General features: G+C 33.6%; 7 protein-coding genes and 2 pseudogenes across 14 annotated transcripts in view; 6 read left to right on the top strand and 3 right to left on the bottom strand.

The window, feature by feature from the left end:
• Positions 1-9119: 9119 nt before the first annotated feature.
• On the top strand, positions 9120-11340 carry LOC100500588 (uncharacterized). 2 transcript variants are annotated; one of them, XM_006591780.3, is made up of 4 exons: positions 9120-9587; positions 9669-9753; positions 10867-10908; positions 11017-11235. In XM_006591780.3, exons 1-4 carry the CDS (start codon positions 9228-9230, stop codon positions 11088-11090), a joined length of 561 nt encoding a protein of 186 aa, XP_006591843.1. In that variant the 5' UTR covers positions 9120-9227; the 3' UTR covers positions 11091-11235. The 2 variants fall into 2 exon arrangements, with proteins under 2 accessions (XP_006591843.1, NP_001236469.2); NM_001249540.2 differs by having other exon boundaries at positions 9135-9753; positions 11017-11340.
• A 4411-nt stretch (positions 11341-15751) lies between these two features.
• On the top strand, positions 15752-21112 carry LOC100779741 (beta-galactosidase 8-like; annotated as a pseudogene).
• A 939-nt stretch (positions 21113-22051) lies between these two features.
• Positions 22052-23149, top strand: LOC100790242 (fasciclin-like arabinogalactan protein 11). Its single transcript, XM_003539670.5, has one exon. The coding sequence runs from the start codon at positions 22132-22134 to the stop codon at positions 23005-23007; it is 876 nt and encodes a 291-aa protein (XP_003539718.1). The 5' UTR covers positions 22052-22131; the 3' UTR covers positions 23008-23149.
• Positions 23150-25207: 2058 nt separating this feature from the next.
• Positions 25208-26679, bottom strand: LOC100779211 (uncharacterized; annotated as a pseudogene).
• Positions 26680-29268: 2589 nt separating this feature from the next.
• On the bottom strand, positions 29269-31253 carry LOC100789697 (uncharacterized). Its single transcript, XM_003539669.5, has 2 exons — positions 30661-31253; positions 29269-30185 (listed from the first exon to the last, which is right to left on the bottom strand). Exons 1-2 carry the CDS (start codon positions 31079-31081, stop codon positions 29446-29448), a joined length of 1161 nt encoding a protein of 386 aa, XP_003539717.1. The 5' UTR covers positions 31082-31253; the 3' UTR covers positions 29269-29445.
• A 2243-nt stretch (positions 31254-33496) lies between these two features.
• On the top strand, positions 33497-40598 carry LOC100789178 (serine/threonine-protein kinase GRIK1). 6 transcript variants are annotated; one of them, XM_006592154.3, is made up of 13 exons: positions 33504-33869; positions 34056-34232; positions 34344-34718; positions 35338-35412; positions 35492-35536; positions 35686-35760; positions 36141-36228; positions 36332-36456; positions 36809-36904; positions 39586-39655; positions 39732-39847; positions 40021-40099; positions 40183-40598. In XM_006592154.3, exons 3-13 carry the CDS (start codon positions 34401-34403, stop codon positions 40323-40325), a joined length of 1230 nt encoding a protein of 409 aa, XP_006592217.1. In that variant the 5' UTR covers positions 33504-33869; positions 34056-34232; positions 34344-34400; the 3' UTR covers positions 40326-40598. The 6 variants fall into 6 exon arrangements, with proteins under 6 accessions (XP_040863351.1, XP_040863352.1, XP_006592217.1 ...); XM_041007416.1 differs by having other exon boundaries at positions 33505-33869; positions 39586-39652; XM_006592153.3 differs by having other exon boundaries at positions 33505-33919.
• Positions 40599-46953: 6355 nt separating this feature from the next.
• Positions 46954-49264, top strand: LOC100778680 (F-box/kelch-repeat protein At5g60570). Of its 2 annotated transcripts, XM_014764544.3 has the most exons (3): positions 46954-47024; positions 47145-47221; positions 47439-49264. In XM_014764544.3, the coding sequence occupies exon 3, from the start codon at positions 47796-47798 to the stop codon at positions 48987-48989; it is 1194 nt and encodes a 397-aa protein (XP_014620030.1). In that variant the 5' UTR covers positions 46954-47024; positions 47145-47221; positions 47439-47795; the 3' UTR covers positions 48990-49264. The 2 variants fall into 2 exon arrangements, with proteins under 2 accessions (XP_014620030.1, XP_003540741.1); XM_003540693.4 differs by having other exon boundaries at positions 46955-47221.
• Positions 49265-51360: 2096 nt separating this feature from the next.
• LOC100778140 (F-box/FBD/LRR-repeat protein At1g13570) lies at positions 51361-53678 on the bottom strand. Its single transcript, XM_014764543.3, has 3 exons — positions 52752-53678; positions 52518-52655; positions 51361-51889 (listed from the first exon to the last, which is right to left on the bottom strand). Exons 1-3 carry the CDS (start codon positions 53676-53678, stop codon positions 51578-51580), a joined length of 1377 nt encoding a protein of 458 aa, XP_014620029.1. The 3' UTR covers positions 51361-51577.
• Positions 53679-64845: 11167 nt separating this feature from the next.
• LOC100777601 (zinc finger CCCH domain-containing protein 24) overlaps positions 64846-69850 on the top strand; it is a 5562-nt gene continuing 557 nt past the window's right edge. The window contains exons 1-13 of the mRNA XM_003540691.5: positions 64846-65420; positions 65533-65625; positions 65712-65999; positions 66105-66177; positions 66371-66503; positions 66578-66731; positions 66864-66944; positions 67276-67398; positions 67733-67906; positions 67993-68127; positions 68365-68460; positions 68642-69154; positions 69821-69850. The exon at positions 69821-69850 is cut by the window's right edge and continues 14 nt beyond it. Of these exons, the coding sequence (XP_003540739.1) occupies positions 64908-65420; positions 65533-65625; positions 65712-65999; positions 66105-66177; positions 66371-66503; positions 66578-66731; positions 66864-66944; positions 67276-67398; positions 67733-67906; positions 67993-68127; positions 68365-68460; positions 68642-69154; positions 69821-69850 (2406 nt within the window). The 5' untranslated portion in view covers positions 64846-64907. The remainder of the gene's footprint in view (positions 65421-65532; positions 65626-65711; positions 66000-66104; positions 66178-66370; positions 66504-66577; positions 66732-66863; positions 66945-67275; positions 67399-67732; positions 67907-67992; positions 68128-68364; positions 68461-68641; positions 69155-69820) is intronic.

Below are 69850 nucleotides of genomic sequence, written 5' to 3'. Positions count from 1 at the left end.
GAACCTTAATTTTTACCATTGGCCCCTCTTAATGTTTTAGTCTGGCTCGGTCTTTGTCATCAATCAAATTAATTCCTCAAGATATAAGATCTCTTATTATTTCGTTTTCATTTATTTAAATTAGCATTATACGTTTTACTTATTAAATTTATTATGATTGGCTTAATAGAGGGTTTGAACAGTTTGCATAAAGCCTTAAGTTCAACTTTATTTTTGCTTATTGTACCAAAAATACTATTTTTCTTATTAATGAGTAAAAGTATTTAAGATATCCTTGTGTGGATCACATAGTAGTTTATTCTAATCACGCAAAAGGTTAAAGATTTAATTTTTTTAATCATTATGATATTAATATGAAATATTTATTGATTTTTTTAATGATTAATTTTTATCAAAAATTTAATTAGTCACGTTTAATTAGTAGGTAAATTTTCCCTTTCAACTATTTTTTTCCATCATAATACTTAAACTCACATCTTTATTTTAAGAGGAATTAAACCTAGTATTTTACTTCCACCATAATCATAATAGGTGATAATCGATTATTTATTTAATTCAATTATTGATTATTCAATGTGAATAAAATAAGTGTACTTGATTAATTGCACTGTATGCACTTACTTTATTTCACGTTAAAAAGGTGCATGCTCAAACTATATACCAACCCCTTATATATTCATAATTAAGCTCACTCTATTAGCAAATGTTAATAAACTTTAAATTCTCAAATCATTTATAATCAAATTAATATAAAGGGAAAATTAATAAATTCTTGTAATAAATTTAATTACTTATCACCTTTAAAATAGCAATAATATATTGTGAAAGAAAAATACTATTAAAAAGAAAAAAATAAATTATATTTGAATACGTTATCTAAAAAGGGAAAAAAATGTTTTCACCAGACTACAAATGGTGAATTTCCAACCCGAATTCGGCCATAGAAATTTGTATTTTAAACAGGCTACTAGCAGTCCCACACGCTTTATCTTCAACAATCAACACCAACTTTAGAAAAAAAAAATGAAAAAAAATAAATGTTGGTGAACATTTTTACTAATGTTGGTCAAACTAAAAATTGACCCAACATTTATGAAGAAAAAAAGACTTTAGAAAATTAAATGTTGGCCAATTATTTTTACGTTTGATTTTTTAGGTTTTTTTTTTTTTAAATAACTTTAGCGATCGAATTTTCAATTGCAAACTATTGAACATTGTCATGTTTTCATCTAACATTTTTGCGACTGACTGCAAAATCTTTTACTTTGTTGTGACAAAAAAAATCAATTGCTTAACTCGTTTATTTCAATTTTTTGCCAAAATGTTCATGTGTTGCTAAAATAGGCAATTATTTTTAGAGACCGATAAATTTTGGTGGTTAATTGATATTTTTCTCGCAATTAACTAATGCAATATAACATGAATGCTAACAAATTTTAATTTATTGTTTTTTATTAGTTTTCTAGTAAATTTTTACACAACATTTTGACATTAGTAATTTAAAAATCAAAATATAATCATAATAAGAATTATTAGGAAAAACATCTTATAAATTATTGAGAAAATTATTTTATTACAATGATTTTTTTGTTGGGATATATAGCATATATATGACAACAATTTAAATTATTAACATAAATAAGTTGACAAAAAAATGTAAAAATGAAAATGATAATTATTGTTGTGAAAACATCATTAGTGACAACAAAATTCAATGCTGTTGAAAACCTCTTGCAAGCACTTATCACCATAATAGGAAACAGTATTTTTTTTTTTTTTTGTTCAGATGAGTGATTTTTTCAATGGTTTTAAAAATATTTTTTCAATGAATTCGTGCATCTGTTTGTTGTAAATTGTAATTAGGTTAAAATTGATGATTTCCGACATACAACACAAATCTTGACCATGAGTGGTTACGTAAATACATAAAGTTAGCTCTAGAATTTAATTTTTAAAGTCTACTTTTATCATAAAATGTTGGTAAATTTTATTTTGACCAACATTTAATTTTTTTTAATTTTTCATATTTCAAAAATTTAAATTCCAAAAAAACATTTTTGTATGTTTCTAGAGCTCACTTTGAGTGATTACGTTCATGGTCAGAATTTGGGTTTATGTAGGAGATTATCAATTTAAACCTCATTACAACAAAGAGATGCACAAATTCAAACGACAAATTAATATTTCAGTGCCCTTTTAGGGAAGCTAACCCATGCACTGATTGTCTCTCCAAAACGGGCTCTTCTTCTAAAGTTGAATTCACCTTGTTGGATTTGTGTCCTCCTTTGGTGTTGCCTTTTGCTATGGCTGATGCTTCAGGAGTTGTGCACTTTAGATAGTTGATGTTAGTTTTCTTCTGCTTTTCCCGTTCTGTAAAAAAATTCAAACTTCAACATTTAGATGTCATTTGCTGTGAAAAAACTAATAATTTTATTAAGTAGGTGTTATATATGAAAATCTTTATTTCTCCAAGTAATTAATGTGATTGAGGCAACTACTTTAGAAATCCACCCCCTTCGAGTTTTTTTGCTAAAACATTGAGATGAAGTCATCTCATGTATACTATTATAACCAAACATGATCGCAAATTGAATTACATAAAAAATATATCCAATTTAATCTAATGAAAATTTAATTTAATTTTCTAATTAGTTTGGTTCTAAATTTAAATTTATCCAATTTAATCTCCATATATATAAACGTATAAATTTATTCTTGTTTCAACCAAAACAAAAGCAAACAAAATATATATATATATATATATATATATATATATATATATATATATATATATATATATATATATATATATATATATATTCTTCTTGAAGAAAATTTTCTAAAAATACTCTCGTTAAAGAATATATAACAACTAAAAATACTATTGTTTGAGATAGTTTATAGAGAGAGGAATTCAATGTGAAATAAAATAAGTGCATTTTAAAGAGTACATATATTTTGGTGACACGGTAGGTTTTTTTGCATATCTTTCTTATCGATAGATCTTTATCTTCATCATTCTTGTTCACCAAAATTTTAGTTTAGCTTACTATTTTTGTAACTCGGAACCGAAATGATAAAACATGAATAAGGTCGGAAAATGAAGGCTGGAAGGTTATGTGGAAATCATTTTACCAACACTTGATAAAAGAGAGACGTGGATATTGCCTAACATCAATTGTGTGCATGATTTCATTAATAATAAAAGAGAAAACGATGATAAAAGGTCACAAAAATAACATGGTTTTGTTTTTAGTAATAAATAAATACATATTTGAGGAATTTTTTTAGTTTTGTAAAAAAATAAAGCAAAACCCGTACATTTGTGGAAACAACATTTGATATGTTGGAGAATGCCTGATGTTAGTAAGAAAATAAAGAAGTGATCCTTAGAAGTCTTAATCAAGGGAAGCAAGTTGACAGAAAACTACCTTTCCCATCAAATTCATTTTGAACTCTAACAGATTTATAACTACTTTTGTGTTAGTTTCTACATCTATTCTTAATCTGTATATAAGTTCCTTTTACTCACTAAATAAGACACAAGCTTGTTTTGATAAAAAAAAAAAAAAAAAAACTTAATCAAGGGAAGCAAGCTAACAGAAAATTACCTTTCCCGCCAAATTCATTTTGAACTCTAACAGATTTGTAACAAGCTTTGTAACTATTTTTGTGTTAGTTTCTGCATCTATTCTCAATTTGTATATAAATTCATTTTGCTCAATAAGTAAGACAGAAGCTTGTTTTGATCATCTTGCTCAATTTCTTTGCTTTCTTGTTCATAAGCTTTTCCTCTTATCTTCTCGAGCAATAGCCTCCGTTTTTCTTTATCTCGATAACTACTACACCTAATGTGCAAATCTGTACGTGGTGATTCTCTAGTACAAACTTGATTTCTGACAAGAAGTTCAATGTGAGGCGCTAAAGAAAGTCCAGGCACCGGCTATAATGCTGGAAAAGAAAATATATCTAATAGTTGAGCATTCACGCCAATTAATTGATCAAGGCGACATTATGCTAATTAAGTCACATGTTCCATGCTAGGTGGATAACATTTTAGATCTTCGTCTAATGTTTGTCTTCTAACAGCATCTCAAATATTTTTAGGCAACACTTGTCTAAATGTCCCACATGCCCGACCAATGTCAGACATTATTCCCTCAAGCTGCCTTGAATCTGAGTGTTGTAACTGAATTTGTTTTGCAGTTGGGTCTACTCCAAATGCTATAAATACTTGACCTCAAAATAAAATAAAATAAAAAGAACGAATTGGAAGGAAAATTCTCACATCAGTCACCCTAGAAATAAGATTTTCATGCACTCCCTTGGAGACCCAACCATTGAGAGAGGAGCTTGAAGATTCATGGATTCACCATTATCCGCACCATTTCTTACTTATCCACTTGTAATTTCTCCATGTTTTGCTAAATTTATTGTAATTATAATTGGATAAACTTTGTGAAATTTCTCTATAGATCTTATGATTTAATATAGTTCCTTGTTCTTAGAACAATTTGTACTCTAGTTTTAATATTTTCTCCCAACTAAGATTTGCTAACAATGATGCAAGTATAGGCATAATGAGGAATCATATGTGTTCTGCTCTGATTTGAGTATTAAAACATTGTGTCTTATATTGATACCTGAAATGATACTTCATGTGTTCTCAAAGATCTCAAACATATGTTAATATAAATAGGTAGTTTAAATTAATTTTTATAAAGGAATTTAGCTAATATTTTAAGTTGTGTAATGTATAAAGGGATGCCAATGATTTTATTTTAAATTAAGAAGGATTAGTGTGGAAGTTAATAAAAGTAGGAAGTATTTGGCTAATTTCATAAAACTTCAAGAATAGTAACTGCGATTTACTCTATAAATTATATTTTAGATTTATAATAAATAATTTAAATTATAGGATAAGATAACACTACAAGATTAAAGTTTTTTTTTCAACAACAATTGTCATCGGTAATTTTAAAATACTGAAAAAACACTTATCTCGACAAACAAACAAAATTTCATTGCATATCATGGCGATAAGTGTGTTGCGAAAAGATTTTCAAAATCTTGAATGTTGTTGTCACTAATTCTATTTTCACAATAATAATTATCTGAGTCATTTAAATATTTTTTTCCAAACTTATTTATGATAACAATTTAAATTGTTGATATATACATGTTATATATCCTAACAAAAAAAACTTGGTAATAAAATCATTTTCTCAATAGTTTATAAGATGTTTTTTTCTCAATAATTCATGTAGTGACTATATTTTTATTTTAAATTAATAATGTCAAAATATTGTGTTGAAATTTTTTAAGATCGTGTTGAGCAACACTATTGGGACACACATGTCAAGATCTTTGAGCCTCTTGTTCGCATTCTGAACCAAAATTAATATTTGGGAGAAAAAGTTGGTTCCCAAGAGAATAAAAAAAACGCGGCAATTCAAAATATAGATGAATAGGGCCAAACAAAAACAGTAGTTGGATTGGATTTGACAAACGTTTGAAGGCTTAGAACATCAAAATAAACATACCCTTTGTACGCAGTAAAATAGCCTATGATTTCAAGGCATCCCTTCTATGTCCGTACGTTAATGTCATCATTGGAAATACCATAATCCAAATTAAGTATGTAGAGATTTGTCTCTAGTTCTATGGAAAATGCTCGACCACCTTGACCTGGATATGCTGTCGTGTGCACGGCCTAATATGCATACATGTTATGCTGCCACGCTGCCTTCCAGTGTTGAAACAAAACGAACAAAAACGATGAGGCAAATTACAGCACTGTGAGAATCTATGAACGAAAATAAATTTGAAACTAAAAACCAAATCAGATGAAAATGAATACCTTAGGTCCTGCTCAAAGAGGTTTTTCGTTTTGAAATTTTAAAAAATCAAAATCAGTTTTAGTTTTGAGTTTCAATTTATTCTTTATTTTTAATTTTTAAGAAGATGTTACAAATTGAAGATAAATAAAATGAGTCAATCGTTTTATCTTATCTTGCTTTACTATGAAATAATAGTGATGACAAAGATAGCAGAATGAGAGTGGAGGCACTAGTGATAATGACGGTAGTGATGGTCATGACAATAATGATGATGTTTGTGAAGTGATAATGGTAGCCATGACACAAATGATGGGTGAAATAGTGACAATAATGATGATGGTGGAATGGTGATGGTATCATTAGTAGTGATGGAATGGCGGTGACTGATGAGAGTATTTTAAAATCTTGTCTGACCCAACTAATCAAATCAATTCGATTGCGGCCCAAAGGTTTGGTCGGGTCAAGTTGCTTATCAGATTGACTACACATCGAACCCAATGCAATCCGGTACGATCCGATCGGATTTGTGGTTAAATTAGTGACCCATTGGCCTAGGGCGGGTCATGCTCAAGGGAGGCAACACGTTAGGTCATGTAGGCCAATTAAGGTTGGATATAAAATTTTAATTTTTTTAATAAAGATTCATTCAATTAGTAACCCACTAGTTCAACCATTATTTCAATGTCTTGACCAAGTCAATCACTGATTCGATTTTTAAAATTATGGGTGGTGGTGGGGTGGAATAGTGAGAATAACGACAACAACAACGATGGAGGCGAAATGGTGGCGATGGTGGTAGCAACGATGTTGGTGGTGATAGTGGTGGAATGATAGTGGTGACGACAACAACAATGATATGGGTGAAAGTGGTAGCAGCAACAATAATGATAATGGAGGCGGTAGAATGGTGGCGGCGACAATGATGGTAGTGTTAGTGAGGGTGGCAGATGGTGGTACTGACGATAGTGTGGTAATGATGGTGGTGGAGGCGGCAATGATGGATGTTGTGGAATAGTGGTGGTGGAATGGAGGCGACAATAATGACGGTGTAGTGGTTAGGATGGTGGTGGTTAGAATGTGTTTTTTAAAATAAAAAGTCAAATTCACAAAACTTTTTTTCTTGGCTTTGATAATAATGAAAAACTATTTTGAAATTGAGTTAAAAATTAATTCAGCTCCATTGTTGCATAATGTGTTTTATTTTGGGAATTACATTTGAAAATTGAAAACTAAAAACTTACAACCACCTCGGACGGGGCCTTAGTTGTGGTATATGGTGTGACATGTTTGGTGACACAATTGGAGAAACAATGAGTAGGTCCAAGTCTTAATGGTTGGGTTTAGCCCCTAGGTTTGCGTGGCATGGAAGGAATTGAGGTCGACAATGGTAGAGCGAGCAAAGGATGATGTTGGTGACAACACTTGCAAAGATGGAAATAAGAGATGCACTTAATGGGAGAGAACCAAATTTGCATTTTTTTTTGTTAAATATTTAAGGAGTATTTTGTAATTAAGATATTTTAAAGTTAATAGGTAACAAATTATTAAAGGCAACCATTCATTAAAAAAAATATTATATCTATTGATCTATTTTAATGGTTCACTAATGCACCACCTATTGGGATTTAGGACCTATTAGATTGTTCGCCCAATAATTTACATACATTTATCTATTTTTAGAGAAAAGTAAAGAGAGAACCTAAAGAGTTGACATAATGGTGTAAGATCCCACTGCGTTCACATGAGTGAAAACAATTTATTTAGCAGAAAAATTCATGTTCAATTCTCACCTTGTGTTGAATTAGGAGCAATCACTCACTACAAGTGGAATAAGTCTCTAATTCAATGAGTCAGGGAACACCCCTAATCTTTGACTTAGGACCAAAAAAGAAAAGTAAAAAAAGAGAGAAATGAGAAGGAGGCGTGACGGAGAGACGATAAGGAGGAGAGGAGGATAAAGGTGGGATTGGAAGTAGAGAAGGTTAGTCTGAGCATTTTAAAAAATCTAAAGAAATTGAGGGACAGGAGGAATAATTAAAGCACGTGTGAATAGCAATTTCCTTTGTTTTAACGCCTAGCAGTCCAAAATCACCATTTTATTAAACAGAGGGAATTTCTAGGGACACCCAGTATTTTTGCTGAGGCACCCAGCAAAACAATAAAAGGGCAAAAATGTCCTTCATTTTTTCACGGATCGACGATCCGTATGATTCATATGGATTGATGATCCGTAAAAAAACTCATACGGATCTGAGTTTGTTTTTTTTTTTTACATACGGATCTGCAATCCATATTGGGCCTACGGATTCCCAATCCTTATGTGGCCCATAACTTTTGTCTCCTGACTGAGCTAATAGACACATTATGTTCTAAACAAATAGTGTCGCTATATATAATAGACACAAAAATTATATAATGAGTTTTTCAATATATAAAATATATTTTTCAAATCTGTTTAAAATTTAATAATCTTGTAATTTACAATGCAAAATCAACTATTAAAATTTAGTTTTTTTTTTAAAAAAAATCAACCCATTAAATCTAATAATCAACTACTAATGGTGTAAATTACACTTGAAAGACACCTAAAATTCTAAAATATATATTGTTTGAAAATAAAGTAATACATTTTTACAAAAGTATCATTAATTTAGTATAAGCTCTTAATTACTAGTTTTTTAAAAATTGTTTATAAAATTTCTGGAATCCCACAAAAATAGGACCTTAACGACCCAGTTTATATACTATCGTGATAGTAAAATTTTTTAAAAATTATTTTTTTAGAAATTTTTTATTCATTTACTTTATTTAAAAAAATTGATAATTAAAAAATTTTGATATTTAATTGGATGATGTATTTAAATATTTTTTATGGCAAATAATAATTAAATAAATTTGATATTTTTTACATATATAAATACTTATTAAACCTATGATTTTTATTTATAATTTATATATGTAAACAAATTAATTATTAGATAAAAAATAATCATCACAAAATTTATTATGTAAATTTATATGTACATTAAATATAAATTAAAAATTTTAATGTTATATATAGTTACACTATTTGTTTATAACATAATGTGTCTATTAATTTAGTTACTTAGTTTGAATGTTATGTTAATAATAAAATAACTCATACGAATCGGTACAAGAGTGAAGAATATGTTGGCTCTTTCCCTGTTTTGTTGGATACCCGTAGAAATTCCCTTGAACAGATTAGGAAAAGGTAAATGGGCCCAATTTCCAGCCCAAGCTCAGCTATAAGACTTTGAATTTCGAACCGAGTGTGAGCACGCTTCTTCTTGGAGACCTGCTTCCGACGGACGCTGAAAGTGAAACGCAAAATCCCGTGACGGAGTGCTTCCACTGCACTGTCATACAATGGCTTCCTCCAACACTCCCAAACCCGAAAATAAGAAGAGTACCAAAAAATCCGAAATCTCCAAAGCCGAAAAGAAGAAAACCAAAAACGCTGAAATCCCCAAAACCGATGGCAAAACGAAGAAGAACAAAGAAATCTCACAAGAGGAGAACAAGAAGAAGATTAAGAAGGCCAAGCTCAGCAACGGCACTTCAAAACAGCGAGACGAGGGATCCAAAAAGGGAGTAGCAGCAGAAGGAAACGGAGAAGAGGCGAAAATGAACGTGTTTCCGATGAATCGCATCAGGACGATGATTAAGGGCGAAGATCCCGAAATGCGTGTTTCTCAGGAAGCATTGTTTGCCATCAACAACACTGTGGTAGGTTTTCTATTCCTTGCGTCTTCTTCTCCTCTTTTTCGATGTCTCTATCCTTCTTCGTTTTCCTCCTTTTCATTGCAGGAAAAGTTCCTTGAGCAGTTCACGCAGGACGCTTATGCCTTTTGTGCTCAGGACCGCAAGAAATGCCTCAGCTATGATCACCTAGGTAATGTTTTATCGATATCTGAGTTCAGTGATATTCGAAATTGGGTGGCTTCTATAGTCTATTTTTTGCTGTAATGTAGTGTACAATTGTGAGCCCTAGAAAGAACACAATTGCTGCCTGGGGAGTCTTAAAGCTCCCTACGAAACCGAGTGATCATCCACAATCTATTTAAGAAGTGCATCCTCTCACCTCATGTGTGTTCAAAGAGGGGGTGATGCAAATTGTGCCTTAGTCACTTGTAAGAAGAATCTAGAATCTCGGTTCCAATTGTGCCTTAGTCACGTCTAAGAAGAATCTAGAATGTGAATGTTGATGCCAATTGTGCCTCAGTCACGTGTAGGAAGAATCCAGAATCTCAGTGCCAATTGTGCCTTAGTCACATGTAGGAAGAATATAGATCTCTCTGTGCTAGGCTCGTGGCCCACAGGATCTTTAGACCCTAAAGCCACAATGTGATGGACTGAGCCAGTTATAATAGGTGGTCGGTCTATAGACTCAATTGGTCTGCAAGTGTGGCTCAGCCCATATTAGGTGCTAGGCTTGATGGAACCTTTCTTACTCAGTCAGCTAGAGGTGGTGGTCTGATTCTCGGCCGTATAGTTCATAGTCTATCAAGCATGTAGTCTGAAAGGAGCAGGAGGTTGCACTTTCGGCTGGACGGTTCAATAACATTTTCCAACTACTTGTTTTTCCAACATTGATGTTTATATCAATGTTTTGAGAATTCGGGGATATTTTTCTTTATATTAGTTGAAAATATTGAAGACTTCTGAGTTTTGGGCTTATAATTATAATTTGACCTTTTTTTCAATGTACTTGAAGATGAACTGCTTGAGTAGAATTCCTGATCATTTTGTTAGTTACACTTTTGAGGTGAGGGAGGTGAGACTTTGAAAGGCTTTAGTCTTAAGGTAGGAAATGTCATACTGGTTTCAACCTGATACAGTGAGGCTCATAGTCTAGTACTTATGCCAAATCAAATTCATAACGGTAATTCAGTAAATATTTTATTTTTTCCATGTAATGTGAATTAAGGAACTTGTTTGTGTCCATGCTTGTTGAGTCTATTAAATATTTTCCACTCATTGATTTGTCACCTGCTTTTCTTTTCAGCACATGTTGTAAGTAAGCAAAGGAGATATGACTTTCTCTCTGGTAATTTTGGTATCCCTGTTGCAATGCTATTCTATTCTTAAGTTTACTTTTCCCTGCATTCACCTTACCCTACCTACAAGGTTTTTTACATTGCTCTTGCTCGTTCAGATTTTGTTCCTGAGAGAGTAAAAGCTGAGGATGCATTAAGAGAGAGAAGTGCAGCAGGAAAAGGAGGAAGTTAAAAAATCTAAAGCAAGCTAGTGGAGAATATAAGCTTATACTTTATTTAATCATGTAACATTTTGTAATGGAAACATGCATCATGATGAGTAATGCTGTACTTTAAGTTTCCATATTGTATTTATTTTAGTAATCCTATTCCCGTAAGTGTATATGATTTTTCAGTGACTATGCATGTGCTTGACTCTGCTTGGGTAGAGCATGGTGATGGTGTCAAATTTCTTATGTTGAAAATCTGAAGTTAATTTTCCCATGGAAAGATATAAAACACTAAAAAATTAATAACTATTGGATGGAATCAAAGCTCAGGACTCAGGCTATGTTCGTATGCTTTTGAGTGGGTGGGGTAATGGGATGGTGGGAGAGTATTTCTCCTTATTTTAAATGTTTAAGGAAAGAAAAGGAAGGGAACTTTATTCCAGAGTTGAAGTTAAATTAGCGGAATGAGATTTACTTCCCCTGTTTAATTTAAAAAACCTTTTCCCTTTTCTTTTCCCACCAGTTTCATGGAGAGGATGGGTGAGAATTGCTCCACTCAACTTCAATTGCTTCCTCCCCCCCTCTTCACTTCCTCTCCCCATTCTCACTTGTTTGGTTCTTCACTCTTCTCCCCTCCTTAAAACCTGTAAACAATTATTTTGGACTTTTGCTTGCTTTCCTCTCCTAATTTTGTCATTCACACATGGTTTTCGTTTTTTCTGGCTTCCACCAATTTAGAAAATGAGTTAAGTTGTTTTTTTGGATGCCGTACTATCCTTTTTATTCTGCCTAATATTTGGATGGCTATAGAGCGTGTTTGGAGCGCCAGTGAAGTTGCTGCCGCACGAAGTACGAGGCATCCTCAACGTAAAAAGCAAGGAAGGGGATGCTTTCTGGAAACGGAGGTTGGGTGCAAATGTAGGTTGCCACCGGCAATTCAAACACGCACATAATCATTTTAAGGATAAGGAAGAAACTACATTTTAGCACAGAATGAAGTATGACTTTTGCTTATTAAAAAAACTACGTTTGTATGTACCACAGTAATTAGTTTAATGGTATTCTGGAGGAGGTTGCGTAGGAACCTCTTGCTAAATATTTGGATTAGAATGCCAACATACGACGCTTCAGTCATGTGGAAACACTTGCGCATCTTCCATATTTTATTCATTCTCGCTTCATGTTTTATGCAACTTAGGAATGTCCTATTACAAACTGCTGCCTCTTTTTGGCATTCATTTTTTGAGTTTAACGCAAATTCTATTTATATTTGTAAAACAACATTTTGTAATGGCTTCGAGCTCATTGGAATTTCAAAATCCTCTACCATAATTCTTCTTGTTTGGAATCCTCAATTTTCCTGCATTGGAAGCTCATTTGCATTTTCCATCTTACAAAGCGGAAATACATTTCTTTTAATTTTCTCCTGTTTTTCTTTTCGAAAATTTTTCATTTTGGCTTTACAGATCAGAAATATGATGTACCTAGATATGGCTTCCTCTATTCAAGGCGATAATAAAAAGACTCAGTGCGTGTTTATTATGGCTTTCAGATTTTCTGTGTTGATTTAGTGGACGCGGTGGTGATTGGTGATTTGTTCTTTTTTTTTTTTTAATTCAAATTTGGGATTTGGGGTTTTACTGTTGCTTAATGAATATATTGTTATTTTTCTGAGATTTAGAGAACATTCTTATGTGGTCTGTTGCGTATTTGAGACTATGATGAATTCTTATGGTGGTCTTGAACATTTCTGGGATTTTTCATGCCATGTTTTTCACTGCCACGTTTGATGAAACGGAGAGAGAGACTTTTAGTTGATTTTGTATTGTTGGGTATCTGCGGGTTGGGGATTTGGATGATGCAAATGAGTAGTTTGAAATAGGAATGTTTATATGATTTTTCTCCTTCTTCAACAAATGGTGATGGCTATCTCTATCCGATTTATAGAATGCAGAAAAAACTATTAACTTGAAGTAGACCTCTCAACATACAAGCTGTGAGATAATCAAATAATTTTATGTCAATGAGTTACACAACCGGCCTTAATATTGAATGGCCTCAACTGGACTAACTCATGATGGATTATGCCAATTCATTAGCCTGATTTTTTTTTATTTACTTATATGTTGGCCTACTTTTTATAATTGGTAAAATTACAATATATTTTATTTAATACTACATATGTTGCCATTGTCCATTTTAAAGTTAATATTTTATGTACATTGAGTTTTGTTTTTAATTTCTAACACTTGTTTATTGTTACAATTGATGCACCTTGTTTTATTTTTACTATTTACATTATATTTTGTTATTTTATAGTACAAAAGGCAACATATATTTTTATTTTATTTTACAGTGGTTAAAAATATTTTGTTAACTTGCTATATAAAGGTGAAGTTATTTTGATAATTTTTTATATTTTAAAAAAGTAATTAGGCAATATGTGAATCCGTTGGGCTTGTGGCTTGTCAAGAGTTGTATAGGACTAGAAAAATTCTAGCCTATTATTAAACTGCCTCAATTCGACCCAACCTAAAAATATGATAACTCATAATAAGTAAAACTAAATGAGTAGAGATAATCCAGATTAACAACTATAAATGTGGTCGCTCGCATTAGAAATGACTCGAGTATTTCATTATATAAAACACTATTGACCAATTAAGGCAAAGAATATTATAAGGACCAAGAGTCTCCTAACATAAATTCCAATTAGAATCCCTAATATAATATTCATAATTAAGCTTATTCTATTGACAAATGTTAGAAATAAATAATTTTTATTTCTCAATTCATTTATAATAAAATCAAATTAATATAAAGGAAAGACTAATAAATTCTTGTAAATTTAACTACTTATCACCTTATTGTAATAATAGATTATAAAAAATACTATTGGAAAGAAAAATAAATGATATTTGAATATCTAAAAGGAAGAAAAAATTGAACGGACTACTACAAAAGGTGAAGGGGCCCAAATTCAGCGATGGAAATTTGAATTTCGAACTGGCTACTCGCAGTCTCCGTTTCAGAAAAATATATGAAAAAATAGACTTTAGAAAATTAAATGATGATAGAAAAATTCATAGTTTTGGGAAATTAAATGTTGGTCAAATTAAAATTCACCAACATTTATAAAAACAAATCTTTATAAAATTTGATGTTGGTCGGTCAATTATCTTTTAAATATTTTTCGGAAATGAAATATTAGTCAAATTGAAAATTGACCAAAATTTATGAAAAAAATATATAATAGAAAATTAAATGTTTATAAATTTTTTTACATAGTTTCCAAAAATTAAATGATGTTCAATTTTTTTCAATTTAATGTTTGCCAATTTTTTTTATTAATGTTATCAAATTAAAAATTGATCAACATTTATGAAAAAAGCATTAATAATGTTGGTCTACTCTCTCAAAATCTTGGTATTAATTATGCTTTAGTCACGTGTAAGAAGAATTCGCATGCCAATTTTGTCTTACTCATGGACCATGGTCCACAAGTCCTACCCATACTGAAGAGTTTCATGCCAATTGTTAGCTTTTAATTTTAAAATTATCTTGTCCCTCAGAGCTACTGCAAAGAAAAAAGAGCAAGAGTCAATTTAAGTCTCTAGTCTTACCCATTGATTAGGCACCAATATTTAATTCACTGCAGACCTTTGGTTTCATTAACTTTGACCCCTTCCATAAGAGCAAAAGCAAGGAAAGTGTGAATATATATTGTGAAACTCTTGTTAATTGGTTGGGAGTCAAAATTTAAAATATTTACCATCATAATATTTACTTATTTGGTATATATGCCGTGAATGGGTTGTAGAACTACTACATTTTATGACCAAATGAATTGATCCTTCATCCGTGTGCTTATTATTTGTATATCTGTTTAGTTACATGCTCATTGAATCTATTAAATATTTTCAGATTGCTAATTAGTCACCTGCTTTTGTTTTCAGCGAACGTTGTTAGCAAGGAGAAAATATATGACTTTCTTTCTGGTAATTTCGTATCCCTGTTACAATGCTACCCTATTCAAGTTTATTCCTTTTCCCTGCATGTACCTTACCCTACTTCCAAGGTTTTCTATACATTGCTTTGCTGGTTCAGATTTTGTTCCGGAGAGAGTGAAAGTGGAGGATATTGTTATTGTTAACTCATTAATAAGTGTAATAAATATCAGTATTAAAATATTTGAAATACAATTTATTTCCACAGAGATTTTGTTTTATATTTGTGTTTAATTTTCAATTTATAACAAGAGAAAAAGATCGAGTTAAAAAATAAGTAAAAATAACAATAGCTAAATAATAAATAATAATACAAAACAAAAGAATTAATAGAGAATTATGTCTTATTTGCCAGGTAGTTCACATCATGCAAATTATCATTCTCAAATTAATTTTTTTTAAGAGCAACTCATTGAAGAAAGCTTGTTTATTATTACTCTCAATTTTTTTAAGAGCATCACATTATGCAAATTATCATTCTCAAATTACTATTCTCAAATTAATTTAAGAAAGCTTATTTATCAAAATATTTTTTGAGTCGATTCAATAGATATAGATAAGAGATGTTAAATTCTTGTATTTATTATTATTTTTTCTCAAATCCGATTAAGGTAGTGTTGTGAGTAATTTTGTTTGTGATAACAATGATTACCAACAACGGTGGAAGCTAGTAATTTGCTTGTCTTAAAAAAAAGCAATTTAGCAACCCAATTTAAGTTTTTTTTTTCTTTTCCTTTTTAACTCTATCCTCAAGCCTGGTTTAGCATTTGCTTCAAGATAAGTAGTAGTGGCTTAAAGAAAACTTTTTGCCTTTAAATATAATGAGAAAAAAACAAAGAGGGAATCATTCCCTTGTTGGTTTTGTTCGTTCTTTTCTCAAAAAGGCAATGAGAGTGACACAGATTCTGTTCGTTTTGCTTTGGTTTTTCTGCGTTTATGCCCCTCTTCGTTTTGTGCAAATGTCACGTATGACCACTGAGCATGGGTCATTGATGGCAAGCGCCGAGTCTTGGTCTCTGGTTCTATTCATTACCCGCGTACCACCCCAGTGGTGCTGTTCAGTACCCTCTTTCTGTGTGTCTGTGTAATGCACATTCCTTTTTTTACCTTTGTCTTTGGAGTTTGGACTTAAAAGGGGTTGTTTTTGTTGTTGCAGATGTGGTCAGACCTCATCCAGAAATCCAAAGATGGAGGACTCGATGTGATTGAGACTTATGTTTTCTGGAACTTATACGAACCAGTTCAAGGCCAGGTTCTGTTCTGTTCTGTTAATGTTAATATTAGTATTACCATTTTTGTATTGTTTCTGTCCTTCAGTGTCTCTTGAATTGCATTGTTCATTTGTTTGTATGTGTGTGCATTTTGCAAACATGTAAAAATATATCAGAGTATGCATTATGCAAGCTTAGAAAAATAAATCATCATTGTTTCACAAATTTGTCAGAGTTAATATGAACAACGTAGTTAAATCTTAAAAAACATGAAATTAGAGGAGTATTTCTCAATGTCAATCAGAAGGTATAAGATTGGAAACAGCTTATAAAGTTGTGGTCTTGTGACCAAATCAATGATGGATTATATAATTTGGATTGGTGGTACAATTTTGAAGGAAGGGCAGATTTGGTTAAATTTGTGAAGGCGGTAGCAGCAGCAGGTCTATATGTGCATCTCCGGATTGGTCCATACGCATGTGCTGAATGGAACTACGGGTAAAATTTGATCCTCTTTTTGTAGGCCTTTAACTTTTCTGAACAGTGGTTTCCCTCTTTGGCTACATTTTATTCCGGGAATTCAGTTCCGAACTGATAACAAACCATTTGAGGTAGTTCTTCCTTTCGTTTCTCCATGTCTCATCTTGCTCCATCTGCTTCCCTCTTTGGCCTTTAACTACTCTCTGATGGTGCTAGGCTTTTCTTTTCTGGGTTAATACTTGTTTTATATGTTTTATAAAGGTTTAGTCTCTTCTCTGTACATATCTCTTGCTACAATAATCTATGCTGTTTAGTGAACCATCCCATAAGCTTAAATGTTGAGGAAACGAACATGGAATGGTTGGCGGCAAGCCGGTAGGGATCAAACTCCTTATCACCTAGAGCCAATTATCCCAAAGGCTTCTGTTGAGTGAGATGAATGGTTTACTTACCTGTTTTAAGTTTTAACATTTACTCTTCAAATCCAGGCTGCAGTTTACAAGACAGGATCAGTATGTGCAGCCTTCCTTGCCAACATTGCCACATCTGATGCAACAGTGACCTTCAATGGAAATTCATATCACTTACCCGCATGGTCTGTGAGCATCTTACCTGACTGCAAGAATGTAGTGCTTAATACTGCAAAGGTTTGCCTCATCAACTTCCCAATCAAAATACATGGTTCAATTGAATGAAGTTACTTTCAAAATGCATTAGATATTTTCTTTTATTTTCTAGTCCAAGAAGTAGCATAACCTGTAGTTATTTATGGTATGACAGATTAATTCTGCACCTATGATTTCAAGCTTCACAACTGAATCTTTAAAAGAAGAGGTTGGTTCTTTGGAAGGTTCTGACTCGGGATGGAGTTGGATTAGTGAACCTATCGGTATTTCAAAGGCTGATTCATTCCCAAAATTTGGATTACTGGAGCAAATAAATGCAACTGCTGATAAAAGTGACTACTTGTGGTACTGGTTAAGGTATATAGTATACCTTCAAGGTTTAGAAAGCTTTCTTCTGACCTCCAATTCGCTGCCCCATGGTAACACTTCATTTTTTTTTCTGCAACATTGATCTTGAAGATGATGCTGGTTCTCAAACTGTCCTTCATATTGAATCCCTTGGTCATGCCCTTCATGCTTTCATAAATGGGAAGCTTGTAGGTAAATAAAATTAAAAGTAATGACATCTGATGATATGTCTGTTTGAGTTACTATTTTGGATGCCCCTATATGTTCTTGCTTAAATTACTTGTCATTATTTTAAGGCCTGACAAAGAAGAAGCATATCCCTCCCCCCACCCCACCTCTCTTGGGCTCATAGATGCCTTTTTAGAAAATGCTGCAAGGTTAAAAGCATATCCCTCCCCCCACCCTACCTCTCTTGGGCTCATAGATGCCTTTTTAGAAAATGCTGCAAGGTTAAACTATGTTTGGGTTGGCATTATGGTGGATCTCCAAGTAGGATTTGCACCGTTAAGCAACTTTGAAGGGCAAACACTATGTAGTCATCACAAGAGAAACAACTAAGGTGTATGGTGTATCAATCTTCCTGCTATGTGTAGCCACAGGCCACTGATGATAGATCAGTAACCTAAGTAATGAGAATATAGCATTCTTGGTTGCAGATCCAAAAGCTTATGCAAGTAGATCAAATCACTCATATTAAGCATAAAAGTTGGTATTCATCTGTTTTATCAGGAGCAGTTTAAAATATGTTAACAAATCCTGGGTTCATTAAATGTATAAAAGAGAAATTATTAACATAATGTTTATTTTGTGCATTCCTTGGCAAGAAAAATTTAGAGCAATGATACTTGTACAGAAAATTTCTACAACACATTTTACAATTTATTTTTTCTATCTATCTCTCTCTTGAGTTGTAAAATTTATTGTACAAAGTTGATGTATGAGTAACATTATCCCCAAAATTAATCCCTTTAAGGATTTAGGGAAATAAAATCAAGGTTGATTAGAAATAGAGTAAACACGTTTTAAAATTTATTTTTTCTATCTATCTCTCTCTTGAGTTGTAAAATTTACTGTACAAAATTGATGTATGAGTAACATTATCCCCAAAATTAATCCCTTTAAGGATTTAGGGAAATAAAATCAAGGTTGATTAGAAATAGAGTAAACACGTTTTAAAATTTATTTTTTCTATCTGTCTCTCTCTTGAGTTGTAAAATTTATTGTACAAAATTGATGTATGAGTAACATTATCCCCAAAATTAATCCCTTTAAGGATTTAGGGAAATAAAATCAAGGTTGATTAGAAATAGAGTAAGATCAACTGTTCATGATTGTTCCTTCTTAAAATATTCAATTCTTTCTTTATTTCAATGGAATATTTTGTGATTTATCTAATAGTAATACGTATCTGTGACATTATGGAGAACTTTTTCAGGGAGTGGAACTGGCAACAGTGGCAAAGCTAAGGTCAATGTAGACATCCCCGTCCCACTAGTGGCTGAGAAGAACGCAATTGATCTCCTGAGTTTAACTGTGGAACTTCAGGTTTGTCTTTTCATCTTATAAATCTCCCCATATCATTTCACTTTATAATCAAGCATGTTCTCATTACTACATCAACTAAAGAAAACCTTATGTGCATTAGAACTATGGAGCTTTTTTTGACACATGGGGTGCGGGGATCACTGGCCTAGTGATATCGAAAGGTTTGAAGAATGGAAGCACTGTTGATCTTTCCTCCCAACAGTGGACATATCTGGTTAGTCTCAGCTTAACTAAAGCCAGATATTTTCTTTCTCTGTTTGAGTTTTGTTGATTCTATTAACTGAAGGGATACAACTGAAATATTGTAAATTGGATTTCATTTTTACTTTTCGATTGAAGTCATAGATAGAATACACTGTATTTTTGTAAATTCAGGTTGGCCTTAAATATGAAGATTTAGGTCCATCTAGTGGCAGTTCTGGACAGTGGAATTCACAATCTACCTTACCAACAAATCAATCGTTGACTTGGTACAAGGTAATCTTTATAAGAATGTAGCATCTATTGAAATTCTTGAGTTCTTCTTAATTATATTCTCATTATTATAACTGCATGTGTGGACAATGTCTCTTCGCACCTATTTGGTTCCCTTGGTTGGTTTATGGAGTGTCCAATTTCGTGTTTACTCAACTGTGTTTGCATCTGATATACTCACAATCCCATACTACGAAGAAAATTAAGGGAATGCTATAATAGGAAAAATGATTTTGCTGCTAACTAATGGTAATACATGTTGCATTAGACAATCCAGTTGCAATTGACTTCACGGGGATGGGAAAAGGTGAGGCTTGGGTGAATGGACAGTGCATTGGACGGTACTGGCCTACATATGTTTCTCCTAATGGTGGTTGTACCGACTCATGCAATTATAGAGGGGCCTATAGTTCATCCAAATGTCTCAAGAACTGCAGAAAGCCATCACAGACATTGTAAGTGTTAGATATTCTGCATAAGAGAAGTTGAAACTTAAAAACAATCCTGAATTGTTTGAAGGAATTGAAAGCAATCTTGTTAGATACTAATTGAGTAACTAATCCTTCAGATACCATGTACCACAATCATGGTTACAACCAGATACCAACACACTTGTATTGTTTGAGGAGAGTGGAGGCGACCCTACGCAAATCTCTTTCGCTACAAAGCAGATAGGAAGCGTGTGTTCACATGTATCTGAATCTCACCCTCCACCTGTAGACTTGTGGAATTCAGATAAAGGAAGAAAAGTCTGGCCTGTATTGGCACTGGAGTGTCCTTATCCTAATCAGGTGATCTCTTCCATTAAATTTGCAAGTTTTCGAACGCCTTATGGGACTTGCGGGAACTTCAAACATGGATGGTGCAGAAGTAATAAGGCTCTATCCATTGTGCAAAAGGTGTTGTCCTGCTTCCTCTTCAAATAAGAAGTTCACATATCATGAGTTTGTTTTTGTAGTTAATTTGACTTTTTTATCATTTGGATCATACTGACTCTAACGAGTATTACTTAACAGGTCTGCATTGGATCAAGCAGTTGTAGAATTGGACTATCAATTAACACAGTCGGAGATCAGTGTAAAGGAGTAACAAAAAGTTTAGCTGTTGAAGCTTCTTGTGCATAGACATGTTGCTTCAAGCCTTCCCTCTTCCTAGCTTGGACTTGGCTGAAGAGCACTCTGCACTCCAAGTGTCTTAGACTCATTATGGAAGATGATCCCTGGTTAGCCAATGTAAAATGCTATTCTGGTAGTAAACCAGGAGAAAAATGTCAAACAAAACAGTGTATATTTGCTTAATAAAAAAGGAAGGTCTCACAAATACATGATGTGTGATAGTAGTTTGTTTTAAAGGAAGGTTTCTATAGGGAAATTTCTGATAAGAGAAATTGCATTAATAAATTAATTTTTAAAGGAAAGTTTTCCCAAAATAAAATTCATATCTGTAGTACATGTAATCGCTGTTCATATTTAAGAAATCGTGGGCCAACATACAGGCATGTCAATAATTCGTTGAGGAAACTTTTATCATGAACATTGATGATATCAGTAATCACCAAGTTCCTCGCTCGTCGCAAACCACTGTTATAAGAATGAGACCATTATGAGATTCCCTGCCCAAATCCCTTCCAATACATACAGTGATTCCTTGCTCAAAATCTGGATGATAATCTTGTATGAAATAAAACAATTGCATGTCTAATGTCTTTGATATCAATAAACCTTCCATCTTCATCATCCTTGCCCCCTAAGTATTATGTCATTATGTATAAATATGTTTAGTTTCCATATGACCAAAAAAAAAAACGAGTGTAATTTCCATAACCTATCAGACCCATGTGTATGTTTTCTATCCTATAAACAATGGTCAATAGGAATTGGTCACGGAAATTGTTTGGCCTGCTCATGATGATAGACATGGATACTCCCTAACATCGTTTATGTACTATTTAATCAACTACTCTTTCCTTCACCTATCTTCACAGCAAAAAAAAGAATAAAATGTACTGCTTGATTACAATGCTCTCAGCAAAAAAACACTACAATTCACAAAATCAATTGATTGCGATTGGAGATTGGTGTGGCCTTCAATCATAAAAACACATTGCTCCATGATTTCATACGTATATCATCATTGATGCAACATCTCAATATCCTTACCAGCTAGCAACTGTGTGTATGCTAACAAATCACAATTTAAGGTTTTAAAACAAAGCCTCTCACCTACCAATCATTGTCTCCCACACCCAGATTTGTTCTATAAAAGCCGTCTCCACCATATCATCAATGCATCAAGTGCCCATTGCCAATACAAATCCTACCATTTGTACTCCTTTCCAAAAGCCTCAGAGCCTTCATTCACCAAAACTAAATCATGATGAAAAAGCAATCTCTCTTGTCCTCCTCACTAGCATTGCTAGTTTCATTTTTGTATTTCACCACCACTTTAGCCCAATTATCACCAGCTTCTGCCCCTTTCAAACCACCCCAACCTACCCCTATAGCACCAGCTGCAGCCCCAAAACCATTGGTTCCCTCATTGCCACAGTCACCAAGTGATTCCACCCCTGACAGTACTCCAGCTGTTGACATTGTTGGAATCCTGAGGAAGGCAAAGTCATTCAACATCCTAATCCGCCTCATGAAAACCACCCAATTGATCAACCAACTCAATGCTCAGCTTCTCACAACTAAATCAGGCGGCATAACCATTCTTGCACCTGATGACAGTGCCTTCTCAGAACTCAAAGCAGGCTTCCTCAACTCTCTTTCTGATGGACAAAAGCTTGAACTTCTTCAATTCCATGTTCTTTCGGACTATGTGTCTAGTTCCAACTTTGATACACTGACAAACCCAGTGAGAACACTAGCAGGGGCTAAGCCTGGAAAGGTGGAACTGAATGTGATAAGTTACGGAGGGAGTGTGAACATCTCAACGGGTGAGGTTAACACCACCATCACTGGCATTATATATACTGATAAGCATCTTGCTATATATAAGGTGGGTAAGGTGCTTCTTCCTATGGACTTCTTTGCTGTGGCCAAGGCACCTGCAAAGGCACCCTCTTTGGCACCAGAACCTTCAGCAAAGGCTCCTAAAGCTGATAAGGATCCATTATCCCCAGATTCCTCAGAATCATCTCAGATTAATTCTACAAATGAGAACTCTGGCACTGTGAAAATCAATGTGCATGGAAAGTGGGTGTCCCTTGTTCTTGGACTAGTTCTCATGACTGTATTCTCATCATAAACCATTATTTACCATGCAGTTAATATTCAAGAGTGTTATGATTGTGAGAAAGGAGTGATTACTGAGTACTATACTGGTAATATGAGATTGTTGTATCCCTCTATGAATTTATTCTGAGATATGCTATGATTGCTTCAATACATTTTTTATGCACATTGCAACGGTGATTGTTCAATATTTTGCAAGTTTATGATGTAATCTGAAGAAGAAAAAAAATCATCAAAACTCTGTCCCAAATTTAATAATTAAAATCAATAATTTGTTAGGCGAATTGCAGGTCATACTTCAATATTTATTTACAAGTTTAGACACTGGCTAGTTATAAAAATGTTTTGGGTAATTAAAGGAGGTGGGAAAAAAGTATTCGGCTAATTTAAGCAAATAATAGGTTGCATTGAAGTAGCTTAATAATTAAAGACATGTTTTTAGCGAGCTAATTAGATTTGGACCAAATTTTGATTGGTTTTCTTAAGAGTTAATAGCTCATATGACACTGAAAATAGTTTTGATGTTGAGTGTATGATATTTTTAAGAAAAAGAATATAGTATATGATCCCTCTCACTTATCAAATTTGTGTTTTCAGGCAGGAAATCATTAAATAATAATAACCAATCTAAATCTTACACCAACCATTCGAAGGATAATATTTATTTGTAATCTGGAAAAGTGAATCCCATCTTGTGAGTTCTGATCTACTTTCTGTTGCAACACACTAGTACAGTTACAAGTTACGAATTGACATCAATAAAGCTTGAAGGGAGTTTGGTTCCTAAAGTATAGAAACGCAAACTTTAACGGGTGCATAATTTGTTAGTGAACTCTAACATATCTCCTTCTCTAAATGCTTCAAATTTAACCAACAACTCAAAATAAAGAAAATAACAAATTAAAGCAAAACAAAATAACTTTTGTCACACATTTCTTATTTTAATGGGGCTTTAATTGTAGATCTGCTGTAAATATCAGAATAAGCAGAGTGGCTCAAACATTTTTATTTGGGCCATATAATTTTTATTTGATGTGAATACTCGACCTGTATACAGAGTCACCGTGCACCTCTCAAATAACATTTGCATAGATACATGCATACAGTTGTTGTATGATAATAACCTACCAATTACGAAGAGAATGCGAAATAGTTCCACCCACACGTTCACATCTAGAACAACCTTAAAGGTTGTTTACCTTATCAACTTCATGGGCTGTGTCTTAATGTAGAACAACCTTATAGCTGAAGACCTAAGTCTGTCTAAGACCATGGAATTCGCTTTCTACCTTACTTAAGAATCAACCCTTGACTTGGTACAAGGTAGTCTCAAATTCTTAGTAATATTTTGAAATTTAAGAAAATGATCTGCATGTCTCTTGTGTTAAAAACTGCAAAACTTTTGCAGCAAACATTTTAATGACGGCATATGCATCTTGCTTATGACTTTAACTCCTCAAAATATCTGGCCTGAAATACTTGTTTCTTGTATTTCTTCCTCTAAAATGTCTATTACATGATTATTTCAATTCAAAATTCTCAAGTAATTTTTAATGATCCTTCTATTATTACGATGGTGTTAGGCAAATCTCCTTGCTCCTCTTTGGTTCACTAGGTGTTAGGTTAGATTACGTATTGTCCATCAATGTGTCACAAATGTGCAATCTACCTTGAACCTAGTAGTGTATGTGTCTTGTAGACTTGTACTATGGTACGTGTTCTTTTTCTTTCTTGGTAGTGTACAGAAACATTTGGACATTTTAGCACTTAATAACTGCATATGGCTTCAGTATTTATACCATTGTTATGGTAAGGCTTGGATAAATGGACCGAGCATTGGGCGATAAATTGGTGGTATTTGTACCAACTAATGCATTTTTGGAGGCTCCTATATGATTCGTCCAAATATCTCAAGAACTTTCGATCAATCTTTAATACGTCTTACTGCTATCAAGAAAATGAGTGCCCGTTTGAACAAATTAAAGACTCCCTTGTTGTGGAATACGTAAGGAGTAGGTCATGGATTGGAAAACTAAAAAAACAATTCTTCATATCTTCAATACACATTAATCAGTATAACTTTTTATGAAAAATGAAGACCATGGGTAACATTTTAGGCCCTTATTTGTCTTGATACAACACAAACAAACCAAAATGCAAGATGTCAAATATTTGATCACTATGAGAGTCTTATTTTTTCATGAAGCGTGATATCAATACTGAGCAACCAGTCCTTCGGTGCTTGCTATCCCGGATGGCCTCTGGAACCTGCATAGGTTGCAAGATGTTGAAAAGAGAGAGAAAGTTTGGTATTGGTTCTCCCTACCCATCATTGGCATAGGAACCCCTCTCTTGACAGGGCTAACATACCCTGGCCTATAAGTCTGACCCAAAACTCCTTCAAAATTATCAGTACTTTTCTTAAACCTGAACTGTGTCTCCAAATGAGCAAAAGCATCATCTGATGGCAACTGGTAATTGTGAACCTTGTTTTCTTGCTCTCCAATTGGCTTCACACCAATATCCAACTCAACCAAGCCTGAAACTGTGACTCTCACACTGTTGGTCTCGTCGGTTCTCTCCACAACCACTTCTCTTTCATCACCATTAGCCCTTCATTCAGCCTCTCCATCAGTGGGAATGTTGACTAGTTCATCATCCCATTTTACTATGAGAGAATCAACCTTATCATCCCAGTGAGACACTCTATTGGCTGCAATGACACGAGTGTGTGTGTCAAACATGACAGCAAGTGCTTGCACCCATGTGTGTAGTCACGAGTCCCTCCTTGCGGTCGAGTACCAATGAAGTGAGCATTGATTTGGAAGTCATCATCAGAAACAATGGCAAAATTTCCTCCTTTGGCTCCGTGGAAGTAGAACATAACACCATCACCACCAACGAAGCGAGGATCATAACACAGAGATCCATACCCATCGCTGTTGGCTTTCCTAACTGTCAAACAAACTAACTAAAAATGAGTTCCAGTCCAATTTAATTTAAAACACTTTACACTATCAATACATTTAATTTAGAGAGTGTAAAAACACTTTACACTATCAATCCATTCAATTTAAAACTTTACACTCTCATCAGAAATCATAAATTATAGTAGGTATAACTTTTAAAACAGCTATTCTAAAAGTTAACAAACTTACCATACATACAGTTTGTTTGTGACCAGATTACATTACACTCTCAGTGCATGAACTATTTATGCTTTTATATATTGAAAAATAGTATAGAAAAATTGAGGGTCCTTGGAACTTACTCTTGCAAGTGGCTTCACATGTGCTGCTGCTGCAGTCAATGAAACAAGCCTTCTGCTTCTTGTTCTTCTTGGGATTTCTGTATGCGCACTCGGATGGACACACGATTGTCTTAAACTCACAGGTAGTGTTTGTTCAGCAGAACCCTCTTTCTTGGCCGGTTGGAAGAGGTGACAGCTTGTCATAATTTGTGCCATCACGTTGCTTTTTTTCCTTTTTCTCCTTCTCCCTCTTCTCCCTCTTCTCCCTCTCCTTCTCTTCCTTATCCTTACCCTTGCCATTACCATTACCATTTCCTTGACCTTGAGCAATGACAGCTTCCATAGCAAGAAGTAAGATGAAGATGGCCACCAAGATACTCCACTTTCTTCCACCCATCTTCGCGATCTATACGTACAAATGCACTTTTGTTTTTGTTTCTTTCCTCTGCTTTGATGATCTTCAAGTACTTATTCGATGACGCAGAGGATATAGTTGGAGAAAACATGCAGAGGAAGAAAATATTTATAGAGAATCTGGCATGCAAATTGGCTCCAAAAGTTCGCCTTAAGCTTTGCTGATAGTTTGTGGTTGCTTAATAGTGTGATACGTAGACTACTCAATGCTGAATTGTTTAAGTACCAAGGAGATTTATTGACCAAGTAAACACTACACTAACTGTTTAAACAGGTTCAATTCCTTCCTTCCATATGAATGTTCTTGCACGTTCTTGTTGGCCCAACATTGAGAAAAAAAGGCTCTAGGATCTAAAGAAGGCCTGGATTGTTCAAAAAGAAGACTTGCAATGGAAGATTATTGGCTTATTATTTTCAAAGTGATTAGCTTCAATTCTAAGCTACACTTTAATTAATGTCATGGCTATGTTTATGGCATGTAACTGAAGGTAGTTTGTGACTTTTGCCCTTATTCAACGTTGAGAGAGAGAGAGAGACAGCATAAGCAATCAATTTAGCTGTAGCAACGTGGGTGTCCAGTTGAGAAGAAGCAGCTTTGATTGATGGCATTGGGGCTGGAACAGCACCACCGACTTATTTATACTAGATGCTGGGCAAGTCGGCAAGGATAAAAGATTTCTTAACAGACAAATCACATTGAATTACTTTTCTTTTTCAAACAATTTTGAAATTTTCGGCAATTTTTCTTAATATATCCCCCTTCTATATTAATATTAGGTTTAATTATTCTAAGGCTCAACATATTTTTATTAAATTTTCAATTAAGTTTATGAATTTTTTTAACTGGATCTTTGAATTTTTATTTATTTCTTAATTAGGACTTCCGATCCAATTTTTCTTGCAAACACCTAATTAGAAACACAGATCGTTGATGGGTGCTTTTGGAGCACACTATAACCATAATTGAGCCAATTGTAAGAGATTTTTACAGAATTTAAACCTCTACAGGCCAATTCAACCCAAGTGTTCTTTCACAAGTCTCGCAATTAATTATTTGGTTTTGCAGGAGATTGAAACTATGCCAAAAAAAAAAAAACTCTCAAAATTGACTCATTTATACTTACAACACATTCTAAAAGCATAAGTCCATTGACTGTACCTTTAGCTAGGTGACTATGATTAATTTTTCATAAGAACAATTAGTTAAGAGGACCCAAATAAAAAATAAATAAAAGTTTAGAGATCTAATTAAAAAAATAAATCAAGAACCTAATAAAAAATCTAGTAAAAGTATGAGGACTCATGGATCAATTTAACCTTAATAATACAAAACTATTGAAGTACATTGTTGAGGATGTTAATAGAGAAAGGTTTGATAATATAGAATGACTACAATTAAGAGATGACAAAAGTCAAAGGCATCAAAATTCAAATTAATTAACATCATAGATAACTTAAAGATCTAAAGGCAGGAAATGTTTTCCTTTTGTATGAGTTCCTATTATAGATGTTGATCGAGCAGTTCCAGAATCATGGGTAAACTACAAGCAACAATTGAAACACAAGCACAAGTAGGTGTCATTATCAGACCCGATCACACACATCATTATTAAAGACACCAAGTGAAAAAGTGTTAAGTTGCAAGGACAAAAGCTTTATTTTCTCAAACAAATCTCCTGTAGGGCAAGTCAACCGACAAAAGGTACAATCAAAGACCTAATCACAATAGGAGAAATAAAAATGAAAATAAAAATAATAACTTTTCTTTTGTTTCTAACTCCACATTCAAGAAGAATGAACTTTATTATGTTTATGGAAAGCCAAGTCATCACGCACCTTTATGCAAGCACTGTGTGGCGAGAAGAAATGACAATTATCCTAAGCCTAGGCTAACTTGTAAAAAGGTTTTGATGTCCAATGTGAGCAAATGAGTGGTAGATTTTAGGGGCTACCTGACACATCAATGTGAACAAAAATTTGCTTACCTCCTGCATTCTTGTTGGGATGGAAAAAAAAACATGTTTATGTTGTTCATTCTTGGACTAGTACTTTGGCTTTGTAAAAAGGAAAACTTCTTTTGAAGTTTACATATGAAAAGAACTTGTTTCTAGGTGACATGTTGCGTGTTTCCACTATTAAAGTTAATTTGATTTCTGTAGCAATGTTAGGAAATAGTAAGGTTAAAGTATCATTTGATTCTAATAAGATGGTAAGAAAATGAATAACTTTTTTTTGTTAGACTACAAATATTTTTTTTATTGGAAACAATTATGTTTGAACCGAACAAAATCATTAATTAGACCATTTATTTGTAGGAAAAGTACCTGATCAACGACTTTTTCTACTTAACATTTCGAAAGTTATTAATGAACCTACATCTTCTCCATTGATTCATATAATATATTGCCTCCCTAATTGGACAAATTAAAAAAACTACATTATGGTGGGATACCTAAGAGCATGTTTTTGTAAGTGTTGGATCCTGTTGGCACACATTCCAAGGCAGAATTTTGTGAGAAACAACTACCCTCTTGCTTTTGCTTAAACGATGGTTTGAAGGCTGAGAATGGAGAAACAAACATGTTGTAAGTAGGTGGTGGATTGGAAGACTAAAAAAATTATTCTCCATTTCTTTAATACACGTTAATCACTAGTACATTTTACAATATGTTGATCATGGGCAATATTTTATGCCCTTATTTGTCTGGATACAATAAAAAGAAACCAAATTGCAAGACGTCAACAATGAGATCACGAAGAATGTCTTATTTTTCATGATGCATGATATCAGTACTGAGCAACTAGTCCTTCAATGCTTGCTATCTCAGATGGCCTATGAAACTTGCATAGGTTACATGATGTTGAGAAAAGAGAGAGAGTCTGGTACTTGTCCTCTCCACCCATCATTGGCATAGGAACCCCTCTTTTGACAGGGCTAACATACCCTGGCCTGTAAGTTTGACCCAAAACTCCTTCAAAATTATCTGTACTTTTCTTAAACTTGAATTGTGTCTCCAAATGTGCAAAAGCATCATCTGATGGCAACTGGTAATTGTGAACCTTGTTTTCTTGCTCTCCAATTGGCTTCACACTAATGTCCATCTCAACCAAACCTGAAACTGTCACTCTCACACTGTTGGTACCATCAGTTCTCTCCACAACCACTTCTCTTTCATCACCATTGATCCTCCATTCAGCCTCTCCATCAGTGGGAATGTTCACTAGTTCATCATCCCACTTTACTATGAGAGAGTCAACCTTGTCATCCCAATGAGACACTCTATTGGCTGCAATGACAAGAGTATGTGTGTCAAACATGACAGCAAGTGCTTGCACCCATGTGTAGTCACGAGTCCTTCCTTGTGGTCGAGTACCAATGAAGTGAGCATTGATTTGGAACTCATCATCAGAAACAATGGCAAAGTTTCCTCCTTTGGCACCATGGAAGTAGAACATCACACCATCGCCACCAACAAAACGAGGATCATAACACAAAGCACCATATCCATCACAGTTGGCTTTTCTAACTGCCAAACAAACAAACAAACTCAACGTGGTTATTCCTCTCTCACTTCTCAATCAATAAAAAATCAGATGTGTTTTATAAAAGTCAACAGATAGAGTATAAAAAAAAATCTCTTATATTAATCTATCCGTTTAAATATCTTTTTAGTCATTTTAATTTAATATTTTTTTTATATTTTATTCTTATAAAATTATTTTTTTATTTTAATCCTTACACATTATATTTATTTTATTTTATGTTTTTATATCACTTTAAATAACATTTTTTATTATTGTTGAAAATGCTATCTAATTTAATTAATAAGAAATCATAATAAGTACAATTTCAAGATATTTACGATAAAAATTAACAAATTTATGATTATAATAAATTATGCTCGGATAAGATATGATTCATGACTATTTACTCTTGTTTAAATTAAAAGAAATAGTATATATAACTTTTGAAAAGAAAAATTGAGGGTGCTTGGAACTTACCCTTGCAAGTGGCTTCACATGTGCTGCTGCTGCAGTCAATGAAACATGCCTTCTGCTTCTTGTTCTTCTTGGGCTTTCTGGATGCGCACTCGGATGGACACACGATGGTCTTAAACTCACAGGTAGTGTTTGTTCGGCAGAACCCTCTTTCTTGGCCGGTTGGCAGAGATGACAGCTTGTCATAATTTGTGGCTTCATCACGTTGCTTTTTGTCCTTTTTCTCTTTTTCCTTCTTCTCCTTTTCCTTTTCCTTTTTCTCCTTCTTCTCCCTCTTCTCCCTCTCCTTCTCTTCCTTATCCTTATCCTTGCCATTACCATTACCATTACCATTTCCATTTCCTTGACCTTGAGCAATGACAGCTTCCATAGCAAGAAGTAAGATGAAGATGGCCACCAAGATGCTCCACTTTCTTCCACCCATCTCCGTGATTAATTTGCAATGCACCTTTGTTTATGTTTCTTTCCTCTGCTTTGATGATTTTCAAGTATTGCTTCAATGATGCAGAGGATATATAGTTGGATAGAACACGTAGTGAAAGAGAATATTTATAGAGGTTCTTTCTGACGTGCAAATTGAAATTGTCCCAGAAGTTCGCCTTAAGCTTTGCTGTGATCCTTTTTCTATATTCTTCAAAAGTTCGTGCATGGTTGCTTAGTAGTGTAATGCATGGACTATTCAATGCTTAATTTTTAAAGTAACAAAGAGATTTATTGGTCAAGTAAACACTTACAATACTAACTTATAACTATATTTGGAGTGACACGTTCTTTTTTGGCTAATGGTAGAAAGACTTCTTGGATCTGCATAAAACCTGGATTATTCAAATGGAAGACTTGCAATGGAAGATAATATGCTTATTATTATAGACACAAAAATTGAGCAGCTAGCTAGCTAGATGCCAAAGGAAGCATGCATATAATGCCATATATCAACGTAACCTTTTAATTTTTTTTACAAAATGGTCCGCTTCAATTCTAAGCTACACCTACACGTTAACGTTATGATTACGTTTTTATCATGTAGTTAAAGGTAGTTTGTGACTTAAGACTCGCGATTATTCGACGTTGAGATAGCAATATCAGCAAACAATTTAATTAGCTGTAGCAACGTGGGTGTTGAGTTGAGAAGAAGAAGAAGCTTTAATTTGATTGATGGCATTGGGGATTGGAACAGCACCACCTCGGACTACTGCTTTATGCAAGTCACCTTTGCTTTATATTAGATGTGGGTGGCAAGGATGAAAGATTTCAGCTTCAAACTATTTTAAATTTCACCAACACTATCATATATGATAAAGGCAAATATCAGAAACACACTCTTTAAACACAATTTTTTTTATTGATTGAAATTTATTGAAAATAATAAAATTTTGTAAATCTTATATTATTTAATGATTTTTTTCTTGATTATATAATTTTTAATAAATTGTAATCAATTAGTGATGGTAAAACAAGTTTAATGACTTTGCACTTTTACTGAAAAACTCTTATTAGTCTTTTAAGCTATTAATTAACTAGAAATTAACTAGAAATCATAGTATAATTCTTTAGATAATTATTATAAAAATTAATAAACTTATCGTATATAATTATTTGTAATTGACTAATAATATAAAATTATTTTATATTATCAATGCATATACCAATAAGTTGTTGGTGTTTGATTTAAGTGACGAACTTTGTCTTCTAAAGCAAAGTGTCGGATTTAAGTTTTTTTTTTTGGATGAAAAACATGTTAGGAGGGAAGATTCTATTAAAATTGACTACTAAAATTTTTTGGTGAAAATTAGTCACCATCAAAGTTAATGAATATTACACACCAATATCATGGTGACCTAAAAATACTATTAATGCATATTTATTTTCACTAAAATTATTTTAAACTATAATTAACATTAAATAAAAATCTTCAATCAATCATTCAAGAGAGTATATTTATGTTCTAAACATAAACAAATCATTATTGGACAAATGAATCACTAGGTTTATGGATCTTAAACACACCATACAAATAAACTTGATATCATATTTTAATTTAAAATCTTACGTATTAGATCTATAATTTTATTTACTTATATGATGTTTAAATTTTTTACTTTTATTTAATGTTAAACTTTATATGTACGTCAAAACTCTTACCATCAAATGATGAGTCTTTTCTACATGATAAGTCTCTTTTTACATGATAGTATCTCTCTCAAGTGAAAATCTTTTTTGAGATCAACATATTTTATCAAATGAAATTGCTATAATTAGCATAGAAATACTGCTCAACATTTTCATATTTAATTAACAAAGATATTAGCTTTGAGCATTTGACAAATGAAAGGAGTTTTGAAAATATTCATTTCATTTGTTTTTTTCTTATAAGTATTTTGGATAAATTTATTCAAATCGGCCCAGTTACATTCCTGTAATATGGAATTGAATTGTAACGGTCAAGGCATAGGAACGTGATACCATAAACAACTCTCCCGAACTTACCAGATAAATTGAAAACAATATTTTCATAAATTTCTTATTATTATGTATGTGTTATCCATTATTCATTAAATAATATACAAGATAAAAAAAATTATCCTATAACTAAAGCAATTGTATGGTATGATTTTTAGTTTCAAACCTAATCTAACCCGATTTCACTCTTGAAATTTATAATTATTTATCATAGTCAAAATAGATATTTTTATAAAAATTATAAATTAATTTTGATAAAATATATATTTAATTTTAAATTAAATATTTCAAATGGACTATAACACTTTTTTATCATTATGGACTATGGGTTATGAAACACTTGAATCAGCTATTACGAGATTATTTCAGTTTATTGATAAAGACGATAGGCAATTTCTTCCTGGGTGGCGGTTCTAAAATATTCCTTTTTTTTGTTTATTTTCTCTCTCTTCACTGAACACTCGTTACACTTGTCTCCTCGTCAATTCCACTTCATCGTCCCTATTTAATATTCATCACTCACCTTTCAATTTTTTCCCTTTTTTAATTAATTAATTAATTTCTTCCATCTAGGGTTTTCAATTAGGTTCCTGAATTACGATTAGGTTCTTATTTTCATTTTTCCCTATTGAATTTACGACTTAGGGTTTCTGGGTCTACGAAAAACCTTCCTTTCGCGCTAGAAATCTAGGTTTTATGGAGCTGGGGTGACAGGGCTATCCCACTTTGTCATTCCCGCCCACAAAAAGGAGGTAACTTTACGAACATCCGAATGCATATGTCGTTTTCGTCATTATCAAAGGTTCTATGTAAAATTTATCAATTTTATTTTCTCCCATCGTCACCCATTTGTCTTTTTTATTTTTATTAATGACTATGTTTTATTTTTGTTTTTTCTATTGTTAAAATTTTACCCTGTTCCCTTTTCATGCCAAAAGGTCAACGTAACCTGCTACGATTGTTATAAACTGGAGTTGTTATCATCACAATGTTGGATGTGAATGGTAGTTGCGGGTTTTATATCTCTAGTTGTGTTCTCCACTTAGCTGAATGGCACCCATTGGAATAGCAACGTTGAGTAGGGCTTGAAGCCCTGTTTTTACTTCCTCTATCAAGTAAGAACCTTAGCCTAGTATTTCATCTGTTTGACAAGATGATTGATTGAGGATTTGATTTTTTATTGTTGTTGGCGTAGTAAATTGTTTTTTTTTCCTTTCTTTTTTTAGATTTTTTATTTTTTAGGGTGAGAGATACGTCAATTACATTTAGGATTCAATCTCCAGATGCTCAATAAGACTCTTTCTTTTGCGATGGGGTGCTGTAGTTGCTTTGGGTTCATCAGGACACCTAACCGTCAAAGTCAAAGGTCTAAGCCTACTACTAACAATAATCTCTGCCAGGAGCCTCTGTTGGATGATGATATTGAGGATGAAGAGGGTGAGCCTTTGTACAATGATGAGGTTACTAACAATAGTGGAGATGAAGGTGCGGAGGAAACTCGTCCCAAGCGATCTGAAGAAATTTTGAACTTCAGAGTAGAGAATGGCATGATTTGTAGGCAGTTTCCAGTTAAGGAAACTCGCAAACTTGTTCGCAGCGAGGTAATTGATTTGTGGGAGTGGCTTTATAGTTTTTTCTGTAAGGGTGATTTTGAATTTCTGTTATGTATAGTCAAAACATCAAGACTAGGTGGGCTAGTGGTATTTGATATGGTGAATCATCTTATTGACTTATTCATATTACGGGTGAAAATTGCACTCATTGTGCTTTATGGTTTCCAGATACTTCCTCTCTTTATGATATGGTGTTTATTTTGAGCTGCAATATAAATTTTTTATATTTATTTATTTAATTTAAATACTAAATGAGGTATTGTATTTTTTAATGGAATGCTACAGGTCAAAGGAAGTTTGGGTTTAATATTTATATCCTACATATTTTAGTGATAGACATGAAGCTGTGGCTGAATAAATGTCTTGGGTCATTGCTTTTTTCTCAGTTATTGTGTTCTCTGCTTCTGTACTTGTGAACCATAAATTATCGGTTTATATCAACTATATTAATCTTGGAATGAATTGTATATCTATCTCATTCACACAAATAAGTTACATGCCTATTCCTATTGGAATGTTATTTGTATTCAGGAAACACTTCTCTTTGTATTGAATATCTTTTCCCTCAGAACTTAGAAATCTTATTGAACTTTTATTTTCCTTTTAGGATGAAAATGGGAACAAGATGATAAATGAGTATATTCGTGAGTATAAGATTGGTTCTGGTAGCTATGGGAAAGTGGTGAGTGTAATATTCATGGTACATATCCTGTCTCAATAAAAACAATTTTCCTGAGCCTCTTTCCTTACATGCATGACAGGCTCTTTATCGAAGCTCTGTTGATGACAAGCATTATGCAATTAAGGTTAGGAAACTTTTTGGTGGGCAGACAGATTACTGTAGGAAACATGGCCACATGGGCATGGTTTTTTGATACAGGGCTTTTATGTTCTAATAGTTATCAAGAATAGTGCATTTCGTCATTTATTGAGCTGAAAATCTTTTGAATTGAAGGCCTTTCATAAATCTTATTTACTGAAGCTTCGAGTTGCACCCTCAGAAACTGCCATGATGGATGTACTACGTGAGGTATATTTCTTCTTCATATCCTTGGTTTTCAGAGTCTGAACTCTTAACTGGAAATATGATTAAAACATGAATATGTTAAATTTTGTTAAGTATTATATTATATACTCCCTCTTACCTTCCACTTTATGGTTATTCTTCATGTGGTATCTTTTTTTATTTGTGATTCTGTTTGCACTGTAGCATCCATTTAGTCACTTTTATAAAGTGCCCACATTCTCATTATACCATTTACTGAAAGGAAATTCTTTTCCATAGGTTTTTCAGCTTACTTTGCTTCCTGGTTTGGTATTTATGATAAACTATGTTTTCTGACTTTATTTGTTCGAGCTATTGTGCTAATGTCCCTACGTTAAATGGCCAATACTATTTTTCTTTCTCAGGTTCTCATTATGAAAATGCTGGAACATCCTAATATAGTCAATCTCATTGAGGTGATTGATGACCCAGAGACGGACAACTTCTACATGGGTATTGATGACTAGTTTCTTCTTGGTTTATATCTGTATTTGAGTTTAAATGAAGAAGAATACCTTTGAGGTCCCACGCTTGACTGCTGATTTTTCTTGTACAGTACTTGAATATGTTGAAGGAAAATGGATTTGTGAGGGTTCAGGTCCCACTTGTGGCTTAGGTGAAGAGACTGCTAGGAGATACTTGCGTGATATAGTTTCTGGATTAACATATCTCCATGCTCATGTAATATTTCTCTTCCTATCAATCTGTGCTTAATATTAACTAAGATCCTCTTAAGAAAGAAGGGAAGGAGGGAAAGGTCGTGGGTTTGATCCCTCTTGCTAACAGAAACTAACAAACTAAGAATTAACATTTGCCGATAAAAAATAAAATAAAATAAACTAAGATTCTCTATCTCACATAGACATAGGTTTTGCATATAAATGGCTATATATGATGATCTTCATTGCTAAACAAAAGGAAAAATATTCTTAGATGACATATCATTTATGTTAGATGCTCATACTCTTATTTATGAATGTGCTTTAAAATGGTTTGATCAATTTAGTGATTTTTTTCTTTTCTGGAAAAGCAGAATATAGTACATCTGGATATTAAGCCAGATAATCTGTTGATTACTTGTCATGGTACAGTAAAGATAGGGGATTTCAGTGTCAGCCAGGCTTTTGAGGTAATGTAACTACTGAGCCCAAATGAAAATTTGAGTACTTGAAATGAATAATATCAGAGCCCGTGAGTGTACATGGGCATTAGTCATTAGTTTTTCTTCAACTGCAACATGGGAAACTTTTCTCTCTGGGAAAACTGAAATATGATTGCACATCATGTGTGAAAATTGAAATGTGATTACCTGAAAGATATGAAACTATGAAAGCTGATTAATGTATTCTGTCAATAGTTGACATTTAAGTTAATGACTTTATGAAAAGAAGCTTTTTGTCAACTTTGCTTTGTTGAGCAATATCACGGGTCATAGCCCCTTGTTAAAAACATTGATGTGGGATTATATTTGGATTATGCTCCAATAATCCAGGGGCAGAGGGAGGGCTGCTTCTTGGGTCACCCCACTATTGTCCCAGACATTGTAAGAGGATATCCCCCTCCCCTTAGCTTTTTCCCTTTTAATTTTTGCAAATTCATTCTGACTTAACACTTGCTAAGACCATAATTGTAACTCAAATTTTGAACCTTAATTTTCCTTAAAACAAGTGTATTAGAAGCAGTAATAAGAGAAATTAGATAGTATCAACGCATAGGAACTCATGCTTTTTCCTAAAAGTAATTAGTCAATCATCAATCATATAATACATTTTGGCCTAATTAGTTGATATATCGATATAGAATATTGGTGGGAAAGAGAAAGGAAGAGGGGAAGAGAGAATAGTAACAGGAGAGAGAGAGAGAGAGAGATAAAGAGAGATCAAAGAGTTGTGCACTGCACTTGTTATTGTTTCAGTCTGTCTAAAATGTACAACACCAATGCTTATTTATAGGCAGAACCCAACAGCTTCTAGTTATGAAATCTTAACTAACAATAGCTGCCTAACTGACCAGGCATGCATCTTGATAGAGATGTTGGCAGCGTTGGAATTTGAATGGGCGTTAGGAGTATGGAAGTCCTACAAGCTACTAAGAGCATGTAATGATTTCTGTAATCTTGGGACATAGTTATCAATCTTGGAATCCAAGGCAAAGTGGCCGACCATGAAAACCCTATAGTGGGATGGCCACTATCCCAAAGATTATGGATATAAGATCATATAATTTATATTTGTAATATATACGTATGAATGTTCAAGGATAAAAAATACCCAAAATTAAGGACACTCGTAAATTTTTTAGTATTATAGTTTTCAAACTTTAGTCCCTATAATTAATAAGTGAAATTTTTAGTCCCTGAAGTTTATATTTTAATTCTCTCAAACTTTAGTCCCTATAGTTAATAAGTGAAATTTTTAGTCCCTGAAGTTTACATTTTAATTCTCAAAAGGTCTCTGCCGTTAAAATTCTTTAACTAGCGGAGTTAAAAAAATTTAACGGCAGGAATCTTTTGGAAATTAAAATGTAAATTTCAGGGACTAAAAAAGTCCACTTATTAAATGTCAAGAACTATAAAATCCACTTATTAACTATAGGGATTAAAAAAGATAAGTTTGGAAATTATAAGAACTAAATGGGTAATTAAACTTTTAATTAATTTAGTAATCAGAAGTTATAGCTTTAAGCTAAATGCACGGGTCAATAAAAAAAAAGGCAAAGAATTATTAATTTTAGCCTCCAAGCCTTAAAGTAACTAAATATTCAAATTCAAGTTTTTCTTAATTGGAATCTTAATGTTCAAGATCTTCTAAGTTGTCTTGTTCATTAATATATCACTTTAACGCTACTAAATCTGTATATCTCTTTATCATGCTTTTCAATTTCTTCTTTAACTTTTTGCCCCTTCCCCCTGGAGTTTAATGGCCTAGGAGTTTTCCTCTTCAATCTTGTTTGCCACTGATATGAACCTTTGGAGAACCACGGCACAAAAGCTTGCCTCTGTAATTGGAGAGTCCAATGTCTTATAAACGCAACTCCAAAGTCCACTCCCATACTTCCAATGTGGGGCTCAAGTCTCGTACCTTTCAGTTTAGGTCATATTCTTGTCTTGCCCATGCATCTGATCTGACATAATTGAACATCCCTGGTTTCCCGTTCTATTTTTTTATCCTTCAACAATTATTTTGTGGCATCCAATTCATTCATAGTTTCCAATAGCTTCAACCACCAACTTGAAGCTTCTTGAATTGAACATTGAAAGAAATTCCATTCCTAAAGGACACTGTTCTATCTACTAAATGATTCTTGCCCTTGCTTCTTACCGCAAGCATAAGTTATGCTTGTTTTTTCCTTGGCCTTTTTCTAATTTAAGAGTTATTTATGGACTTTTAAAAAAGAAGTAGATCCGTGTGGTCCTTGACACTTTTGGCCTTCTTGGGGGGAGTAGCCAAAAAAAGGTGCCACCCGATGCTATTGAACTAACAGGCCTTATTCTACATCCAAAATTGATACATTTTTGTACCTACTCATCCTTTTCTTCCTCATCATCATTTTCCACATACCTCAGCCAATCATGAGGTTTTTTTTTTAGTTTTTCTCTTCTCACAGGCTTCCTTGATGAAGTTCCCTACTCTGGGAGGATTTTTCTTACAAGAATTTACATATCCCCTTGCCCATTTGGCATCTCCTAGCTCTAGTAAGGGTAGAAGACTAGAACCCTACATCTGATCTGAATTGGATCATTCGGATCTTATCCTAATTCGTCTATTCTTCCTAACTTTTACAACAAACTTTAACAGTTTCATTTTGCAGGATGATAAAGATGAGCTTCGGCGATCACCTGGCACTCCTGTTTTCACTGCACCAGAATGTATTTTAGGTGGTTGTTTTCTTTTCAAGCTTGTAAGATACTATTGCTTTGAAGTACAGGTTCTCACTGCTGTTTTGTGTCTGGATAGGTGTGAAATATGGTGGTAAAGCTGCAGACACGTGGGCAGTAGGAGTTACTTTATACTGTATGATATTGGGTGAATACCCTTTTCTTGGAGACACCCTTCAAGATACATATGACAAAGTAAGAAATACACATGTTTTTTATTATAATTACAACAAAAATGTCATTCTGTTTTCGAAAGTTCTCACTTTACAAAGTTTCTTAACTTTTTCACCCAGATATTATACATGGCATTCATGTTTATACTGGTGCCTATATCACAATCTTAGCTTGCTGTTTTCTTCCTGATCCAGATAGTCAATAATCCTTTAGTACTCCCCAACGACATGAATCCACCATTGAAAAACTTAATAGAAGGACTTCTTTCCAAAGGTATACATGACATTCAGCATTTTTGTCATATGATGTGACTACGTTTTCCTTGTTAATGCTTAGTTAAATTTTTAAATTTGCAGACCCAAGTTTAAGGATGACTTTGGGTGCTGTTGCGGAAGATAGCTGGGTTATTGGAGATGATGGTCCAATTCCTGATTACCTTTGTTGGTGCAAAAGGAAGAGCTTGGGAATTGAGGACAATGATGAGAGCAATACTGACTAATTTTTTTTAGTTTGCATTTATGTACAGTGGAAAAGCAGTGGTTTTTTTTTCTTTGTTAGACTCTTCACTGGTATTTTATGATTTGAGTCAGTCTTAAAGGAATCTCAATTTAAGAAAATATAGTTCATGTAAGCATGATAAGTAGCAGAGGCAGAAGAATGAATGTTTATATTTTTGTGAAAGAATTTGGTGTCTAGAAGTAGAAACCGAGAGAGGCCTTGTACAATGATCCTTACACGCATGAAATGAATTTTGAGCTCTAGCTTCCAGGCATAGATATTCTCAGTTTAAACTTTGTATGTATCATCTCAACAATTAAGAAATGGCAACCCCAAATGTTTTCACTGTCATGAAACAATATTGTGGTTCAAAGATCCTGTTAGTTCTGATTACATTATTGTTTATTTATCATTAATAATTAATCAAGGGTAGCAATGAGCACTAGCAGCTTTATAAATTCTGATTCTGTTGTCACGTGAGATAAAGCAAGTAGCATTTTCTTATTCTATATGCTTTTAATGATAAAGGGTGAAAAGCACCAACCAAAAGAAGCATTTGTCGCCGTCGTTGTTATTATTATCTAGACTTTTTCCCTCATTTGCATGTGCCTCATCCTTATTCCACATAAACGGACAAAAGAGGGATACATTTTGGTTTCATATCATAGTCAGCTAGCAGGAGCGTTGTTTTTTATACTTGTATTTTGCTTCAACCTCTCTAATTGGAGATATTTTATATATGTTGGACGCACTCAACCAATTTCATACAATGACTGGCAACTATGTTCTGAAAGTTCCATAAACACATCAAAATTTTCATTTCAAGTAATTAATCAAATTCTCCATGCTGTAGCCAGCCTGTGCATGCAAAAAATACCGTACAATAGGAAAAGGCAGAGAAAATTGCATTTGAAGAAATGTTTAGTATTAATTGGAAAAAGGCGAATAACTTATGACGAAAGTTCCCTCAGAAAATGAAGAGTTTCTTTTCTTCCATTTCACTTTTTTTTTCATATATACTTGTTAGAAACAACTCAGAATTGAACTAACTAGGATCAAATTAATAATTTTGTTTTAATTATTTAATAGTAAAAATTAAGAATGAAAATTTCTAATGAAAAGTGTATGTCAAAATGAGATATTTCATTCTAATAATTACTATATACATAGTGGTGACAAATTGTGTTAAAAGAAAATCTAACTCGGTTTAAATGAAAGGTATAAGTTGTTAACAAAAAATTGACATTATCTTTAATTTTTATGAATAAAAAAACAGCTAGCTGTGAAAGGACAAAAGTACAGCGAAGAAGGGACCACCTGGCGCAGTGACTGACTGACTAACTAACAGGAGATAACTGTGGGGATGGGATGGTGTGCCCTAAACAGCCTGCGTCAGCAGCCACTCTGAATTCTGAATAAAGCCAACATCAATTTTCTGACACAGAATGAGAGGCACTAACTACAAAAGAAGAACCACCCGTCCCAAATATCACCTTGATAAATAATTCTTCAATTCAATCACGTACTACCCAATAATATATAAAGCTTTCCTTTCATTGAGTACAATGCTTGTAGTATTAATTACTTGCATGTTGATGGATCTGATCCATTGAGCCTAGAAACCATTCTAAACTAGAGCAACTCCACTCCACTAGCTCGCAAAAGCATATATTACGTCATTATCTTTTGAAAAATAAATTAAAAAATATAACATTTTAAAAATTGGTATTATACGTTTAAAAAATATTTTTGGAAATTGTTGAGATTTTTGTTTTTGTAGTAAGAGGTGAATTTTTTTGTTATAATATTTGTTGATATGGTTATGCAACGTGTCTTGTTTATCATTCGGCATCTGGGAAAAGATAGTTACAAATTGTTATATGGGGACTTATTTTTTGAGACAGTACTGACCTATATATCATTTTGATTAGCATATCATCAGCTGTATGTCACCTTTCGTATTCTATTACTTTTACTTGGTGATTATTATGTTGTTGCAAAGTTGCACGGAGATGGGATTGAATCATATTTCAATATATTGTATAGCAAAGCATGATAATATTTAACAATTAACATATAATACAATAATTACAGTGACTTATGTGCACCCTCTTAAGTCTTAACTATGCCCTTATCATATTATAGGTGCAATATAATGCTTGTAGTAACAATTAATTAATTAACCTCATCCTATGTAACATCAAGTATCGTCAATTATTTTTAAACAGCTTAGCAAATGTGTAAATTTAAGCTGTATGATTCAATATACTACTGTGCCTGGATTTTGCATTTGGATTTTGGAATACCATGCATGTTTGTAAAAGAAATCTTCATCCAAATCTTGTGAGTTGATCGAGCGCATAAGTGTTATCATATGCTGGAGCAAATTTTGTGAGGCACAAAACATATATATAGTTTTTTATCTATGTCAGTCAAAACATTGTTTGTAGTTTGTACACGATCTTTGTTGTGAGGGATGAATGCTAACAATGAAAATAATGACTTTTGTGAGCCAAAGCAGCACCATTTTCATATGCAATCGTAGTCTAGCTAGCATTTTGAGCCGTGCTAGCCAATATATATTAGTTCTAATAGATTCATCCAAAGTTTCCTGAAATTTATCCTAAAACAATTCCCCATATAGTATATATGAAAATGATTTATTCAATTACGTAAAACTGCAAACGACATAGATTGTTTATCAGTACTTATACAGTGTCCAATACCACATGTGACCAAAGCAATTAAACATAATCACCAAAGCCTAATTAGTTGTTCTCTGTGACCTCGACCTCTTCAAAACAACGCATATAAAAACCAATTAAAAATTCAGAGCAACAAACATAACTAAGCTTTATTTACTTTGGTAAATTTCGTCTGCTTAAATAACTTTTTACTATTCGTAAAATAGGCCATTTTTATTTTAATATTTTTTTAACTTTACTATTCAATATTTTTTATATTTAATTTTATTATTTATAGCTTCAAGTGAGAATCTATTAACTGATCACATTATAAGTTAACATAATATCATATCATCAACGATAAAACATTTAATAATAACATAATAAATTAATAGAATATTACATCATTAATTAAAGATCTTCAATGATAATAAATATTAAAATTAAACATAAAAAATTTGAAATACTAAAATAAAAAAAATGATAATTTAAATAATAAAATAAAAATAAAAAATTTGCATGCACTAAAAAGTTATTTAAGTCAAATTTCATCGTACATTTCAGTTGGAGAATTGTAAAACTCTAATACTCCACCCAATTTGGCATGGCTTGGAATGGAGTACAGGAATTAGGAAGAAGAAAAAAATATAGAGTGAAAATAATAAGTATGATTAATGATTTGAATAGACAATTAAAAAATAGATAAACAAATAAAAATAAGATTAAAAGATATATTTATATTACTCATTTTATTATTTTAATAAACACTTTTCGAAGTAAAATGGTTGCAGACAATAATAACTGTCACGACTGTGGCTTATCTTGTTGTGTTGGAAATTGGAATGAGTGATTAAGTGCAGTGCAGGATAAGCATTTGATATTGACTAGAGCGAAGCGGAGTGGCAATGAACCTCAACGCATATTGTTAGTTATATTCATATAGTTATTAGCATCTTTATCAATGAAATCTAATTGATAAAATATATGAGTTATTATAAATATTTAATTGTTTTTTATTTTTATGGATAAAAGAATATAGCTAGCAGCTTTATTATTTTAACATTATAATATAATGTAATATATAATTTTATCTTATGAATGGAGTTGAATTTATTAAAGGAGTTAATATTATATTATATAAGAAAATGATATTTCAACACCTAAAATGTGCAGTAAAATAAAAATCTAAAATATTAATGTAATACACATAAAAAAATACAGATAAAAAGATACAGATAAAAAATGTTATAGATGATAATAATATAATAGAAAGAAAAAAATAAAGATAAAAAGAATCCCAAGACTTCAAAGGTCATTTCAAAAATAATTTGTTTTTAAGATGTTAGAAAATTAATTTAACACTACATTTTAATTTAAATGTTTTAACAACATAGTATTACTTTTATTGATCATAACATATTTTTCTTAAAAAAATAAAAATGTAGAAGTATTAAAAAAAAGTTAAATGTTTTCATACCTTGTGTTTTAGTGGTTTTTTATATTTTAATACATTAAATTTTAAAAGTTTTATTTTGATTCTATTTTAAAAAAAAAATATTTTTTCAACTGAGACGTTAAATATGTTAATTCGGATGATGTGAGATGTTAATGGAAACAATTTCATCATGTTTATGTTAATAAATGATTTCTTTTAGTATTTAAATTTTTTAAATAGTTTCATTATAGTTCATTAAGATTACGAAATGATTATTTTGATTCTAATAATTATATATAATATTAAGGTCTAATGAATGTAAATTAGGACCTTCCATCAAAATTATCCGTTCTTATCTATAAGCTTTGCACGATAGCAGGAAATGGAGGAATGCATCTCTCTTTTACATTGAGTTAAAAAAAAATGAATATTAACATTTGACCGTTTAAAGGGTAAAATTGTCCTTTTTATTTAATATTAACTATTCTTATTATTTTTTAACCTTTTAAATAACTTCAATTCAAATTTTTATTTTTATTTTTTTGTTTCTCTTCATTCAAATAACCTCTATTTTCATATGCCTACTTCTCTTTTTATTTCTTCTCTCCTTAATTTTTATTGTATATTTTTTCCATCTGGAATGGTGTATGGGGGGTGCAGTGAGCGACCGAAAAAGAAATGAGGAAGAGACAGATGAAGGTGTGCTTGCACTGCATTGATTGGCTACAGCTGGGTCACCGTAGGAGCTGTGAGGACACAAACAATATCGAGTTGAGCACGAAAGAATTAATGAATGAGTGTTGGCATGTACATGTCTGTCTGTGAGTGTATCTGTGTCCCCCTCTCAACTGCTTCCACGCGTAACTAATTTAACATCTTCACTGTCCCCCACTTACTTTTTATTACTAACATACAATTGAAAGGATTGAAAACAACGCGTATTTTTTATTTTCAAATAGTAATTGTCGAATTCTTCATATATGTCGTATTTCAGAGATTCTTAGTAATACAACCATAAAAAAAATTCTCGCACTCATTCACATGCAAGTCCCCACAATTTATTTTGAATTTGGAGGTTGATTCAATCTAATAAATGTGACTTGTAAAATAGGTTTAATGATTTTATTAACTATTAATTGTGAGTTGTAAAATATTGAAGCAATGAATACTAACTACTAATATATGAACTAAGAAAAATTGAAGCAAGATTAAATTACTAGTTTTTATGTTATAAGTTAAAAAGTGGTATTCCCTCCGTTCATAAACATAAGACATTTTTTTGGGTCTTTTTTTATAGATTTTCTTAAGTTATTTTTTATATTAATTATTTTTTTTACTCAAATACTATTAATTACTTTAGAATAAATATTATATATGTATTAAAAAGATAGATGCATTATCTCCCTTATAAGAATTAAATAAAAATATTAGCACACATTAGTTAAGTTGGTGAAAAAGTAATTAATTGAAAAAGAGATTAATAATTTTAAAGATAATTTTGATAAAATAATATAAATTAATTAATTTAATGCTATTAATTATATCAACTAAATTTTTCAAAAATATAAATTAATTCAAATAATCTTATATTTAGGGATATTGAGAGTAAAATTTAACCAGAGATTTACATCCTTAGTGTTGACCCATATTAATCTATTTGATTTATTCTTTTCCAGAAAAAAAAAAAAAACTCACAATAAGATTAACCAAACATGTAATAACTACTATATCAAACCAATTTATTTTTTGTACAACAATTAATTTAACAAAAAATATATATATTTCAGTCATAGTAAAGTTACGTAATACTAAAGCAAATTTTAATCAATTTTTAATCCATCCGTAAATCAAAATTAATCTAAGAAAGAAAAACCATGAAGAACATATTCAAAATACAAAATACACCGAAATACTAAATAATTCTGGTCCAACTAATTTTCATATAACATACTATTATTATTATTATTAAATTAAAAATATAATTACATGCCATATAAATTTTTCCAGAACTAATCAATTCAAAACAATATTACTTTTTTCATCCCAAAATAATTATCGTTCTAAGTTATTTTGCACATAAAAAAATCAATAATTATATAAAATATTTGATATAAATTTTATTGTCTACCGTAATATTATAAGCGATATAATTGGAAAAAAACATAATTAATGTTAATATATTAAAAAAAATTAAAATTATTTTATAATAAATTTTTTCTTCTCTTACATGATTATTATAATGGGATAAGATGAGTATTGCCTCTATTTCATTATAATTATCATTCTAATTTTTTTACACAAATAAAAAAATTAATAAATAAATGAAATAAAGTAACAATTTTACTAAATTAGGTTGTTGTTATTATTAATCTTCTTTGTTGAAATAATACAACATAAAAGTAATTATTAAGGGTCTAAATAAAAAAAGTAATTAATACTATATTAAAAAAACTAAAATTACAGTTATTTTAAAATATTTTTTTCTTCTTACATGTGAATTATTTTGGGAGGAGGGGAGTAGTATAATTTATCGGGAAATGCATTATGCAGCAAACCAAACACGATTGAGGAGATTTTATTGGTAACACGCTTGTATAATATGGTTAATGTTAGTAGCAGGCCTTTTCTGTGTTCCAATTTGTAAGTTATCTAACACACCGCTTTCACCTTTTCTTCCCGTCGCCGGTTGCCGGCAAAACAGGTTTTGACGGCGCATGAATTCCGTCGAGTCATGCGGCGCTTCCGTACGCGAGATCCGATTCTTCTCCGCACTTCCAGGTACACCCCCTTTATTTTTCTCTCTCATCCCCACTTTAGAAATTCATCAGATTTTTTTCTTTTTCTTTGGATTTGGATCCGAATCCGGTTCTTCCTTCTTCATTTGGATCAGAGCATACCCTTTATCTCAAAATTTGATTTTTCTTTCTGGGGTTCGGTGTTTTGCCGTTGCATGCAAGTTTGTTCTATTTTTCATTTGTTCTTTATGAATTTGCAGATGATTCTGTCTCTGCAGCCGGAAATCAGATAACGAAAAATTCCAGATTTTCTGGTATTGCCGGAATTTCAAATCTTTGTTGCTGATTCTTTTGAAATTGGTGCCATAACTCTATTTGTCGTATTCTCTCTTTTTATATGAGGTTATGGTTTTCCAGTTAATGTACCAAATGGGTGTAAGTCCAGTGAAGGGGTGATTATTTAGTATAAGGTGATTACAGATTTTAATTGAAGGTCATAGATTTGAGGGAAAGAATACGGAGATAGAGATTAGTGGCATGCACTTTGTTGGGATGGACTTTGTGGGTGTGGGTTGCATATGAATGTTTTTGTTGGGATTCACTGAAGGTTTATTGACATGACAAAGAGAATACGTAAGGATTGTTCCTTGCAGGAGGATGTAGAGAAAGTGAATAATAGCTTTGTTGAATTGGATACAAGGGAAGGAATGAATGATGGTTTTCCTAGAGCTGGACCAAATGATTCGCTTCTTCCTGGTCTTTTTGATGATGTTGCGCTGAATTGTCTTGCTTGGGCTAGTAGATCTGATTATGCTTCACTAGCATGTATAAATAAAAGGTACAACTTGCTGATTAGGAGCGGGTATCTATCTGAGTTGAGGAAGAAGCTGGGGATTGTGGAGCTAGAGCATTTGGTTTATTTGGTTTGTGATCCAAGAGGGTGGGAGGTATTTGACCCCAAGAAGAATAGATGGATAACATTACCTAAGATACCTTGTGATGAGTGTTTTAATCATGCAGACAAGGAGTCCTTGGCTGTGGGGAGTGAAATGCTGGTTTTTGGTCGGGAATTGATGGATTTTGCCATTTGGAAGTACAGCTTGATTTCTTGCAATTGGGTGAAGTGTAAGGAGATGAACCGTCCTCGCTGCTTGTTCGGATCTGGCAATCTTGGTTCAATTGCTATTGTTGCTGGTGGAAGTGATAAATATGGAAATGTTCTTGAATCGGCAGAGTTGTATGACTCAAATTCAGGTACATGGGAACTATTGCCAAACATGCATACACCACGTAGATTGTGCTCTGGTTTTTTTATGGATGGCAAATTCTATGTGATTGGTGGCATGTCAAGTCCTATTGTTTCATTGACTTGTGGGGAGGAGTATGATCTTAAGACTAGAAATTGGCGGAAAATAGAGGGTATGTACCCATATGTTAATGGGGCTGCTCAGGCACCTCCACTTGTGGCAGTTGTGGATAACCAGTTGTATGCCGTTGAGCATCTAACCAACATGGTGAATAAATATGACAAGGAAAGGAACACCTGGAGTGAATTGGGAAGACTTCCAGTACGGGCTGATTCTTCTAATGGATGGGGCCTGGCTTTCAAGGCTTGTGGGGAGAAACTTCTGGTTGTGAGTGGACAAAGGGGTCCAGAAGGTGAAGCTGTTGTGCTGAATTCATGGCGTCCTAGGACAGGGTTCAGGAATGGAACCATAGATTGGAAAGTACTTGGTGTGAAGGAGCATGTTGGGGTGTTTGTGTACAATTGTGCTGTTATGGGATGGTCCGGTGAGATGCTTTTAGATTGACTCAGCAGAAGATTTGCTGGTATCTACAATCTGACTTAGCTTTCAGGGGTGCTTCCCTGTTGATTCATCTCATTTACCAAGTTAATTGTCCATCTCCCTTGATAAGAATTTGGGTTTCTACTTTTGACATCTTATTTGGATGTGTTTCTCTCTTTCATGATCCATATTTTTTATTTGCTTTTCAGATTACCTAGTAGGCTTACACAGATATGTTCTGTTATCCTTTTCTTATCCAACTATGTAAACCAATAAATCATAGAATTTTATTTTTTTAATACTTCAATGCTTATTCTTTGCTTTAGTGTATGGTATATTGGTATATCTGTCTAAATTTATGTCATATGTGTATGCCTAGTCGAATAGTGTTTGAGGGGGTACTCTAGAGTTTGAAACCAAGTTTCTAAGTTTCTATGGGATATAGGTTGTGGACTGTAAATAATGCACTAAGTTGAATGATGAAGATTGCTTCTCATGTTAGACCAATAATGTTAGATTGCTGCCAAAAGTAAATGAGGTCCCCTCAGTTTTATGATGTCTTTTTACACATTGTCCACAGTTCCAGCTGTACTTTCCTTGATTGAGATACTGTTTTCATCTTCCTGTATTTGTTTAGTTATACAACTTGACCTAGAAATGAATCACCTCATTTAATAAGCTAGTTTAACTGAGAGACTGGGACCGTCCTTTATTTCCTTGATTAACTAACTTATTTAAAATTCATAAGAGAAGGCTCAGTGCAATGGCCACTCTATTGAGTAATAATACTTCATACTCTACATAATTAGTCACTGATTGATACTTGGGTAATACAGTAAAAACACATACTCCCCATTTTCCCTCATAAGAGGAAATTTTTTTTACACATACCTCCTAATTAGATATTATATTCGCAATTTGTGACTGTAGTATGTTTTTTTTTATCGGTAAATATTAATTTGTTAATTTTATTAAAAATGTTAGTTAGGAGAATTCGAACCCACCATTTTTTCTTTCTTTCTTCTTACTTTTTCAACTACTAGTGAGCCAATCTTATCTCTTGTGACTACTCGGACTGTAGCATGTGATTACTTTGGTTCAATCTACATTTGCATTGTGGTCAAACTTTTTTTTATTAAAAAACAATCTTTCACCTTGACCTAAGCGTATTATGTTAGCCATGTTTTTGGGAATACATGGATGTCTGTTTCTGATAAGTGATTTGCGATCCTTTTGTACTGCACGTCAGTGCATCCATTCCCTAGAAATTAAGGATCCATTCCATAGGATAGAAAGAAATGGAAAGAAAGTGAATTAAAATGAAAATTTTGAATTAAAATAAAGTATAAAAAGTATGAGTCTCTCATCATGTTTATTTTTTCCCTTTTTCACTCTTCAAACGAACGCATCTTAAATGATATTTTTATCAATTAAGTGTATGTTTGATTTTTAGGTGAAAAGATACTTTTGAGATAAAAGTAATTTTGTTAAAAGATAATGATCCTTGTTTTTGCTTTCATTTTACTTTTATTTATTGGATTTATATTGGAATGCGTGCATAATATTTTTAATTTCAACCCAAACATGAACTAAGTCAAAGGGGATTGGACAACAACCTATTAATTTTCTTGGACTTCAAATGAACAAAAGAAAAATGTGAAGGAAAATAAATCATTTTTACAAGTTTAATTTAACTGATTCAGAAAAAAAAGGTTTAATTTAACTATTTTGAATGGTCAATTCTGGTATTTACATGGTTCTTTAACCTGCTGTATGTCTTTAAAACGGCTTGCATTTCCGACTCATTTCGTTTTGCTTTTACATAGATAAAATTGTAACAAAATGTAGAATGTCTTGTATTTTAACTGAAAAGGCCAATGCTTGATGAAGATAGTAAAGGTAGATTCATCAAGTTGGTTAACACCTAACGTGAAGAAAATTCATATTAGCATGTTAGAAATATAATCCTTTTGCTTGATGATGGAGTAGCCCCACTGCCACTGTGCACCGACCATTTCTTTTGCTGTTTGTTTCTTTTCCACTTGGAGATTCCCCCCCACCCCACAAAAAAAAATCACATGAGTATCATAGAGTCAACCAATATTTTTCCATCCGATAAAATCACCATTTCTTCAGTTATAAAAATGTAGTTAGTTAAAACTAAGTTTCATTCACCGTTTAACTTTTCCAAAAAAAGAACCTTACTATTTGGTAGGTACAACTTTGTGGCAGAGCAGAGGAGGGGATGTCAATAAATAATTGTCAGCCATATAACATATATATATGATGCATGTTGCCAAAACTAAGTTTAGTTCCAACCATGCCCACAAAGCAGGAAATACCAGTACTTGCAGATATTTTCAAATATAGAAGAAAGTAATAAAATGGAGGCAGATTATTCAATCAAACTAAACTTGAAGAGTCTCAAAGGGTCTCTCTAAGATTCCCAGCAAAAAGGACAAACAAAAGCATAAAAAGTACCGCTCTTGATCACAAAATGTTGTGACCAGAGCAAGCAACTAAAAAAGTCAGAAGGAAGTTTTCAGAAAACTAGTTATAGCATCATAAAATCTCAAAAGAAGCCTCCAATATATTGGTCACAGTTCCTGCCATCAGAGGACAATCAACTGAGTTAAAGGAGGCAGATGTGGTTTGAGAGCATCAGCAAGCCATTTGGTGGTCTCACGCCTCATTTCTCTATACCGGGCCTTGACATCAGGTGACCTATCCACATGTATTGAAGACAAGGGATCCACAACAACACTGTTGAGATTAGGAGCCTTCTCAAATATGCTGATAAGCAACTCCATTTGACTGGGGTCTCTTCTGAATCCTGACACTTCCAGCTCCCTCAGGTTTGGATACTCATGTTCCAGATTGGCCTTCCAATTCTCCTCCACTACACTTAGATCGTTCCTTTGGAACTGCCAAATCACAATACAATCACAATTCTAACTCTGATTGAGATCAACAACATGAAAGATTTAATGTCTCATGATGGATCTTACTTATTAAGGACTAATAAATAAATAATAATTAATGATTATAAACTAAACTGTAAATGGGTCATGGGTCTTAAGTAGAGTGATTTTTAAAGATATCTTATATTTGATGAAAATAATGATTTTAAAGGAATTAATATCTATTAACATGAAATAAAGTCTCCTCATATTAGATTATTCTTTTAACCCTATTTTTTCTATTAAATTGTGAGATTCATAAATTTCAATCCTGTTTGATTTTCCATTATCTTGAATCTTATAAACTTACACAAAATACACATAGATGTCAAATTCATACATGATCAGCGTCAGGATCACCATAAGACTAAAACAACTAAAGTTACCAATAAAACATTATTTGTAATTAGTTTTTATAAATAAAAAAGTCATATGTTAAAAAAAATCACATATATTGATAAAAAAAAGTTCAACATATAACTTTTTCATTCTAAAAAACATCTCTTAAAATTTATTTTAAATTCGACTCAGTCACTGTGCATGCACGGAATGCATGCATATGATCAACCTACACAATTCTTTACGTGCGTACCTTAATCTTAAGCACGCGTACTGAAGGGAATGAACTTAGTAAAGAAACATGATGATCAAGCGCCGCTCCACTCCTGTGAGGAATTCGAATTTCCAGCTGCCCCACATTATCAAACACAGGCAGGCCTTCAAGAAAACCCTGAGAGTGGATCATGACATGAAACATATTATTTACTAAAACAAAATGACACATAAATGGAAACACAGCAAAAATGCAATCTACTTAATCACTAACCGGATACGGTTTGGACAGTTCCAATTTCAGAACATTAATCTGCAACAACACTCCATAAAAATCAACACGGTCCATGTCAGATTCCAGGTAACTACAAAAGATTCCTCCAAAGGAAGCTTCCACAAGACTTGGAACGTTCTGAAACTTAAACTTCCCGTACTTTCCTTGGTACCTAAATGTTACTAGATTTACAGCATAGATGTCAAGATCCATAATGCGGCATTCAACCAACTCCAAATGCTTCAGCCTCAGTGCTTCACCCCTAACTTTCAAGCGCACAAGGCGTTTTGATTCAATGACACATATTGATTCAAGCAATGGACAAGATGCTAGTAAACCCTCAATGACTTCACCACTCACGTCCACAGAAGACAAACGCAGGTTACACAATGACTTCATTTCATAACCCCTTGATGGAAAGACATTATGAACAATGGTCAAACTTATTTCATAAAATGGTACTGAGAAGTGGTATGAAAAATCCAGGTCCAACGTTTGAACATGCTTCTCAGCAGCATACTTAACCCATTCTGCTACCCTCCAAGGGTCACCCAAATCCATGCAAATTCTGAGTCCTTGGAGGGAGGAGCTTTTCAATGATTTCATCACATTTGCCATACGGGTCATGAACCTCTCCCACTCATAAACAAAAACATTGCACTTAGTCAAGATTCCAACATGTTCTCGACGCAAGTGAAAGTTCCGAAGTGAATGATCAAAGTCCAAGAGCCCAGAGAAAAAGGTCCAGTGATATCTCCATTTAGTTGCAAGCACGCTAGTCCTAGCAGCTTCTTTCAATGTCAACCGAGAAAGAATATCCCCTAAGATATCGTCAGGCATAGTGCTTATGATGTCCCTGTTGTTCTCAAATCTGTTCCTTGCCATGTTTCTTGATCCTTGTATTGCGATTATCATCCCCTGCGTCATTTTCTCCCTGTGTATATTCAGTTTTAAAATAAAAAAATTGTGAATCTTAACCAACTCAATTAATTTGTCCAAAACATTTTTGCATGTAACTCGACCTCTATGTAGCCTCAAGTGAAGCTTACAATATATAGGCCCCAAGATTTTGTGAGCACTTATAAGAAACTTATCAAACATCCAACATGAGATTTCTAAAATCAAAAACAAAAAGAGTGAGTGTGTGTCTACTCCCATCTACAATCTATAATTATAAAACATCTAATATGATTATTTTTTTCATTTAAAATGTCATGCTATACTTGTACATAATATTTAAATGTGTAATTTTGTTTAAACAACATGTTTAGTCAATCTTAACCTGGTCACTCAAGCCATAACCAAGTCATATTGAAATCAAACCAAAGTTAAATAAACTTAATTCATATGCACCCTAAACCATATCAAATTCTTTATGATATCTCTTCCTATCTTTTTTATCTCTACCTTAATCTCATTTTAATTATTCGAAATACACTACATTGACACTCTCCTTAAATGTTATACTTTTCATACAGTTTAAGATCTCAAATAGGTAGACGATAGCATTTACATGTCAATTTCAACAAGGCTAGAGTAGAAAGGGATGGAGAAAGAGGGATGGAAGGAAGTAGGACGGTGACAACGGAGCAAACTCCCTACCACGGAGGATGGGCCAGGTGAAAGGGATGGGCAAAACCTCCTTCTACTTTACGAATTTCCCAGATGATTTTTACGCCAAATAGATGTGGAAGATCTTTCGGATGTATAGGAAGATTACAAAAGTTTACATCGCAGGGAGGAAAGATAAAAAGAGGGCAAGATTCGAATTCACACGCTTTAAGGATGTAAAGGATGCTCAGAGATTATGGCTCTCAGATTGGACAAAATATTTATTGAAAGTAGAAAGCTTATGGTTAATATGCCCAAATTCACTAGAGGGGTATGAAAAACAGGGGTAGATCGTACAACCAAGAACACGAAAACCACAGTGGGAGAAACTCTAAGAGATGGCCTGAGGTAAAAAGGTCGGGGAAGCCATTGTCATTGCAGGATGCATTCGATTCAAACATAGTAACATGTAACAAGAGGAACAAAGCAATGTTAGAAGGGGAGGTGGCCTTAAGTGTGTGGAGTATAGCGAAGGAGATGGGGGTTCGGGGAGAGCAAACGGTGATTTTCATATCCAACAACTATTAGATATAAAGATTTCAAGCAAAACCTTTGGGAAGAATGGCATTTGGGGTACCATGAGAGACTTATCTCTGAATGTGCATGGGATGAAAGTCTGGGCAAAGTGTAGAAGAATTCGGTCTTTGGTATTAGAAAGCAAGGTAGATTTTTGCATGTTGCAGGAGAGAAAAAATCAAAACATGGAGGAATCTATTGTGAAGGATATTTGGTGGGGAGGAGATATAGAGTTTTGTTGGATGGCTACACCCTCTTAGGGCTTGTCAAGAGGACTTCTAAACATATGGAGAAAATATTTTTTCTCCATTCGATTCTCTTTCAATGGTACTGGTTTTCTAAGTTACTGTGTGGATTGGAAACACTCTGGTGTTTTATGCATAATTGCAAATGTGTACTCACCGTGTTTACTTGTGGAAAAATGGAAGTTTTGGTGTGATCTCATCATGTCAAAAAAAAAAGTTTTAGGTCAAGGTTGTGGTTTATGGGTGGAGATTTCAAGGCATCACCTCAAGAGAAGAAAGGAAAGGGAGATCTGAGACCTAAAACATAGTTGAAGTATATGAATTTAGGCTGTTCATACCAGACATGGGAAGCAATTGATTTGCCTACAATTGGCAAGAAATCCACATGGTTTAGCATTGATGGACGATCTATGAGCCGGTTAAATCATTTTCTCGTCTCTGAAGATTTATTGGAGTTGTGGCAGATACCTCCAAATGGGTTGGAACACGAGATGTGTCAAATCACTACTTCATTTTGTTGAAGAATGATATTAAGGAATTAGGTGCTAAACCATTTCGATTCTTCAACCATTAGCTGAACACTCGAATTTTCGTAAAGTGGTGGAGGAATGTTGGTGCCAAACTCAGGTTTGAGACTTGAAATTATTTTGTGTCAAAGAGAAATTGAGGGTTTTGAAAAACTCCTTGAAGGAATGGAGTAAACTAATGCTCGCAAGGATGGACCATAAGATCGATGACAAGGTGTCTGAAATGGAAGTTATTGGTTGCCAATTTCTTGACGATATTGTAGCACAAGCTGAGAAACAAAGAGTCTTGGCCATGGCTCAGGAATTTTGGAGTATTATTAGAATCAAGGAAAGCTCAATCCTGAAAAATCCAGGGCCAAATGGGCTAAGTTTGGGGATTCAAATTGTCGATTTTTTAACTCACACTTAAGGCATAGGCAACGAAAGAATCAATTGTTGGTTGTGAATACAACAAATTGATTAATTGAAGATGTGGAGGGTGTAGAGAATGAAATTGAGTCTCACTTTTAATCCTTATTCCAAGAGACTACAAAAATCATACCTAACCTAGATGGGATAGTATTTAAATATATTTTAGACATGGAGAAAGCATCAATTTCATCCCCTTTCACTAATGAAGATATCAAAGAAGTTGTGTAGAGCTGTGATTCAATTTTGAATTCTTAAAGCATATTGTGACATTGTGGGTAAGGTGGTATGTGTTGGAGTACATGAGTTCTACCACAATTCTTGCCTTCTAAAGGATATCTCCTCATCCTTCATCACTATCATCCTGAAGTCTAAGCACCCAGAGAGCCTTGCTGAGTTTCGCCCTATATCTCTTATCAACAACATTCACAAAATTATATCTAAGCAGTTGGCAAAGAGAATCAAGGGTGTTCTTTCTTCTGTTATATCTCCTTGCCAGATAGCGTTTTTGCTTGGGCGTCAAATTTTAGATGGTGTTGTTGTGATTAATGAGTTCATTGATTGGGCAAGAAGGGCAAAGAAGATATTTTTTTATCTTTAAGATAGATTTCCAAAAGGCATACGATTCAATCAATTGGGAATTTATTAATTACATGTTGTTTTGACTTGGTTTTGATAGCAAGTGGAGGTCTTGGGTAAAGGCCACTGTATGTTTAAGCCACATCTCGTCTTAGTTAACAAGAGTCCGACAATGAAATTTCAGAGCTTCAGGGGTCTAAATAGGGGGACCCGATAGCCCCATTCCTGCTTCTTGTTGTTGGGGAAGGCCTTACTAGACTATGTCGAAGTGTACTGGAGAAAGGTATCTTCTCAGGCTTAACATTGAATGAACATATATAGTTTTTGGTTGTAATGATTCTCTGATAGTGGGTGAGGCAACGATGGACAACCTATCGGCCTTGAAAGCCATAGTCAGAAGTTTGGAAGTCAATTATCATAAGAGTAACATCATTAGGGTTAATATCGATAGACCTTTCTTGATGGCGGCGAAATCCTTCCTCCACTGCAATGTTGTTGCCTTACCTTTTAAGTTTCTAGGAGTTCCTATTGGAGCCAACCCACGTTTGTACAACACGTGGAGGCCTGTTATCGAGAGGTTCAAAAAGAGATTATCTATTGGGGGGAGATTGGTTTCGATAAATTCGACGATGGGTAGTTTACCCTTATACTTCTCCTTTTACAAAGCTCCAAAAAAGGTGATATCTTTGTTGACTAAGTTTCTTTGGCAGGGATGAACAGAAGCTCAAAAGATTTCTTGGGTAGCATGGAATCTGATATGTATTCCAAAAGGCCAAGGGGGATTGGGTGTGAAAGGTCTTCACCTCTTCAACTTGAGCCTCCTTGCAAAATGGAAATGGCAAATCCTAACAAAACCCTCGGCCATTTGGTACAACTTGCTACATTTTAAATATGATAATATTTCTACCCATGATTCCTTACAAATCGTTGATTCTCGTCAATTTGGTGGAGAGACTCGGTGAGTATTGAATCTTCTCCTACTGGCCCAACAGATTGGTTCAAGGAGCATCTAACAAAAGTGGTTGGGGATGGAAACAACACTGGATTATGGAGTATTCGGTGGCTGGATAATTTTACCTTGAAGGAATCATTTCCTTGTTTGTTCCAAATCATAGATAACAAGGATGCTCTTATTTTGCAAGTCTGTTATTCAGTAGAACAAGGCATGGGATGGTCGTGGAATTGGAGAAGACCATTCTTCCAATGGGAACAACAATCACTAGAGCACCTTCTCTCACTTTTACAATGGATTCAATTCTGTCATAACAAATAGGATCATTGGGTATGGAATGCAAACTCTGATAAATGATTTACAATATCATCAACATATGGAATACTACTACAACACAGGATCTCTTCGGATGCCAATCAACAGGCATATAATTTTCATAACAATTTTAGGAAATGCTACGCTAGCTCCCTCTAAAGTCTTGGTATTCTCATGGCGGCTTCTCTTAGATCGATTACCAATGGCCACTCAGCTACAGAAGTGTGGAATCATCATTCCAAACTACACTTGTTCTTGTTCTTTTTTTAAAGCTAATGTTGAAGACAAAAACCATATGTTCCTTTCATGCTTGTTCTCATAAACTATTTGGATCAAGTGTTTAGGTGGCTGGGGACACATTGTTTTGCCTCCTCACATTGATCATTTATACGATCAAATAGGACATTCTATAGGGGGGGTCAGAAACAAGAGGACCAAGATGGTGTTTTGGCACACAACTTGTTGGATGTTGTGGAATGCCAGAAACAATGCAATTTTGAATAGTGTAGAGTCAGAACCTGGGGGAATTTTGGTGGCCATCAAATCTGTTACTTGGCAATGGATTGCATATAAAAAGGGATCTGTTGCGGGCTATTAGTTCTCATCTTGGTGCTTGAATCCTTTGGTCTGTCTACGATGGCTCTTTGAGATACTTCTTTTTTTAAACTATACTTTTGGAAGACATTTTTTTTTTGGTTTTTTGGGGTTAAAATTGGGGTATATGAAATAGGATATTATATGTATAGTACCTTAGTATTCGTCCTTCTCTTTTGTTTTGATGTATATCCTTCTTATTAATATAATTATACCTTATTTGCCTTCTTCTAAAAAAAAGGTAGACAATAACATTTTATTTAGATAGGGACTTGTTAATTATTTATCTCACTTTCAACTTAATTTTCTTCGTATTCTATTATATACTTGCTTCATCTTATTATAGTTGTTGTCCTACATTATTTTACAAAGATCAAGAAAAAAAAATTAAATAGACAGAAAAATAATAGCAATTTTATAAAATTAAACTTATCATCATTAATTATTTTTTTTATTTTTGTAGCTTATATCATTAATGTCACAAGGGATACAAGTGAAAAAGAGTAATTAATGTTACATTATAAAGTTAAAATGACAATTATTTTATAAAAAAAAAACAATTTCTTACATGATAACTATAAGGAGGCAGGGGTAGTATTTGATATTTCTCTCTTGGTTTATTTTTTCTCTCTATCTTTCTCTTTCTTTCGTTCATACACCCCCAAAATAAAGATATACATGTGATTTTTTTCCTTTACTTTAGCAAAGATAATAAGAAAGGTTAAGATATGAGCAATTACTAGCCACATAGTATATCTTTAATTTACTTTGAGTTTTTTTTTTTGTTGAATTTAATGTACTAAGTTTGGTATACATGTAGATATCCAGTATTTACAAATATCTATTAATTTATTAAAAAATAAAAAATGTAAAGAAAAAAATTAGTTCAAAGAAGTTTGTTGATAAATAATTGATTATAATGAATTTTTATTTAAACAATTAAGAGAGTTTAGATAACTTTACATACCAAATATCTATAAGAATGAGAATCATAACATTAGCTACTTTCTAAATCTTGTAAAACAAACTACTTTTGTTATATTTGATAAAACTAGCTGAAAGCTAATAGTTAAAAACAGAAATAATTAACTTGTTAAATTATAAGTGTTTGGTAAAACTAGTTGTTGAAGTGGCTGAAAAGTATAGAATGATATGAAAACAATAAATATATTAAGGATAAAAATAGAAGAAAATATAAAAAGTTAGAAGTGAGAAGATAGCATTTTAAAAAACGTTACTTTAAGTAGTGTTTAAAAAAATTCTTAAAGCTATTAAAAACAACTTATCGAAGAGTCAAACAAGTTTTTCAACTAATAAAAAAAGCTACAAACTAATTGAAATGACTTGTCGAACATATCCTTAAAAAGGCTACTTATTGGGCTTATTAGTGCTAGGCACATCATTAGAAGTGCTGCTTGTGTATGACTTTTAATATTTTATGCTTGGGTCTTTAGTAGTGAGCCTTGGTAGTCTTTAGGTTTATAGTATAATAGCACAAATGTTGACTTTATAATTAGTTTTGACTCATTTTGGAAATGAAGCTTTGTGAAAGAAAACTCTTTCGAAGTTCTTAGAAATTACCCTTGGTTTTGTCTTTGAATTTCCTAATTCAAAGTAACGAATCATCCTCAATTGATGAGAATCCTAAAACTGCCCAAATACAGGTATCTATGACCAGGAGTAGGATCAAATAGTCAGTGGATACCCTCCAATAAATGGTAGCATACATACTTAACAAGGCTCAAGTGGAGAAGGATGAAGGTCCAGAGACAGAGGTCCTACTAAGAATATTAATTGTTGCTGAATGCTCAGACTAATTTGAAGGCTCATGTCAAATATGTTATATTTTTTTATTTATAATTTGTTTTCGTTGTAATTTTAGCCCAAACTGTTTTAAAGGCTCATGTCTATTTCTATCTTTTTGTTCAGATATTCTATATGTATGGATTTCATTTTCAACAAGGGAACTTTTGACATTTGATAAAATTTTGTGAGAGCTTTTCTCTAGGTTCCTTGTTGAACCAATCTCAGACTTATCAAGATATTCCTTGTGGCGTCTACCCTGACTTATCTTTCCTCTCTGGAAGTGGCATCAATTCAAAACTCTGTGACCTGTATCAAGCGATTCGCTTCTAGTAAGGATTACATAAGCTTTGTGAAAGAAAACTTTTTCGAAGTTCTTAGAAATTAATGTAGAAGCAAAGCTTCACGGTGAATCAAAGGTGATTCAAAGGTGTTTTGATGATAACAATGATGATGACAAAGGTGATGACAAAAAGCTCAAAGATCAATCAAAGAACAACTCAAGTGAATCAAGAACAATTCAAGAGTTCAAGATAAGAATCAAGAAGAATTCAAGAACTCAAGAAGAAAGTCTAAAGACAAGAATCAAGATTCAAGGTTCAAGATCTCAAGAATCAAGATCAAGATTCAAGACTCAAGATTCAAGAATAAAGAGAAGACTCAATCAAGATAAGTATTAAAAAGTTTTTTCAAAACTTTGAATAGCACATGAATTTTTGACAAAACCTTTTACCAAAGAGTTTTTACTCTCTGGTAATCGATTACCATATTGTTGTAATCGATTACCAGTAGTAAAATGAGTTTGAAAAAGTTTTCAAACAGAATTTACAATGTTCCAATTATTTTCAAAAAGTTGTAATCGATTACAATGTTTTGGTAATCGATTACTAGTGCCCTTGAACGTTGAAATTCAAATTCAAAGGTGAAGAGTCACATCCTTTCACTTAAAAGCTTTGTGTAATCGATTACACTAATTTGGTAATCGATTACCAGTGATTGTTTCTGAATAAATCAAAAGATGTAACTTCTCAAAAGGTTTTTTGACTTTTTCAAATTGGTTTTAAGTTTTTCTAAAAGTTATAACTCTTCTGAATGGTCTTCTTGACCAGACATGGAGAGTCTATAAAAGCAAGGCTTTGTTTTGCATTTCAAGAATCTTAAATATCTTTTCCAATTCATTTTTAATACAAGCAATTTTTCCACAGTAATTTCTGAGTCTCTTTGAACTTCTTCTTCTTCTTCTTCTTCTTTGTACCAAAAGCTTTCAGAAGTTTTCTGGTTTTCCAAACCTTGAAAACTTGTGTTATTCATCTTTTCATTCTCTTCTCCCTTTACCAAAAAGAATTCTCCAAGGACTAACCGCCTGAATTCTTTTTGTGTCTCTCTTCTCCCTTTTCCAAAAGAACGAAGGACTAACCGCCTGAATTCTTTTATGTCTCCCTTCTCCCTTGCCAAAGAATTCAAAACGACACAGTCTGAGAATTCTTTTAATTTTTCCCATTCCCTAATACAAAAGTGTTTAAAGGACTAACCGCCTGAGAATTCTTTTGTATCCCCATTCACAAAGTATCAAAGGTTTAACAGTCTGAGATCTTTGTCTCAACACATTGGAGGGTACATCCTTTGTGGTACAAGTAGAGGGTACATCTACTTGGGTTTGACTGAGAACAAGAGAGGGTACATCTCTTGTGGATCAGTTCTAGTGAAGGGTACATCCACTAGGTTCAAAGAGAACCAGGGAGGGTACATCCCTTGTGAATCTTTGCTTGTAAATGGATTTTTACAAGGTTGAAAGAAATCTCAAGGATCGCAGGTCGCTTAGGGACTGGATGTAGGCACGGGTTGTTGCCGAACCAGTATAAAAACTCTTGTGTGTTTGTTTTCTTCTTCCCTACTCTTTTACTTTCCGTTGTGCATTTAATTTCCGCTTTTACTTTCTGTTAAGTTTCTCTTCTACTCCCCATTCTCTTAACAATTTAGTAAAAGCCTTAAAAAAGTAATTTTTTAATTGGTAAAGGTTTAGGAATAATTAATTCAACCCCCCCCCTTCTTAATTATTCTGAGGTCACTCGATCCAACAATTAACCTTGGTTTTGTCTTTGAATTTCCTAATTCAATGTAACAAATCATCCTTAACTTGTCAATTCTTAGGAATTATGACAATGTTCTATCATTTCACACCTCAATTAACTTTTTCCTTTTTTGATTTTTATGTTTTCTTGAAAAATTATCTAAAGAAATTCAAGCGTGATGAACTTGAAATCCTAGAAATAGGAGTGTATCACCCCTTCTCCAAAAAAAATAAAAGAAGCTACCTAGAGAAAACCCATTTCCAAATCTTGCTTATAATTATAATTTGATTTGAGTATGTAGTTTATAATCTAGAAACCTCATTGGCAATAACCCCTTTTGGGAAACAACAAACCCACATCCCCCACAAAGGAAAAAAACTAAAAGAAAAATGATCACCTTTGGGAGCCAACATAAATAATTAGACATAATATCTATCATATATGTTCAGCCAATATAAAATGAAGAAAAAAATATCATATATATATCAAACTATCATTATTACCTTAGATCGAGAGAAGCTAGATTCAACTATTTAGAGTGAAATCAGGGAGAAGAAAAAACTATCAAATTATCCAACCTGCACAGAGAGTTAGAGACACTAGATTAGAGAAAAGATAAAAACATAAAGCAAAAAGAATATCAACATTAGGGTTCATCGAACTCACTGAAAGCGAAGTGAAACGCAGAACGATTGAGAACAATGACGATTCACTGAATCATATTCAATTCAACAAAGTGTTGTTAGGGTTTGAGATTCAATAGAATAAAGAAGAGAAGGGGATCAACAATGGAAATGCGAGTGCAAAGTGTGAACTGGGTGTTTGAGACTCTGAGCAAAGACTGGGAAATTGGGTAATGTACTTATGGATCCTTATGGGTTTTTCCATTCGGGTTTCGGGTTTTAGGTTTTCATTTAAGGTATGTTTGTTTAGAATTAGTTTCGGATCCATAAACAATTTTTCAATGCAAATCTGATAAAAAAATCCAATCCATTAAAGTGGACTAAAATTGGATTAGCACGAGATAATGTTGGACGAGATTTGGCAAATTTGGACTTTTTTGCCCAACCATAAGTGACACTTATTAAAGATATTAGTGAAAAAAAATAATTATTACATTGAAAAACTAAAAAAACACTTATATTGAACAACTTTTTTTTAAAAAAAAAATAACACTTATTTTGGAATGGTTGCAACATTCTTTAATGCATTCTGTTATTAATTAAAGATTAAAATTTATTAAAAACTACCATTACAATTAAATAAAGAGTGACATTCACACAAAGTTATGATTTTCATAAATTTCAGCAAATGAATAATTATTTTAAAATATGTAAAAAAGTTGTATTACTAGAATTTCTTAAAGGTACTAGTACTATGTAGACCTTATTGATGGCTTTAGGGAACAACTATTTCCACAATCAACCCCTTGCTATTGACTCTACCAACCTTGGAAAATTTCTCTTTTTCCCACTCAACAAATCCCTACACCCATTTCCCTTCTCCTAAGATCCAAAATCGTCTCCCCCACCTCAGCCTAGATACAAAACACATGTGTCGCCACCCTCCCCCATGCCACTCCCAAACCGTGTCACCACCCCTTCCCTTGCGCTACCTTGACCCCTCCCCTAAAAAAAGCAGTGTTGCCCTTTTATAGTCACATCATCATGCAACCCCAACATATGCACCACCACCACAATCCAACAAACCCCTCTGTGCATGCCATCCCCCTCAACCACGATGTCTTCCACGCACCCCACCACGATAGTCCACCATTTTTGAATCTGTGTTGAAGGGTTTATAGGTTTGGCTGAGGTGTTTTGAATATGTGTTGATGAGGGGGTCAATGGGTTTAAGGAGAGGAAGGATTGGGGGTTAAGGATGTCTTGGTTTGGTTCGATAAGAATAAGAGGGGTTACGGGGAAGAGGATGAAGGCTTGGGGAGAGTTAGGGTTGTGGGCACCACCACTGTGCACCATCACCCATCAGACCTGAACCCAATGACCCCAAGATTTGTTTGTGTTTATAAGGGAAGAGGAATGGGAATGAGGGAAGGGTGTGCAATAGAAGTACACTTTTGTTTAGTAAAAACGAAGAAAAAAAAGAGAATGGAATCATTTTCATTGCACACATGGGGGGGTGAAAAAATTAATGCAACAAAAATATGATTTTGTTATATGCTATACAATGGAATCGTATTTCTGTTGCTTTTTTTGTTTTTACACCCCTAAGTAATATTGAAAACACAATTCTGTTACGCAGTTGTACAATAAAATTGTGTTTTCATTATTATTTTTTCACCCATTTATGTAACGGAAACATGTTTCTGTTGTGCCTGTTCAAGGGGAAATTTGGAAATATGGCTAAAAGACACCATGTTGGTACTGCGAATAGTAAAAATAGAAGCTTCAATAGCAATACCCATGGCTTTATAGTTAATAGGCCAATGCACAACCCGGCCCAATCGAGAACTAAAAGTTATTTTTTTTAGCAGTTATCGCAGCAGAGGCGGAGTGCATTGTGTGTAGCTGGCAATGGCGGAACCTCTCTCAAACACCGAACTCTCTTCTTCCAAAACCCTGGACCCAACCAACGGTCACGATTCCACTTCGGAACCGCATCAAACGGCTCCGGAAGACTCTCAGCTCAATCGAGAAGACGACGTTGTTCCAACCGCGAAACGGAAGAGGGACGACGACGTCGAAGACCGTTCGCTGCATCCGCTGTGGAAGACCAGCCTATGCTCTTACTTCCGGAGCCACAACGGATCGTGCAGCCACGGCGGCGCTTGCCGATACGCGCACGGCGAGGAGGAGCTCCGCCCCCGCCCCGACAACACGTGGGACCCGACCTCCGAGCGCGCGAAGAAAGCACTGAAGACCGAGTCGGACGAAAAGCGCGCCGTCTCGGAGGAAGTGATGATGACGGAGGCCGTCGTGGACGATGGTGATGACGGTTGTGGCGCGAATCACGCGCTTAACATATGCTTGGTGCATTTGCCGCGGAAATGGAGCTCCGAGAATTTGAGGACTTTTCTCAGCGAACAGGTAAGCCTGTTTGTTTGGTTATTTTATTTTACTTTCAAGAGTTTCTGATTTTCAATTCACTTAAGTTAGTTAGCATTGTCAATTTGATTCTTGTTTTGGTTCCTTTTTCCAGGGCATACCTTTTAAGCATGCTAAGAAAAAGAAAGGCATGATGATTGGTTTTGTTACTTTTGAAGATGAAGAACAGTTGAAGAGTTCAACAATGGTAGTTTTCTTATGACTAATGATCCATCTACTTTGTAGTTTCATTGAGAATTGGCAATTGATTATTTAAATTAATCAATTTAATAGGAATTAGAAGGAAAATCAATTGGCAACAAAACGGTAAAGGTTGCTAATGTTCTTCCTCGGTCATTCGAAAAGAAAAGTAATGCCATTGTTGCATCCCGTCAAGAATTAGATGAGGAAAATGCAGGGGTTGATGTTGCTTCAAGTGGGACTTTGGATGGTGAAACAAATAATGATAACTTGGCAAAGACAAGAAATGTGCGTGATGCAGTGACTCCTCTAGCTCATATGGCCTATGCTGATCAGTTGGAGCAGAAAACAAGCTCCCTCATGCAGATTCTCAAAAAACTTGTTAGTCATGATTGTTCCTATTTTATCATTGTAGTTTTGTCTATTCTATATGTTTCTTACTTTTTTAAAGAAACGGAAAATTAAACTATGAAATTTTATTGACAGACTAGAAATGCTCGTAAAGCTTGTCCAAATGGCGTTTCTCTTCCTGAATGGATTCTCAAGTCTAGGGAAATAGGTAGTGTGTTATTTTAAATCTTAAAAGTTCTTTCAAATCTTCAATTGTTCAAGAATTTAATCTATAGTTCTGGGTCATAGTTTAGTGCACCCCCTATATGCTCTATTTGTGATCTGGGTTTATTTGAAAGTGTGTAGTAAGAGTTTTAATGGCTCATGTAGTTGTTTCGTCGTTTCTTTTTACACTTCTGCAGGTGGTCTTCCGTGCAAACTAGAGGGTATTATTGCATCCCCTATTGTAAATGGATACCGTAACAAGTGTGAGTTTTCTGTTGGATATTCTCTGGAAGGCAAAGTGACAGTAGGCTTCATGCTTGGAAACTTCAGGTAATGTGCATCTTCTCTGTTACTAGAAGGCATTGCTTGTAAGTTGTTAGTTGTATACTAAAATATTATAGCAGGGAAGGTGTAACAGCAGTTGAGGAAGCAGTGGACTGCCCAAACGTTTCAACAGTTGCTTGCAAATATGCTACAATCTTTCAGGAATTTCTACAGGACAGTGATTTACCAGTTTGGAACAGATTTAAAAATACTGGTTTTTGGCGTCAATTGACGGTATAATTTTGCTGGATTTAGTATTGAAAATTTAAGGCCACATTTGAATATGTGGCTCAATTTTTTTTTCTCATCTGATTATATATTTTTTTACCCTTTTTGAAGCAATTTTTTTCATATTTCTCTTGTAAGGTTCGAGAAGGGAGAACAAATGGGAATGTTGTTGATGCTGAAACGTTTAGTGGTGTTGCAGAGGTCATGCTTATTGTGCAGGTAAATTTCTTCTATTTTTTTTTAAATTTTCTTGGTAAATATGCAGGTTAAAAAATAATGTTGGTAAGTCCGTTGGGATGGGCAGGGGATGGGTGATAGTTTCTTGTTCATTAACTTAAAGGCTTGATGTGATTGTGAACATTTAGATGGAATATAGACTGACAAGCCAAATTAATCTGTAAGTGGTATTGTTATGGAGACGTTGTAAACTTGTGGTATGATTTATGTATGCAGGGAGACAAGACCCCTGATTACTTGAAGCTTATGATTTGTATACCTCTTTTTTTTTAAAGCGTCACTCAGAACTCTTTGCCTTTGGTGTTGATTATAGGTTTCTACTGCAAGCTTTGATGATGCAAAAGTAGCTGCTGAGTTCAAGAGGCTTGCTCAGGCATTTGTTGCCGGAGCTACTTCACATTGCCCAATATTACCCCTTACAGCTCTGGTTGTTCAGGTGGCTGCCCTTCTTCTCCCAAGTTTCTTTTGTAAGACATTGTATTGTATGTCAAGTTCTAATTTTTATACATGTGCATATCTATGTAATATAAATTGGAAGGATAAAGATGTTTCTGCTCCAGTGTTTGCTAGATAGTAATTATGTTATTATCCCCCTCTTTCTCTCCCAGCACTAGTAGGTTAGGTTCCTTAAATAAAATTCCGTTAGCATTACCATTTATTCGAATATCCTCATTTTGCCTGACACATCAAACTATCAATTCTAATGGCATTTTATGTTGTAGCTTAATTTTTTAAACGACTTCTGATATGATAGTTGGTTTTATGTGTAGGATCACCAAGGAATATCCAATGTGGCGCCAGCTGATGCACCACTGCATTCACTTCCCATTCCTGAAGCAGCTGGTGATCCTGAGGTGGATGAAAATAATAATGCCAAGGATGTAAGAATCCATGATCATATCAACAATCTCCAGTTTTCTATATCTCCAACAGCATTTTTTCAGGTCAGAATAGCAATAATTTTTTTGCACTGTTTTGAAGGGAATTTTTTCCCCTTGTATATGGAATTTTGAGTCTACTTCTACTGCAGGTTAACACTCTTGCTGCTGAGAAGTTGTATTCACTTGCTGGAGATTGGTCATGCTTAGGTCCTGACACACTGCTATTTGATATATGCTGTGGGACAGGAACAATTGGCCTGACATTAGCACATCGAGTTGGTATGGTAATAATCATCATTTAAGTTCCTTTCCTTTTTCTGGTTTGCAGTTCTTGTATCTGGGGCATTGACTGCTCAATGGGCCCCTTTGGAAAGTGATAATATATGATTTAATAATTACTTTTGCAGAGGTTAAATGAAATTTTCAGACTGGACTTCTTTTCCTCTTTGATTAAGAGTTTATTTTTCAAAATTCCTAATTTTTAAAATTTGGTTGATCCATATTTGTTTTGATTATTTCAGGTGATTGGAATTGAAATGAATGCTTCTGCTGTATCTGATGCGCATAGGAATGCTGAGATTAATGGCATAAAAAACGTTAAATTTATATGTTCGAAGGTGAGAGCAGTCTTGATTCTAATTCCTGGTTGAATTATTTAATGGCTTCTACCTAGAAAAAGACTGGAATTTAGTTGATGTAAAAAATGTTTGGCACTGAATTATATCTCATGGAAATATTTTGTTTTTTATTTAATTGTTGACTTACATTGCACTTTTGCTGGCTTATATGAGGCAACAGGCAGAGGACGTGATGGGATCTCTGTTAAGGGAATACCTGAATGTGACTAAGGAACAAGTTGATGATCCTAATATCTCTGGAAGTGGCAATGACATTCCTAAGGATAGTGCCTGCCCAGAACCTGAAAATTGTGAAATAGCATCTCGTTGTCCAGAAAATAACATTGCAGAAGTTGGAAGTGAGGTTCAGAAGGGTTGCACTTGTGAACAAGCTGATGGGATCTCTGAACAGGCTGAGGACGTGATGGGATCTCTGTTAAGGGGTGATGCTAATGTGGCCAAGGAACAAAGTGATGATCCAAATGTCTCTGGAAGTAGCAATGACATTCCTGTGGATGGTACCTGCCCAGAGCCTGAAAATGGTGAAATTACATCTCACTCAGAAAATAATAATGCAGAAGTTGGAGGTGAGGTTCAGAAGGGTATCAGTTCTGAAAATGGGAAGACTTCACTGCAACAGTTCAAAAATGTTGTTGCTATTGTTGATCCTCCACGTGCTGGACTTCATCCAACTGTAAGAACCATATACTCTATATGCAAGCAATTGCAACTGTGACTAATATAGCATATGGTCCAAAACATGGCATTATTCCCATGAAAACTTCCTTTTGTTCTCTTGCCTAGCTGTCCACCCCATTTTGAAAGACTACATAGAGAGCAATGTTATTTGTCTTTTTTAAAGTACTTAATAAGGGCTTTGGAATGACAGAAGATTACAGCATAAGTCAGGTTTAATGAGTGTAGCTGAAATTTCACATGGTCTTTATTAGGAGCTAGGGTTATGTGGTGGTCACTGGTCCCCCACATTTCGCATTCTCCCATTTTGGTGCAACTAGACCTTCCTTCTCTAGAAACAAAAAGAAAAATAAATAAATCAGGTTCACTTTTGCTTAACATTTGACTATGTAATTTTTGTGATTCCACACATAATTCATTACTAGTGTTGTGTGGTCCTGTTCCACAGTTCTGTAGAGATGATCATTATACATGAACTTTCTTTACATGCCATTGGTCCAACATTTCTTTTTGTTGGAATATTTTTCTTATTCCATTTGGTTACAGAATACAGTACAATATGTGGTGGTCTTCTTGCTGTTGATTTTTTTAGGAGATAATTTTTTTAATGTTATATTTTCTCTTAATTTAAATTTCTGACTTTTGAATTGTGATGTCACAACAGGTGATCAAAGCTTTGAGAACTCATCCAGGC

Source organism: Glycine max, chromosome 12 (assembly GCF_000004515.6).
Source record: "Glycine max cultivar Williams 82 chromosome 12, Glycine_max_v4.0, whole genome shotgun sequence".
NCBI lineage: Eukaryota > Viridiplantae > Streptophyta > Magnoliopsida > Fabales > Fabaceae > Glycine > Glycine max.
The sequence above is the reverse complement of the archived record's forward strand: the minus strand, read 5'-3'. Positions and strand labels throughout refer to the sequence as shown.

Excerpts from the sequence above, each read along its gene's own strand:
- LOC100789178 (XM_006592154.3), top strand. The coding sequence starts at position 34,401 with ATGCTCAATAAGACTCTTTCTTTTGCGATGGGGTGCTGTAGTTGCTTT. Across the intron at positions 35,413-35,491 it reads CTGGTAGCTATGGGAAAGTG|GCTCTTTATCGAAGCTCTGT; the intron begins GTGAGTGTAATA and ends CATGCATGACAG. Across the intron at positions 39,656-39,731 it reads ACCAGAATGTATTTTAGGTG|GTGTGAAATATGGTGGTAAA; the intron begins GTTGTTTTCTTT and ends GTGTCTGGATAG.
- LOC100778140 (XM_014764543.3), bottom strand. The coding sequence starts at position 53,678 with ATGACGCAGGGGATGATAATCGCAATACAAGGATCAAGAAACATGGCA. Across the intron at positions 52,656-52,751 it reads AACTGTCCAAACCGTATCCG|GGTTTTCTTGAAGGCCTGCC; the intron begins GTTAGTGATTAA and ends ATCCACTCTCAG. Across the intron at positions 51,890-52,517 it reads TACGCGTGCTTAAGATTAAG|TTCCAAAGGAACGATCTAAG; the intron begins GTACGCACGTAA and ends GTGATTTGGCAG.
- LOC100778680 (XM_014764544.3), top strand. The coding sequence starts at position 47,796 with ATGACAAAGAGAATACGTAAGGATTGTTCCTTGCAGGAGGATGTAGAG.
- LOC100500588 (NM_001249540.2), top strand. The coding sequence starts at position 9,228 with ATGGCTTCCTCCAACACTCCCAAACCCGAAAATAAGAAGAGTACCAAA. Across the intron at positions 9,754-10,866 it reads CCTCAGCTATGATCACCTAG|CACATGTTGTAAGTAAGCAA; the intron begins GTAATGTTTTAT and ends TTTTCTTTTCAG. Across the intron at positions 10,909-11,016 it reads GAGATATGACTTTCTCTCTG|ATTTTGTTCCTGAGAGAGTA; the intron begins GTAATTTTGGTA and ends TTGCTCGTTCAG.
- LOC100789697 (XM_003539669.5), bottom strand. The coding sequence starts at position 31,081 with ATGGGTGGAAGAAAGTGGAGCATCTTGGTGGCCATCTTCATCTTACTT. Across the intron at positions 30,186-30,660 it reads ATGTGAAGCCACTTGCAAGG|TTAGAAAAGCCAACTGTGAT; the intron begins GTAAGTTCCAAG and ends TTTGTTTGGCAG.
- LOC100790242 (XM_003539670.5), top strand. The coding sequence starts at position 22,132 with ATGATGAAAAAGCAATCTCTCTTGTCCTCCTCACTAGCATTGCTAGTT.